Source organism: Amphibalanus amphitrite, unplaced genomic scaffold, assembly GCF_019059575.1.
Source record: "Amphibalanus amphitrite isolate SeventyFive unplaced genomic scaffold, NRLGWU_Aamphi_draft 001685F_arrow, whole genome shotgun sequence".
Lineage (NCBI taxonomy): Eukaryota > Metazoa > Arthropoda > Thecostraca > Balanomorpha > Balanidae > Amphibalanus > Amphibalanus amphitrite.
In genome coordinates, this window is record NW_024883178.1 from 1 (window position 1) to 56,061 (window position 56,061).

Consider the following 56,061-nt stretch of genomic DNA (forward strand, 5'->3'; position numbering starts at 1 on the left):
GTGGCCGGCAGTATCGCTGCGGTAGGCGTGGCAAATTGGGTAAGGATCTATTTTTGCAGCGCATTTAAAGCATTCTCCAAGAAAAACTTGTTTCCGGTCGACTACACATAAGACTTACGAGTATAATCTACGAGTATATGCTCTGTGTAATCGTTGCGTTTCAAATCAACATGGCGGGAGCTGATAGTATTCTAAGGCCTAAGCTACTACTCGCTGAACCTGCGTTAGAAAGCCTCAGGCTGAAGCATTTATACCTAAGTGCGATGTGAAAGAAGACTTTGCAAAAGGGGGACGCCTGGGTCGCTGGCTATACTTCGGGTGAAAAGTTTACGTTTCGACACCTTCATATTTAATTGCATGCTCCGCAGAGTAGAGTTGTACTTAATGCCACCATTCAAGTTCAGGCCGTATGCCAGTAGCGGCGGAAACCTTCAATTAACCCGCGTCCGTAGGGTACCGGCGGACCCTACCACCGTAGGGGGGGGGGGGGGGCCGTTTCGCCCCCCCTGAGATCTCGGAAATTTACCGGTTGATTTTCAAAATTCAAACGGCGTTCGATAGCCCCACCCGGGAACTATCTTGTGAGCAAATTTCATTGACCTAGGTCAAACCGATGACGTCACAGGTAAGGTCAAAGGTAGGATTTTCACCGTTCACAGGCATTTTAAGAAATGTGTTGTGGAATCGAGTAAATTGGTAAGTTATTGAAAACCATCGATGGTACATTGTTCTTCAAACACATATTTCGCTATCTGAGGTCATTGATACCAGGTCAGGTCACATAGGTCAGGTCACGGGGGGGGGGGGGGGTCACAATATGAAGGTGTCGTGTGATACATGTTTTATGGTCCATTTTATATGACAAATGCCATTATGTGGGTCAGGCAGCCTTTGGGGCCAGCTTAGGTCACGTTTTGGTGAAGGTCAGGTCAAGGTCAGGTCATAATAGGTCAAATTTCAAAGTTGATATTTTGCATAAAATGGGTACCAATTCAATGCAGCTCGTCACGGGGAGTCCAATGGTGGTCTTTGTTTTGCCCTACGTGGTCTAGAATTGCCAAGAAATGAGTTTGAAAATTTGACGTCATCATTTTGAACAGTTTTTTCGCTATAACTTGGCCAGAAAAGGAGATATCGATATAAAATTTGGTATGTAGATAGAAGACGGTAGGTACTATCACTTATATTCCGTTTTTTTTTCGAAACTCAAAAAACTTATTGGATTTTTAGGCTAATATATCCAAAAATTGCATTTTTAATTTTTGGGGGTCAAAACTCAAGAATTCAAAAATCTGAGATAACAGTTTTGTAGTCCTGTCAATTCTACATCTTTTATGCCTTGATCATTTTTCTGTATCTTCAAAGCTGTAGGCCTGACAGCTCTTCTCGCGAAGGTCTTTTTTTCGGTCGAAAATGGCAGAACATGACGTCATTCTGACGTCATTTGTGGCCGACCTATCATAGCCTCTGGAAAAATGTTTGGTCACAATGTGTAAAATTGATGCCCGGAGGGGTCCTGAAAGTTTGGTGGCGAGATCTCCAGCCGTTTAGGAGATATTGCCGGAAAAGGACGGGGGCCGTTTAGGCCCCCATACGGGGCGCGGGTTAAGGGGGGGGGGGGCACTGCCGACTTTTGGTCCCATTCTTTCTATGCAACGCCCATAGGGCTAATGTTAAAATGCCAAAATCAAAGGGGGGCATAGTGCCTCTGCCCTCCCCCGTTCCGCCGCCTATGCCGTATGCGCCTTTAATTACTTTTGTATACATATTGCACGTAGTTGGGTGTAGGCTGCCAATATGAATGATTTGATTTTCACGGCTGTCGGCAAGGGTTTATCAGCTGTTACCTTCAACTCCAACGCATTTCTTGTTATTATGTCACCAAGGCGAGGCCGGAAACATATCTTTGGTTACTTGATCTGCCGATATGAATAATCGATGGAAATGTTATTTCATAAAGGGTAGGTACAGGGTGGGGCAGGATAATCGGAAATGCTTTTTGAACTCTGATCATAAGTATGCATTATAGTATTTAGATAAGCCACGTCATGGCAATGAAACGCCCAAAAGTTGTGTATCATCCGACATAACTACACCCCTGAACATGCAAGCTCATGGAAAAGAGCAGCAAAATAGTTCGGCGGTGCTCCAACTCCAAGCGCCTTTCGCGCGCCCATAGACGCTAATGATAAAAGAGTAAATCAAGATGAGTTTGTTTGAATTCTGGTCCTCCGACTCCGCCGATTTAAATGATGAAACGTTTTGTAACAGAAGGCTAATGAACAACTTATCAAAGGCTAATGAACCCGCTATTCCATGAGAAGGCCACAGGACAGGTTAACGTGAGCTATCAAAGGCGATAAGGATTGCGTGGGAATACTTCGGGCAGAAGTTTTACGTAATCCACGTAAAATAACTCTTAGCAGAGGACATGTACGTACAGATGACTTCCTTGAATATCGGGAGAAAGCTCTTGAGCACAATGAAGAGAAACATTGTTGGAAACTTCAGCGACCAAAAATATCCCCACCGACTAGAACAGGGTAATAAAGAATGGCATGATGTAAAGGGGATTGTATCGAGAATGTTCCAGCGGTCATGCGAAGCAAACATCCTGGTGGGGTAACGGTCCTATGGGTGGTCTTCAAGGGAGGTGCACGTGGTGTACCCTACTCCATCGAGCCGCGCGATAAATGAGCGCCTCTGATGAATACATCCGCACTCTAGCAGACTCGCGTGAGGCCGTCCTCGACGGTAGAGCGGATCGCTGAACGTCCAATGTATTACCACGGAATATAGTCTACGACATGTGTCGTAGACTATATATACATATAGTGTCGTAGAGTATATATTCCGTGGTATTACTGAACGGCTCTGGGAAAGAAAAATGGAAACCGAGGTCTTTAAAAAAATGTAGGCGCGAGGCGTAGCCGAGTGCCAAAGATTTTTTGAAGACCGAGGTTTCCATTTTTCCTCCAGAGCAAGTTCAGTAAGATACTTCCTATACGTTGTTTCGCTATCCATTCAGAAACTCACTATTTTATGGTTTACATCACCTTTTTAAAGTATTTTACTATAAAATCACCAGAACCGTGGGTCATCAACCCGTGCCGGAAAACAGTGCAGGAAAGATCACGTGCATTGTTTCCTGCACGGCTAGATAATGCTAAAGGGATATCTCGGCGTATAGGAATACGCATTACGAGGACTCTGCCCTTGCTGGTACTGCAGTGAGGACGACATTATTGTGTAAACCACCTCCAGCTGGGATGAACCAAAAACTTCTGGTTAGTCCAACTCTGCCAATTCAAATCCGACAAAATTCTACTCATGGTACGTTTTGTATAGAAGTCTAATGAACAACTTATCATCAGTAAAAACGGTCTTCAGCGCAAGGTACGAAGCTGATATGCGAGCATGGACAAGAAGGAGGTTGCACGTGCGTGCGCGTGCTTTTGGACCCGCCTTGAGATGAGGTCATCGACGCGGAGGGCGGTCATATGGGATGAGGGATAGAGGTAAAAGCAGGGCACCAAAGAGTCTCCAAACTCAGGCCATATGACTAAAAGGTGGCCGATTGATGGCATGTTGTTAAAATAGTGCTTGGAGCTGTATTTTTCAATTCTTGACCAAATAAAGCCGCTTGATATTTATTCCGATTATGTTGCCCCACCTTGAATGTAACGTTCAACATTATAATAGCGACGCGGAATGGGCACGTTTCCATTAAATTGCGTATATCAATAACGTAAATGTAAGATAAAATCTATCAAATCCCAAACGAACATATTTCAGCTAGACAGTCCTCAGAAAGTCAGAATAAGGACAGCGAAATTATAAAAAAAATTAAACAACGAAACTTATAGATTGCCGTAAATACTGATAGTTACGAGCGAGCGAGCGCAGCGAGCGAAGCGAAGTCTTTTCAATATAACGGAAAAATCTCAGTATGAGCGGCCCGGCCCGGCCCGGCCCGGCCTGTAACGCTTTTGAGAGGCTTATATCTCAGCAACGGCTGGACCGATTGGCCTGCGGTCTTTTTTGCTGGGTAGCCCCATCCCTTCTACCCCGTAATTGACTACTTTTGATACATCTCAGTGACCGGCGTGGCACGTGCCACGTGAAAAGTCAAGGGTGTTCAAGCTGTTTTGCAAAAGTAGTGATTTTGAGAGGCTCATTTCTCAGCAGCCGCTTGGGCGATTGTCTTGCGGTAATTTTTGTAGGGTAGCTGCATCCCTTCTTCCAAAAATAGGATACTCTCGATGCATGTGGGTCAGCCCCAGTGCACGTGCAAAATACAACAATAAGAGGTGTCAAATTTGTTCCCATTTTAATAACTCGGTAATTACTGGGGCGATTTCGCTGAAACTTGGCATACAGGTAGGCACCCACCAGGCAATGCATTCTCATGTGTTGCGGAAGGTGCTACTGCACGTGCGCACGTGCAGGGGGCGCTTCCAGATCTCGAGAACGGCTGGGCCGATCGCGCTCAAATTTGGTACACGGTTGGGGACCAGTTAGTAGGGTGCCGTGCAAAAGTCATTTTGGACCCCGTTTGCACGTGCGCACGTGCAGAATGCCGCTTCCAGATCTCAGGAACGGCTGGGCCGATTGCGTTCAAATTTGGTACACCGCTAGCGACCGGTAAGAAGGGTGCTTTGCGCAAGCCCGGTGGAAGTACCCTCTCGCCCTTCTGCACGTGCAGGGCTCACTATCTCGCTCGCTCGTTCTTCGCCCAAAAGGCGTTTTTACTGGTTTTAACCGATTTCATGGCATGTAGGTACACCAAAAGTAGGCAAGCAATTTTAATGCAAGGCCAATCTGAATAGTTTGTAAACCTTAACACAGATTTAAGGCAGGTATATGCTATATAAGTATTAGGTCAGAAATATTTGGGCATGAAATGCTTAGGCGGTAGTGCACACATTTCAGTAATAGTGCAGGCCATTCGACAGTACGGCATAGTCTGTCTATGATGAACTGTCGAAATCGGTTGCACTATTACTGAACTGTGTGCACTATGCCTAAATTTGGCCGTAAAATTGTATACATCTTATAAATCCGATAGATAACGTTATGTACATTTTCTCATACAAACTCGTTTTATTTCATCATCACAATGCGAGAATAACTCCGCCCTGGACGCTGCGTCTGCCTTTTGTCTCGGAAACCACGTGTTTCCGAGGGGCGTCTCGGCGCGGAGCAGCCTTTTGGAGAGAGGAGGGAGAGGAGGGAGCGGTGTGTGTGTGTGCCGCCTGACCCAGATGTCGTGCCTCTGGCCACCGGGGCGCCGCTCATCTGCGCAGCGTCACCCCTCACACTCGGCTGTCAATCTGTTTGTGTGTGTGTCTGTGTGTGTGTGGGGGGGGGGGGCGGGTAGGTGTGTGTGTGCGTGTGTGTGTGTGTGTGTGTGTGTGTGGGGTGTGTGTGTGTGTGGGGGGGGGGGTGTTTGTGTGTGTGCGTCGAAGAGGCGCTGTCGTTGGTGCAGTGTAGGTACCGGTGATATTGGAGACCGCGGGTGAGTGTTATCCAGTTCTGCAGGATGTTTACCGCGGTTTGTCGAAGGAGCCAAAGTGCCATTGCGATTGCTTCGCTAAGTGATCCTGTATGTAAGAGCGACCTTCACCAATCGCTAATTGTATAGCAATACTTGTGAAAAATTGTTATCGTTATTGGACCTGGGTCAAAGCGCCTGGGAACGGGAACCAACGACAACATAACGTGGTAAAGCTAATGCTTTGAGCTGAGCCAGAGTTTCCGAGTCGTGGTAGCGCTGTCCAGAGTCCGACTCCGACTCCGACCACGGTCTCCTGCCTGACTCCGATTCCGACTCCGACTCCGGGTCTGATACGAAGCATTGAAAACAACACTTAATTAGTGACAGAGCGGCTTCTAGTTACAACTTACGTAATACAGTGAACACAATGGTATTGGTGATGACTCATGACTTTCATCATTTCATGCCTTCCGGCCTCCGAGCCGAGTGTCAGCAGATCACCCATTTGTGCGCAGCAGCAGAAGCGCCTCGACGGCGTCCTGCTTGAAGTTTGAACAGACCACCAACACATCGTTCGGGCATTGGCAGTACAAGAGCTGCCGTAAAAGAGAGAAATCTAACAAAAATCACTACCTGTAACTGAAAAATTCAAGCACTGGGGAGGCACGATTAGCCATTTGGTTTTTATTCTATTTTATTTTGTTTTGTTTAAGCTTTCTTTTTTTCTTTTGGCTTATTACGCAGTCAGTTCAATCTACTCTAAATGTGACACTCCAATTCCTTAGAATGTGGAATGTTATTGTAGTTTGTAAGCAAAGTTCAAAGAAAAAAAAGTAATAAGACTAACACTATCGACTTTCATCTATGGGGCCTCAAATAATTCTTTGAAGCAGACCCTATGGCCTATCATGTATATGTGTTCCGGAAACCAGTGTGCTTTCAGCTGAGACCTTTTACTTGCAGTTGTAGGTATAGGGAGGGTATACTGTTGATGTATAACATCATGTTTGATTCGATCATGTATGATAGTTCGAATTAAAGTACCTATTATATCAATACCGGTGATAATGCTACTTTAATCGCTCATTTCATTCGTAACTCTTTCACATGACCTGGAAAGTTGTCAAACATGTCCTTTGTTCTGCACATCAAGCAAGTTCTATTATTGGGGTTAATGCCTAAATGATCACTCGTCAAGTCTCGTTACCAGTCGGGATAGGTTTATTGGACGGCTCATTGTGTATATCTAAGTGTATATGAGAGTATGAGGCAATGGGTGGGTGTGATCGATAGCAGATCTCCCTCATGTCTGGCCCATCTCCAGCCGTGCTACTGCCCCTAAAATGCCGATAGACTGTCACAGAAGGGTGCCAGGAACGCTTTACTCTGTTCGTTTTCTGGGTCAGTCGCACACCGCGCCGCCTTGACACGCCAGTGCTTCTCATGACACTCTAGCTTATCTAAACAGTTCGCATCACTTTTTCAGCGCCTCTTTTTTACGCACATATGTAAAGCGGGCAGGTTTACATATGTATGACACGATGTGACAGTTTGGAACGTTTTCCAGGTGACTATTTCATCATTTTGTATAGGCCAAGAGAACAATACAGCTAGCTCTCTGCTCTGTTGTTGCTAGTTAATTCATAAGGATGATCGTGTCTGGTGTCCCTTCTTGCCGTAGTCATCTCTCATGATCATTCAGCGCCAACAGCCGGCTGTCTGAAGGCTGTGCGACTAATGACAGGAAAAGGTTGTCAACAAACAGCACCATTCTTTCATTTTCAGACTTAACCCTCGCCCGCACATGCCATTTTCCCATCCTAGAACGCACATGGGGGGGGGGGGTGGTTGCCACCCCCCCGCGCCATTTCGTTCCTGTTGGAGATATAGAGCTTAGCGATAAAGACCAAAAAGATTCTTTGGGAAGAGACAAATCCAATGATACCCAGTTTTACCTTCTCAGGTCAGTCGTTGACCTTTCAGGTCAGGTCAAACTAAAAAATGTTGCTGTTTTTGGTCACCGTTGGATATCAAGTGCGCTGCTTATCATATACCGATGACGATGCCGTTTTCTGGTGCCAAGCCAGCTAGAACCTCTTTGTCACACTACCCGACCAGGTTTTTGCTGCTGAGGTCATTTCAGGTCAAGTTAGGTCAAGGTCAATTATATGTGTTTGTATGTCTGTGTGTGTCTGTGTGTATACTGATGTGTGCACCGATTGTTTATGTGTCCAATCATATTACATGAAATCATGATCTGAGAAGCTTTTACCAAAAATGCAGTCAAAAAACTTCACAAAAAGTAAATTTCGCTTGCCTAAAACGCAATTATCTTAGATGACCTAGGTTGACCTTGACCTTGACCCTGACATCTGTACATCGTCAAACAACATGTTCCATGATAGGTGGGAGGTAAGACTGGCAAAAAAGGCCGAAATCAAGGTGTCAAAGGCTCACAAGGCCCATAGCCAACGCAAGATGTTGAGAATTGGCCATTTAGGTCATGACATGACCTTAAAAGAAGGTCATATCTCCGAAACCAAAAACCACAGAAACTTGAAATTTTCAGTGGACATCAAGAAAGGATAGAGGAGCAGCTATACGAAAAATCAGCCTTCTAGCTCTAAAAATGTTGAGTGCAGAGCAGAAAGACTACCTGGGGGGGGGGGGTGGCAACCACCCCCCCCCCATGTGCGGGCGAGGGTTAAAAGATGTCAGGGTACTTACCGACCACCACCAAAGTTTCTGTCCACAAATTTCCTCAATTTGTCTAGGAAAAATAAATACTTTTACTATGTTACTGAAACCAGAACTATTTGCACTATACCATACATACTGTGGCGTCATAGGCGTAGGAACGTTTTCGAAAGTGGGGGGGGGCCAGGCTCCCAGAGGTCTAAAACCTAACCCACCCCCAAAATCCAATTTCTCCTCGGATTTCGGCCACTTTGTTTTCGCAAACATGCTCAGAGGTAAAAAAAAATCGAGACAAAACCAAAAATAAAAGTAGTTGAATTTCAGGGAGAGTCCCGTCCATAAACTCAAACTGATTGACGCGTTCCCCTGTCCTCCGCAGCCGTTGGCACCCATGCAAATTCCAGAGGCATCCAGCAGCTTTTTCATTAAGAGCAAGCGTGAAATGTGCAAAGCGAGTCTTTTCAATATACCTATAAAAATCAGCATGAACGGCCCAGCTAGGCTCAGCCAGGCCTGTAACGTTTTTAAGAGGTTTTATATTAGCGACCACTGCAACTGGGCTGATTGACTGTCAGAGGCCGGTGTGGGACTTTCAGAGGCCGGTCTGGGCCCTCAGAGGCCGTTTAACACTCGCCGGCCCGGACCTATAAGTTTTCTACATACGCGCCGGCCGAGGGGGCGGGGAGCAGGTACGACCCCCCTCGCCGTTTTGCCCCAGGTGGAGCTAGCGCGTCGCGGAAAAAACGAGCGTGTGCGCCGTTACGAGACGCAGAGATCGATACCCGATTTTAATGTCCTAGGTCAACCGTTGACCTGAGGTCAAGTCAAGTGCCTCAAGGCACAGTTCCATTTTTGGTGAATAACTTCGCAAAAAAAAACAGCCACAGAGCCGCGATTTTGCCAGCATCGTGTTAGCCTCTCTCAGGCGCGTCGAATGATATACTTTTTGTTTGGGTGAGGTAAACTTAGAGTGTTGACCTCGGGTCACGGTCAGGTCAGCGCCCCCAGGTCACGAAATTGGTCGAATGAGGTCATGTTTCATATCCTTCGATTCGGAAGGTCTTCCTGAGTCCATTGGTGGCTTTCCCGACTCGCTAGCTCAATTTGATCGGTAGTTATTGACGAAAAACTAATATGACCCTTATAACGTCATAAATGACGTCGCGCAAGGTCAACATTGCAAAAGTGACGCATCGAACCTTGCAAGGAGTGCATGAAATCACGATTCGGTGTGCTTGAGATAGTTGGAGATCGTTCCCGGCGCCAGAAAAAGTTTTCAGTTTATCCCCATTGACTTATACCTAATGGTGAGGTCACGAAAATGACCTGACCTCATATGACCTTAAGAAAATCCGAGATGTACAAGTTGTGAGACTTCTAATGGATACTAGGTCCTGCAAGGTTCATTTCCCTGTGAAATCTCCTCTGGCAGTGAGGGCGTTGCGAAGTTGCGACATCTGAAGACCGTGCAGAGGTTCACTTATGACCTCATAGGTCAGTGACCTGATCTGACCCGAAAATGCGGTTGGTGTCAAAAGATCCGGCTTGATTCAAAGGTCAGGTATGCCAAGCTTCAGCTCTCTATCGCCGGCGTGTTCGGAGCTATCGCGAAAAAAAAACTATATGGAGGGGCGGCACCCCCCCCCTCGGCCGGCGAGGGTTAAGGCCCTCAGAGACCAGTACAGGGCCGGCAAAGAGCAGTTTGAGACTTGGGCCATCAGAGGCTAATGTGGGTCCTTACAGGCCAGCATGGGCCCTCAGAGGTCAGTGTGGGACCCTAAAATGCCGGCATGGGCCGGCGTTGGACCCCAGAGGCCAGCAGAAGGCCCTCAAAAACCAAGATGGGCCTCTGAGGCCAGCATCGGTCTTCAGAATCCAGTGCAAGGCCCTCAGAGGCTAATGTGGGTCCTTACAGGCCAGCATGGGCCCTTAGAGGTCAGTGTGGGACCGTAACAGACCGGCATGGGCCGGCGTTGGACCCCTAAGGCCAAGATGGACCCTCAGAGGCCGATGCAGACCCTTAGAGGCCGGCATCGGGTCTCCAGAATTCAGTGCGGGGCCCTCAGAGGCACCTAAAGGCTAGTCTTGAGACCCCAGAGACAGAAATGAGGCCACCAGAGGCCGGTGTGAGGCCCTCAGACGTCGGCTGGGCCCTTGAGGCCGGTTTAGGGGCCCTCAAATGCCAGTGGAGGACCCTCAGAGGTCAATGTGGGTTCTCAGAGGTCAATGTGGGCGCTTGACCGCCATTGAAGGGCCCTCCGAGATCAGTGTAGGACCCTCAAAGACTGGTTTGGAAGCTGTTAATAGCTGGCGTGGGATTCTTGAGCCTCGTGACAATCGAATAAGTGCCAGAGCCCCATACGCCCATGGGGGCCCATTGTTTGTTTGGGGGGGGGGGGGGGCAAATAGAGGGGCAGATACAGACATTGCTAGCCCCCAGCCTGTTTGAACCGAGGCGGGGGCACGGTCACTCTGGCCCCCAGCTAGTACGCCTTTGACGAACTATGCCGACCCCATGAAGCAGATCTGGTCAAGCGTTGGTCGTTTGTATACGCATTCTCCTGCACCGTGCTAGTATTGTCTTTATACCTTTTCAGTGCTCGCTGTCCCGTATATCGTAATCAACAAAATGCTGCGGCACCAGGACTCACAGTCTTGTCTCTGATATGGTTTTCTTCATTGAGTGAAGGAAATTGCGGTCAATAACGCTGTAGAAACAAAAGGGAATCTTCACTAAAGGGCAAGCTGAATAGTTGTCAAGTTCTGGTGTTTAGGGTACCGGGTGGTAGGTACAGATAGACACTTAAGTCAGCAAAAAGTGGGGGGGGGGGGCAGTTAACATTGCTGGCCCCCCCACCTCCGAAAGTGGGGGGGCCATGGCCCCCCCGGCCCCCCCTGTTCCTACGCCTATGTGTGGCGTATTGTAATTTGTAGTGTTCTGAGACGTGCTGTCATCTAACGGCAGAAAAGCGAACTCGTGGTGGACGGCAAGTGAGGGCGCGGGAGCCGGAGCGTTGTAGAGTTAGACACCCGAGCTAGGGTTGGTCAGTGCTGTAGAATATCTGACATTACTGAATACAAATCCTCGTCTTACGTTATCTGATATCTTAAGAACGTTACACATACATACATACATACATACATACATACATACATACATACATACATACAATCCATGTGCTACATGTTGACGAGTCAACAGTGGCTATTTGACACAAAAACAGTGGATACAAGACACGGGCTGGCATGCTCGCTGGAGGACCATTCGAAAGGACGGTGCTGGTTACTTAGCAACGCCGTATAAACAATCCTTTCGGCAAACGGCAAACGGCAAATACATCGTTACAGGAACACGTTAATGGCTAGTGAAGTCGCCTATTCTTTTATTGTCGCAGCCAGTAAGCTCCTTGGCACTTTGCACACTTGGATGGAGTCCCATATGTGCAGAATCATACATATGGCTGTTTAGCACACTCCCAATGTCACGGACAGGTAATAAGCATAGGACGAATAGCGATAGGCAAACAAAATAAAATTGGGACCAACATTGACCATAAAAGAAACATGCTTTTTAGAAAGCATTGTAATGACATCGGTAAAGTGTGTTAATTTACTTTTAGAATAATCAATCAAGGCTGAATGGTATGCATCTCGATATGTGCGTTCAAATCGTTTTGATAAAAAATGCACGGTTTCATGAGCCTGGTTTTAATTTTTATTAACTGAATTGTCCAGAAACATCTTAAAATTACCTGATGGTGATTGTAAGTGCGAGATTGTGTCTTGATGTTTGTAGCCAATTGAAGTTCCAATTTAACACAGAACCTGCGAGATTTTACTATTTATTGTCACGACGACTTTACTAACTTGAATCAATTTACTCGTACAGGTCCGTTTTAAATTAGTTTAGGAGAACACTCGCACTTAAAACACAACAAAACGTAAACTCAAACAACCATAAACCATAATCATAACAACCAAAATATTCAAATCTTCTCCGTATTTTCAGTTTTCTCTGTCATGCTCACACAAAATTTGTCTAGCTCGTGACGAATTTCTTGCAGTGTTTTTGATGTCCTTCGATGTCCAATAAAGTCGTTTGTCCAAACACCCGGCCCATTTGAGACCGTATAGGGCTCAAATCAACTTCTGGCCTCCGTAATCTTCACCAACTTGTTCACTGGTCGCCATAGAGTAGTACCACGACTTCGCACTTTGGCTGATCGTACTTTAGCGTCGTCGCTTGTGCGGACGTCTTCAACTAGACCTAGAGGCCATGTGCCTCTCGGCACAGAGTCGTCCACTACCAGGACCACATCTCCTACTTTGACATTCTCACGACTTCTTGCGACTGGTCCGGCCCGTGTTTGGAGCAGAGGGACATATTCAAGCCGCCAACGTCTCCAAAACTGGTTGGCGAGATATGATGCTTGTCTCCAGTTTTTCCTGCCGTGTAGGTCAAGGTCTTCAGCCGTCCGACTTGCGGGAAGAGAGACACATCTCAAAACGAGTAAGTGATTGGGGGTCAGTGGCACATGATCCCGCGGATCTGACGACACAGGTGTCAGCGGCCTGTTGTTTATAATGCACTCTACTTCACAGAGGAACGTTCGCAGTGTTTCTTCACTGAAAGTCTGGCTGGTAAGAAGAGCATCTAAAATTTTCTCTCCTCGCTTGTAACTCAACTGCTTGTTTATCTAATTCGTGTTTCTTCTTCAAGGCGGATGCTCTTACTTTCAACCCTGCTAATTTAGCGGCTTCAAGCACTCTGCAAGAAGCCAAAGAAGATGACTTCGAACTGACTGAAGATACTGAAATACCAGAAATATCCGACAGGGTGTCCAACTCTACCTTCGGGAGAGTTCCTTTGCAATATATTTCTTCTGGTATCAATGCTTCTAATAACCGGGCGATTAATATAGGACGTGGTCCAGCTGTATCTAGTCCCCGCTTGTCTAACTCTCGCCTCAATGCGCCTCGTGTCATGCCGTCCAAATCCATGGCGTCCGCGGTGCAGGTAGATAGGGTATATGTCGTAACAGCACAGACGAGAAGGGCTTCAACTTGCAGCCTTTAGAATAACGTAGCTTGCTGGCATCACTTTACTTTGATCAGAACGTTTGTATATACGTTATGTTTATATTTACGTTATTTTGTCTGTACCAATCAACTAATTTAAAACTGTAAGTGCGAGATTGTGTCTTGATGTTTGTAGCCAATTGAAGTTCCAATTTAACACAGAACCTGCGAGATTTTACTATTTATTGTCACGACGACTTTACTAACTTGAATCAATTTACTCGTACAGGTCCGTTTTAAATTAGTTTAGGAGAACACTCGCACTTAAAACACAACAAAACGTAAACTCAAACAACCATAAACCATAATCATAACAACCAAAATATTCAAATCTTCTCCGTATTTTCAGTTTTCTCTGTCATGCTCACACAAAATTTGTCTAGCTCGTGACGAATTTCTTGCAGTGTTTTTGATGTCCTTCGATGTCCAATAAAGTCGTTTGTCCAAACAGTGATTTCACCACGAGGCACGAGGTGGTCATTTTTTACTCATTTTTAACATAATGGGTCGGGAGAGGTTATAGAGCGACACCATTAGGTTCAAGGATAGATAAGATATACCAGGGACAAATTAATTTTGAACACGATAATGTCGAGCTCTCCCATGCCGCAGGAGTGAGGTAGGATATGGGATGGGATGCCTTTTGGGTGAGGAATGAAGATTTTTGTCGTGTGAGGATGCCTGGTCCCAGTCCGTATGATGAAAATCCGTAGACCGTTTCCTGCCAGCGCGCTAATTCTGTCTTCCAGGCTTCTTCAACTGGTTTCTTAGACACGCCTCTTTCTTTGTCGTCCGCCGATGGAACTGCGATTATGCTGCAGCCGACAGTGCGATGGTTAAACCAATATTCTCACAGATAGGTTAAACTGCGACGGGCGATAGTGCTGGTTAAACTATGGCAGCCGAAGGAGTGGTAGTTAAAGGGACCCTCCCACCTTAACATTAGTTTTGAGTTGAGATAGCCAAGTTTGCGGCCAGGCTCAGAAACCACCATTTATCCTGGTCGCAACCCCCGCAGCTTTATGGTGTTCAAGAAATTTCTTCCCTTTACTTGCAGGGTGGGACCAGCGTGGTCCCTATCTCTTAACCATTATGGGAATCTGATGACGTCATCAGGCTTTCGAACGTCCGTCATTAAGTTTGACTAAAACGTTTTGTAGCACGCGGTGGTATATGCTGCTTTGCGCGCAACAAATGCCGCACTTTTAAATAAAGTCGCTAGGAACAGCGGAAATCCCAAAAAGTAAACAAAAGTAAAAGTCTAATATCTTGAAAACCGGTGAATATTTTTCGATGAAATTTGGTAGATATTCGTTTTTGCTCTTTCTGAACCGAGCGACATCACTTTCATGCCAATTCATTAACTTTTTTGAAGGTGGGAGGGTCCCTTTAAACTATGGCAGCCAACAGTGTGCCATTTGAGCGGCGACGGACGACGTCAGATCAGATCAGATATGTATTCATCGAGGGTCCACAGCAAAAAGTGGCTTTTCACCTGACACGTAAAGCAGATAAAACCGATAAAACATAGGGTAAGTGGACATGACATCATCATAGCACACAAATCACGCACACGACATTCACACCAATACCATCTCAGTGACGTCTGGTAAGAATCACGTTTGTTGCCTCTCGACGGAACGATGGCAAATACGGATCCAAGTTCATGTCGTTCAACATCGAGACCCCCCTGATACACAGTCGGCGCCTCCCCGTCTCGGTTCGGGGTCGTAGTTGTGTCAATCTGCCGGCGTGCCTTGTGTTGTGGTCATGTAGGTCGCGGGCTAATGGACCGATGGTTTGGCTGATATATTCAGGAGTTCTCGTGGTGATAGCTCGCTGGACTGCGCAGATAGTGTGGTACTCGGCTAACTCATCTGCTCGCAGCCAGCCAAGCCGCTCGATGACATCGGAGATGTGGTCACTGCGTCTGCGACTGCTGACGACCCGCGCACAGAAGTTGATGATCTTCTGTACGCGAGTCATCTGTGTCACACCACACGTCCCGTACACACTCATGCAGTACCGCACAATGGAAAGAACCACGGCCTGCACTACGTCGGCCTCTGGGGTGGCCGGGCGCGTCGGTGGCGGTCCGGTCAGTGGGGGGTCAGCGCTCAGCAGGGGCAGCCAGGTGGGCCGGCGTGCGAGCGCCGAGCCACGCACAGGCATCGGGGGGCGGCCCGGGACAGGCGAAACTGGCCCTTGCCTTCTAAGTAGTTTGAAGATAGGTAATATAAATTGTGACGGCCGTCGAAAGGACCGATCAGTGAGCACTGTAATTCGAGGATCAGTGCGGGTAAGGTGTCGGGATGGACGCTCTGTCGGCGGCACGGCGAGTAACTCGTGTCACATCCCTCTCCCGCGCCATCCGTCTGGTGGTCTTCACTCTTCGCAGTCTGCCTCGTCGCCTTTCTGGGACTGGTGAGTAGACTCGTCAGAGACTCTCAAAAGGGGGTTTAAGAATGGGTGTCAAAACGTTAATAACATTAAACGGCTAAGCACTGTACCCGAAGAACACTATTATTGATATATATTATGTCGAAAAACGTTTGCCACATGATATGTTCAATGATTATTCCAGCATGCCCCAGCTGCCTGACCAGCAGACTCTAATTATGTTATACAGTTATAGGTGTTTTATCCAGTTTTGATACATCCGACAGCAGGAACGAACTTCTGGATATTTTTTTTTTTTATTAACCCGCGCCCCGCTGGGGGTGGCAGAATCTGCCTCCTCCCGTTTTTTGCCAGTAACTTCTAAATGCGTTACGCCAGCGACGTCAAACTTTCAGTACCTTATCATACATCAATTTAACACGTTCCCTGAAATTTTTGTGCGAAATTTGTCGGATTTTTTTTTCATAGAAAATGACGCTTAAGTGACGTCAGGTCACGCCATTTTCGCCTCAAAACGGCAAAACTTCAAACGCCGCTAACATTTTCATTTTTAAAGGAATCAAGACGTACCTAACAAAAAAGGTTATACGTGATTCTAATTCTACTTTGTCTATCAAATGGCTACCTCGGTTTCGAAAATTTTGGATTTTGGCCCAATTTAAAAACAAAACTGACTTTTTGGGAAAATCATTTAAAAATCCAAAACTTTGAGTGTATCGAAAAAAAACGGAATACCTATTTGTCAGAGAAGTGGTCTATGTATGTGCACCTACATACCAATGTTTAGAAGAAGCAGTTAAAAAATGTGGGAGTTATTCAAACCTTTATGACGTCATGACATGCAGTTTTTTAATGTATTTTTTTTTTGGAAGTTCTAGACCTCGTACGGAAACAAAAATAGCAGAATTCGATTCGCCATGAAAAACTGCATCAGATAGGCACCTTTTCAGGTCCTAACAACCAGCTTCAACATTTCACCTCACTTGACCTGACCTTGACCTGGTCTCGACATGAAATTCATCCAGATGTGGTCCATATCACTTATTGAGTGTGCCTATTGATTTTTATGAATAAAATGACCCATATATGTTTAGCATATGCCCTTTTCTATATTTCGTTTTTGGTGACCTGGCCTGACCTTGCCAGCTTGACCTTTGCATGATATTGTATGCAACAAATATTGTCTTGGTAGCCTAAGAACACGTTTTGGGCAATCAGTCTCAGTCCATTCTTCGGCAACTACCCAGCTAACAGGAAACGTTACTACAACGTTGTCACAACGTCGTGTTTCGGTAAGTTGCGAAATTACGTTTTAATTACGTTGTAGCAACGTTCTGAACGTTGTGAAGCCATGGTTTGGTCCGAAAGTCGTGGTAAAACGTCGTGACAACGTTTTATTGGTACGTTGCAGCAACCGCGCACTTGCAGCATTATATTTTGATAATGCATGGTGACATATATGGCCATATAATGCATTTCCTTTGACTTTCAATGCGCATATTCAGTTTTCATCGTTAAATTTGACATATTTTAACACTTGGACTGTTCACGTTGTCAGCAGGTGGTCGCCAACACGTTGTTAAAACGGTTTTTCACAACCTTGACATTATAGGTACTGAATAATTAGCGGTGTTTTTACAAGTAAATTCTGATACCTTTCTCTCTCTATCTCTCTCTAATATATATATATATATATATATATATATATATATATATATACACATATATATATAACATGTGTAAATTGCAAAGCGTCATTGGCATGTTTTGCAACATCACAGGCGGAGCTAGAGGCTTGCAACTATCCCTATGTAAACGCGGCTGTTATCCGCGGCTGCCAGCAAGCCACGCGGGCCGCCACTCAGGCGAACGGTGGCTCGCGCCCTGACCTCGCCTGAGGGGCCGTGACGTCAGTGTCACCGGCCGGCGTTCAGAGCCAGCCGGCCGAGCCGCAGTCTACGCGGCGCGAGCGAGCGGTGAGGGCCGGCGGCGGGCGCGGCTGAGATAGCTGGAAGATGAAAGATAGCGCCAGTTGTCTGCGTTTGATGCGATTGTTGCTTTGACTGGTAAGTTAAAGTACCATTTACGAGAAGCATTTGCAAGATTGCGCCTTGTAATATCGTGCGGTCTAGGCTATAGTTCATTGTAGCTCTAGCCTCTAAGGTGTTGACATGTTTGATCTAGCCTGTCGCACTGTTACGGAAAGTGGTGCAGGTATTTTTATGATTTTTTCATGAATTGAATGTCTGATTTTCCCTCATGTCTTCCCGCAGACGTCCTGCAACTCGTCAGCGCGCCTTGTGGCAGTCCTACTGTCGGCAATGCGGTAGCGAAGTGGCTGTCCGGAAGCTGCGACCGGAACGGGGGGTGCGCAGACCGTCTAGTCAGGCACTGCCAGCTGCCTAGGGACATCGAGGCCGCAAATGAGCCGGTGCCTAACGGTCCGCCGAGTGATCCTCCCAGCGAGGGTTAGTGAAGAAGTGAACTTCCACCAGTTCTGGCGTGCTAGCGGCTAGCGCCAGAGCCGGTAGAACCCAATTCCGTCCCACGCCCCCATGGGGGCGCCCCTGGGCCCCATGCCCCATCACCGATGCCGCCGCCGTCGTTTTTTTTTTTGTAAATTGACCTGTATGATGTATTGAAATATACACTTCTTACATGCCTTTTTTTACAAGTCTAGAGAACGGGAAGAGAGCGTCGGAAACACATTCTGAGTATGTTGCGAACACGTTGAGAGGGCGTTGCGAAAATGTTTAGGACGTTTACTCAGGGTCGCAGGGACGGCAATACGAAGTGGCGACAACGTGGTGCGCACGTGATAAAAACGTCGCAGAGACGTTGCCAAAGCGTTCTATACTCCTTGTAGTCACGTTGCGGAAACGTGGTGACAACGTTCCAGAAACACTGTTGGTACGTTACAGAAAACATTTCATAACGTTGGCGGGACGTTGTAAGAACAGTTTTGGGATGTCACGGCCACGTTACAGAAACGTTGTGATGACATTCAAATGCATGGTCGGATGACGTTGTCACGCCGTTGTCTGGAGTCTACAAAATTACGTTGTCACAACGATAAATCGGGACGTTGTGGTAACCATTTGACAACGTTTAAACGACGTTGTAACAACGGCAAATTGTTAGCTGGGTACGGTGCAAGGCCGATACTGTAAAAACTTGCATTTTGTACCCTTGACCTGACCTTGACCTGACCTCTGACCTACTTAAGCAAAAAAGTCGGCTCTTTAGATCCGCCTTGTTGAGAGCTTTCGATTGTTGTTTTCCCCGTCTTTCTACGACCACCGGTTCGGAAGTTAGACGGGGGGGGAGCAGAATCTGCCCCCCCCCCCCCAGCAAGGCGCGTTTGGCTTAATAGCCCAGCGGGGCGCGGGTTTTAACCCATCCATTGCCGAGTGTGAAAGAAATGAAAGAAGTAGCTATTTCTTTCATTAATTTTCATCGATTGGTTGCAATCATTCAAATACTTTTGTATTCGACATTATACTGGGCTGAGTGAAATACCATACCATAATGCGCGTCAAAATGTGTCTCTTTTTTGTCACGTGTAACTAACTCCGTTTTAACTTCAAAACGATAACCTTACAACTTATCTCTTAAAGGGACACTCCCACCTTAACATTAGTTTTGAGTTGAGATAGCCAAATTGGTGGCCATGGCCTGCAAATACCGGTTTGGGCACTCACAACATCGACAAATGCTTTAATTCGGAGATATGGAATTTCAAACTTGCAGTTTTCGGATTCTAAGGGGCTAGTGCATTGGTATGCCCCCTTAGAATTTGTGACGTCAGCGGAGATCTAACGATTTTTAAATCTTTTACTAAAACGTTTGGTAGCACGCGGTGGTATATGCTGCTTTGCGCGCAACAAATGCCGCACTTTCAAATAAAGTCGCTAGGAACAGCGGAGATCCCAAAAAGTAAACAAAAGTAAAAGTCTAATATCTTGAAAACCGGTGAATATTTTTCGATGAAATTTGGTAGATATTCGTTTTCGCTCTTTCTGAACCGAGCGACATCACTTTCGTGCCAATTCATTAACTTTTTTGAAGGTGGGAGGGTCCCTTTAAGCTTGTGACAAACATAAAAAGTTATATCATCGCTGCTCCGCTCAGGAGTAAAGCATGCCTTCACTTTCTGTTCCAGAGCAGTTATTGTCTTATCAAGTTTATGAGAAAGGAAACGGTGAAGACGTTTGAAGTGAACGAGTCAGCAGCACAGGAGTTTGCTGTCACCATCTGCAAAATACAAGAGTCAATATTTAAAGAGGACGACTATCTGCGTATTACCGGCAGGTTGGTGAAAGTCGAGATAGGTAAGTACTTACACCGTGGAACTGCATTAACCCGCGCCCCACTGGGGTCTGTGTATAACACGCCCTACTGGGGGGGGGGGGGGATATTCAGAGCCCCCCTCCTAACTCCGAAACTACTGGGCCGATCGTCAAAATTCAAACGGCATCTAATAGCCCCGGAAAAACTGTCGAACGAAACCAAATTTCATTGACCTCAAGGTCACCGATGACGTCACAGGTCAGGTCAAAGTAAAAATAATCGATATTTGGCTTGTTCAGTGTTCACATTTTGGGCTCTGGCTGCCGTCTTACAAGTCAGAGCAGGCTGATTTTTGGTTTACACACTCGGAACAGATGCTTTAGATACCCTGAGGGTACCAAAATTGTACTTTGATTTTCAGGTCAGGGTCAGGTCATCATAGGTCACGGAAATATCATGTCATAAGTCGGTCACGTGACACATGTCTTATGGTCCATTTAGGCCATAGATTTCGAATTCGGTGTCGCCTGTGTCATTTGAGGTCATTTTCATCTGAATATAGCCACAGGCGGCGGAACGATTTGAGACAAGGGGGGGGGGGGGGCACCAGCTCAAGGAGCCAAACCTAGGGTACCCCCAAATCCTGTTTTCTCATCGGATTTAGGCCACTTATTTTTCGTCACAGCCCTGGCCGATGATTTTTTTTATTTTTTTATTTTTTTTACTAAACGAAAATGGCAGTTCACCCCCGTATGTGTGGCTAACTTTAAAGGAAATAGTTCACTTTTAACATGGGGTTTTGAGCTGGAATAGCAGTTTCGTAGCTTGAGCTGAGACTAGCACAAATCAGGAGCTTTTACGGCTCAACGATCACCCTAGACGGAGAAATTCCATTTCTCGTTCCGAAAAGAGTGCCTTGTAGAGGAATGCGTGCCTTGCACAGGAATGCAGCTACGTCATCGTCAGCCAATCAGCGTGCTGCTTACAGCCAATGCAGTATTCGTAGGTTTGAGCTACGCAATATGATTGGTCAATGCGTAATAAGCTTCCGCGTCAAACATTATTTTACATAGAATATAGTTCGCCCTATATTAAAATAAAGAAAATAATTGTTTTTACAAAAAGGTTTTATTTTATTTCATGATTATTTTGAGCATAAAAAATCATAAATCAATAGCAAAATACTGATTTCAGGAAAGTGGACTGTTTCCTTTAAGCTGATCCTCAAGTACCTATGTGTTTGTCTCTTCCTTATTGTCGTTTGATAAATTCCATTTATCCTACATGTATCAAATTCCCAAGAAGCCATCGCAGTACTTATCAGTGGCGAATCTCAGGGGGGAGGTCACATGGGTCATGACTTAGGGCCTGGGGTCACCACATGCCTGCCAGGAGCACCACAGGCCTGACAGCCGACAGGGGCACCACAGGCCCGCCAGGGGTACCACAGGCCTAGCAGGGGCACCACGGGCCTGTCAGTGGCACCACAGGCCTGTCAGGAGCACCATCGGCCTAGCAAAAGCACTACCTACAGGTCTTCCAGGGGCACCACAGACCTGCCAGGGGCACCAGAGGCCTGCCAGGGGCACTATCGGCTTCGCAGGGGAACCACCGGCCTCGTAAGGCCACCATGGGCCTGTCAAGGGCACCACAAGCCTGTCGTTGGCACTTTAGGATTGTCAGGGGCACCACAAACCTGTCAAGGGCACCTGCGTGCTAACAGGGGCACCACAGGCTCGCCAGGGGCACCACAGACCTGCCAAGGCCCAGGGACACCACAGGCCTAGCAAGGACACCACAGGCCTGTCAGGGGCACCACGGGCCTGTCAGGGCCCATGGGCACCTAAGTCATGTCAGGGCCCACCGTAGGCTTGTCAGGGGGCAGGGTAGGTAGGTACCACAGTCTTTCCAGGGGCACCAGCGGCCTAGCAGGGGCAGCAGTCATCACATGACTAACCAAAAATAAAGAAAATAAAACAACTGAAAATAGGGCACCACCAAAATTAATTAAAATTAAGTTAAGTAAAATTAATCCGTTGTTGAGGTTTTAATTTTGGGTATAGGTAGGGGCACCACTTCGATTCATGACCCTCCCCTTGGAGTTTTCCCGAATCCGCCCCTGGTACTATAGTTCGTTTTTTTTCAAAAGGACGCTGGCTCAAAGTTCATTATCGAAGCTCTCACGTGAGTTTTGGCAACTTCAGTGTCTGGCTAAGAATTTCTTGCCGAAAAAATGATCGATTTCAAATTGTGCTCGGTAAATGCAGGAAATTGTGACTTCAAAAAATGAGCATACTATGATGACGTCACTGGTAGCAGCTGGCACCCAATGTCCGTACGCAGGCACGTACCCAGGATTTCGCCCAGGAGGGGGCCACCTGCTGTCGAAGGGGCCCCCCACAGTGTATAGGGCCCCCCAGGTTCCCCGGGGGCCCCCGGGAGTCATGAAGAACCTTTCGATGGTGGGGGGGGGGCATAGTGGGTCCTGTCTCTCCTGCAGACGTAGGTGAGAAAACGCCACGTGTGTGGGAAAACGCAATTCAGTTCTTTACAACCTAATGTAGCATTTGGTTGTGATTTCTCACGTTCAACTTCATCAAAGTCAATTAAAACGGTCTCTGTAACGGTCTAAGCCTTGAGAAAATGTGGAAAATTGGAAAGTAAAAATATTTTTGCTTGAGGAGTGTGCATGAAACGCACGGCATTTTATGAGCGAGCGCCTCAATTACTGAACATCCTCCAATTCCGGATATGTAGGTATATAATATAATAGTGGGGAATAAATGTCTCGTTATCGGAATTCCACTATCTGGCAACTAGCCGTATGTAAACGCGGCTATTATATGTTTCACTAGGAAACGAGCGCAATTGTACTTTTAGCCAGAAAATAAATGCTTGGGTAATTCTGGGACACTCTGTATTAATTGGAGGAATAGTACTTAGGAGGAAATGCGATTGCAAATCGACCCACATCCCTGTGTTAGCCAATGACGCCTTTGGGGCCAAGGTTGGGGGGTATTCAGTTTAGCCTTTTTGTTTTTCTGTGATATCTCCGGCACCGTGAAAGATATTGGCTCCTTCAGATGAGTGCCTACTCCAGTCACTACTTATATCCAGTAGCCAGTAGCCACTCAGATGATTTGGGATCAATCAGGTGATAAGCGTACTTTCAGACGACCAGGGGCCCACAGTCGACCAGGGGTTCCCAGGCGACCAGGTCCTCCAGATGACTAGGGGCCCCACTGCCCCAGGCGACCAGGGCCCTCCAGGCGACCAAGGGCCAATGCGATCAGGTCCCCAAAGCGATCAGGGGCCCCCAGGCGACCAGGGGGCCCCCATGCGAACAGGGGGCCCCATGCGACCAGGCCCCCGGCTACCAGGGGCCCCCAGGCGACCAGGGGCCCTCTAGGTGACCAGCGGCCCTCAGGCGATCAGGGGCCCCCAGGCGACCAGGGGATCCCAGGCTACCAGGGGCCCAAGGCGACCAGGGTCCCCCAGGCGACTAGGGGCGACCGGGGGCCCCAGGCAACCAGGGGCCCCATGCGACCAGGCCCCCCGGCTACCGGCCTAGTCGCCTCCTCTGAAGGCGACTAGGTACCCCCAGGCGATCAGGGGCCTCAATATCATGCAACCAGAGGCCCCCCATGCGACTAGGGCCCCCTAGGCGACTAGGGGCCACAGACTATCAGGGGCCCATACGACCAGGCCCCCGGCTATCAGGGCCCCCTAGGCAACTAGGGGCCCCCAGTCGATCAGGGGCCTCATGCGACCAGAGGCCCCCCATGCGACCAGGGCCCCCTAGGCGACTAGGGGCCACAGGCTATCAGGGGCCCCCATGAGACCAGGCCCCCAGCTACCAGAGGCCCCCTAGGCGACCAGGGGCCCAGGAAACTGGGGGCCCTTGGATGACTGCAGGGGCCCCTCGGGTACCCAGGGCACATAAATGAAACTTTAATATCAATTTTCTTCCGAGTAAAAGACGTTTTATCCAGTGTTTAAAAAATATCCTGGGGCCTGAGGGGCCCCCTGAGCGCCTTCGGCGCTCAGGGGGGGGGGGGGCCTTGGCCCCCGTGGCCCCCCCTTGGGTACGTCACTGTCCGTACGAAAGCATTCATTGCCAAATAATTTTGGTAAAACTTCGTTTTTTGCTCTTACCGAGGCCGGAATCGAGTAAGCGATTCTTTCCATGATAGTTATGCATTGCATTGCAATGCAAACTCCGCAGCATGACGTCACCACTGTTCTCATGTCTAGTTCCAAAACGCAGGCATGGAATTTATCGGGAATAATTCACATGTTAAAATAAGGCGACGTTCGAGTTTCTCAGGTTCAGTTTTTGCCCGTTTTGCTCGCTAAAACACGTGCTTGTTCGAAAAGCATACTTGGAGCCAGCGTCCTTTTTAAAAAAAAAACGAACTATAATACATCAAATTTAAGGGGGGGGGGGGCACCTTGCTATTGGTGCCCCCTTGCAGAATTCAAGGGGGGGCACGGTGCCCCGGTGCTCCCCCCCCGTTCCGCCGCCTATGAATATAGCTGAGGTCACTTCCAGGTCCAAAACGGTCAAACTTCAAAGTTGAAATTTTTCAACAAAAAAAACATGCCTATCGGATGCAGTTTGAGCTCAGGAACACTATGGTGCTATTTATATTGATGTACGATTTCAAATTAGTACAGAAAAAATGATTTGAAAAATTTAAAATTGTGAATTTTTTGCTATAATGCGTATAACTTGGCCATTTTTGAAGATATCTGGCTAACACTTGCTATAGTAAGTCATAAGCATGTGTTCTATCATATATATTCCGTTTTTTTTTTCTCAAAAATTCCAAAAGTTTTAGAAAAAATATAAAAATACAAATTTTGAGTTTTAATATATTTAATTTTCAAAATTTTCAATATTTTGGAAATTCGAGATAGCAGTTTGATAGCGCAATCGATTTTGAGTCCTCTCAGTCTTGCAAAGAAATTGGATCTAGCTAAAAAACTGAGCTCTTGGGAGCGATTCCCGTGGTTCAATGTTTTGCGTCGAAATCGGCCGAACATGACGTCACTCTGACGTCATTTCCGGCCGACCTATGATAGATACGAAGTTCAAAATTTTGACACAAGGTGTAAAATTGATTCAGCCGAAGGTACTGAAAGTTTGGCGGCGATACGTCAAGCGGTTTAGAAGTTATTCCAGAAAAACGGGGGGGGGGGCTATGAATAGCCCCCCAGGTGGGGCGCGGGTTAATACTGTGTAAAGTGTAATTAGTGTGTATTGCGCATTGTGCATATTCAACGAATCTTCATATACCAATCATACCCTAGGGTCGATATTCATCGTGACACTGGGCAGTCGAAGTGTGCGCTGATCACTCTTGCACCTCAAGGCCATCTCACGCTAGCCCCTCGTTTCGGGCAGGGTATTTGGTGTTATGCGGCACAGTCTGCCTACCCAGTGGCAGAAGACGCCCGCGCTCGCCTGATGCATAGGACAGAAGGCAATAGGCGTTAGGCATGCACACATCATGCTCGTGCTGCGCGGTGCGCACGGCACTTACGGCCTAAGCGTGCGGCCACTGATTAAGTCAGCTCCCAGCATTGATAAAGAGTTATTATTATTGAGAGCATGAGCATAGACTCTCATTGCGTGAAGTGCATGTGGGCGGCGGGTGTCCCACTGTCCGTACGACTCGTGATCTGACGCGTCGCCTGCTGCCCCACCTGCACCATCCCTGACAGACCTCTGCGGAGCGGACTGGAGAACCCGACCGAGGCGCTGACGGCCGACTTTCCCTGGGGCTCGGCGGACCTGGAGCAGGCCGTCTGGAACATGACCCACAGCTGGGGCGACATCGTGCACAACTGTGCCGACTTCTACAATAACGGCTGCAGTGAGTCCGCGCGACTGCGGGCGCGAGCTGCGGACACAGGCGCAGTTTTAGGCCTGCTCTTAGGGCCTTGGCCACAGCGAATAAAATGCTTCTTCTGGAGGTGTTCCATACCGCTCTCATTTTGAATGCCTTCTTTGTAAAAGTAAAACATTTTATTCATTTTCATCAGTGTTGATCCGCAATTCGCCCCCTTTATTTTCACCCTGCCCTGTTCATTGCCGAGCTGATAGCTCATGATCGCACCGTGCTGCGTTTTCCTCCTCCGGTGCTATCTATTCTTCTTTGCGCTCTAAATGTCGCCTCTCCCGGTATCGCGTCCCCACTACCCGCTTCCTGCAAACAGGTCGGCGGTGACCAGTGAGCTGTACCAGTACGACGGTACAGGTATGTGTACAGGTACAGGTACAAGTGCTCTCCCCGCGCGCCCCCCAGACAGGTCGGCGGTGACGAGTGAGCTGTACCAGTACGGCGGCCAGTGTCACACGGTGCGCTACAGCGACGCGCTGGCCGAGGGTGTTCAGCGCGGCATCTGGCTGGGGCTGCACAACCCCAACTGCACCAGCTGCGGCCGGCACCACTGGAACGTCTATGTGCACTCCGTCAAAGACCACTACATGGGTACGTGTTTGGTGCAGCTGGGGAGGGTAAACAGTCGCTGCCAGTTGCCACCATAGGAGGGAGTTAATGATAGTGGAAGGTTATGGTCTTTGTCGGGCGATTAATGAATAAAGAGTAGGACGTGAAATGAGCTGGTGTCAATAGACGGTTGTCTGCGCCTCTTTTTCATCATTAAACGGAATGATGTACATATAGGCTGCTTTTTATTTATCTGTGGGCGTCTTTCATGATGTTCGCCAGTGCAAAAGTGATAATGACCTGAAAACGATAAACGTTCGATTTCAGCATCGGCCTTATGGCCTTAGTTTTTGTATCGAGCGACTGATTGAGCGAACGACGACTCCTCGTTCGGCAGAGAAACGACCTGAATTTTTGTCACGAGCATCGCCAAAACTTTTCTCCCTTTCTTGTGCTCATTTATTTTCGGTCGCAACTTATATTTTGGTGGAAACAGGCGCACTGTAGTATGTATTGGATTCTTATGATTTTGTTAAATTATTCAATAATTCGTTTAATTCATCGGTGTGTCATCTGGTACTGACGTCCTGTTCTGTTCTTCGTTTCAGGATGAAATTTATTATGAACCTTTTTGATTTTGTTGATTTTCTTTGAAATAAATTACACATCTCGGTGCAACAAACTTTGGATTTTTGCTGGGCCCTGTTCGGGTCCGCGCAAAATATTTTGCTGAGTGTGAGGTCACACATGTGATGATGTCAGCCGCCTGGCTCCGCCCATGCTCCGCCCCCTCTCCGCCGGTTCGCAAAGCCGAGGGCCACGCGACACGCGGCGAACCGTGGCGCGGATGGACTGGTGTGTTTCGTTCAGTTACTAAGTAAAATGCGTTCAAATGTGGTTAATAGCAATATGCCACTGAAAAGAAAGATAATGATACCAAAACAACACCATACTAACCACTTACATTAAGAAATATATGAGGGTAAACTTAAATCCGCGCCACTTTTGCCTCCTGCAGCTACTATTTTATTCTTGCGTAAAACTGAAAGATTTTGCGCGAGCCTACGTCACACGTGTGACGTCATACGCCGAAGGGCGGAGCTTGGCACCCGACAGACCCCAACTGCGCATGCGTGGTGCAAAATTTTGCAATAGGATGCGCTGCCCGAACAGGGCCCTGGCAATACATTTCATCTACAAGCAAATTATTAACGTAAAGGGAACGTAACGTAAACGAACGTAACGTAGACTATGATAATTTAACTTGAAGATACAAGAATTCGACAACACAAAGAAAACATGAAGAACGCAGAGGAGTGTGCACCAGATCTAATCCAAAAAGCTAAAAGAAGTAGAACTAATGCTAGAAGCAAATTTACAAGAAAGTGCAACGCATTTGTCGAACTAAATGAACGAGGTGAACAATTTTAGTACTACAAGATAAATTCAACGGTATACGCGACATTTTTAAGGAATTGGATAATGCGAACGACCGACTTATTGAAACGATAAATGAAAACGCACCACATCACGTCATGGACGGCATGCTCGAAGATTGTGATTCATATATGGAAGAAGTCGACTCCGTTCTCGATCGAATGCGAGCAATATACGCCTCTTGTGTTTCCAAATCATCTTCAGAGACATACAGATCTTCACAAATTCATGTAAAGGCTCTTGATTCACCTCGCTTCGGAGGAAACATTCGAAAATACTCAAATTTTAAGCAAGATTTCACAAGATTAATGGTAAAAACATACGGCAAGGACGCATATGCGCTCCGATCATGTTTATATGGTCCGGCTCTTCAAACCGTTAGAGGAGTCGAAGATGACTACGACAAAATGATTGAACGGTTGGACAAAGTTTTTGGAGATTCGCGAAAATTCGTCGATACCATCATTAGCGACATTAAATCAATTAAGCCCATACACGACGGCGATAGCAAGAAATTCATTTCAATGGTTGACGTTATAGAAAGATGTTGGTTGGACCTTCAGCGAATAGATATGAGTGAAGAAATGGACACTGTTGCGATGGTCAGCATGATAGAGAAATTGCTCCCTCCAGTACAAAAGCGTGAATGGATAATTCATGTGGACACGAATCGTATAAATTCCAAGGGGATGTTCGAAGAGCTTCTGCAATATCTTTTACGCGAAAAACGAGTGATCGAATACACTGAACACGACCTCCGAACCGACAAATCACGAACGTCTCATCCTGCGACTGTAAATCAAATCGATCGACCGTCTACATCGCATTCATCTCATCGACCCTATAATCATTACGCACCTGTCCAGACGCAAGATAATCAAAATCATTCCAGTATCGTTTTTACATCACGTCCATGGTGCTGGTTGCATAAAACTAACGGACATTTGATTGAAAATTGTAGCGAATTTTTGAAGATGACGTTTACAGAAAAATTTGAAGCCGCACGAAAATTTGGTGCTTGTTTTAATTGCCTTCGAGCTACCAGACACATAGCTAAAAATTGTTCGGAATCAAACAAGTGTGACGTCATAGAAGCAAATCAAAGATGTGGAAGACGGCACCATCCTCTACTGCACAAAGCATATCTACCGGAACGTAAAGAACCTCAAGCCAGCCAAATTAGTAATGTACAAGTAAAAGAAAATCGTCCCTTGTTGGCAGCTACTGCGGTTCAATGTAACAAGCAGCGAGTTACTGTTATGTGGGACTCTGGAGCGAACATATCTCTTATCACCCACCAGGCAGCTGAACGACTCGGATTACAAGGCAATGAAGTCAGCCTATCCATAGTCAAGGTAGGGGGAGAACTCACGTCATATACCACCAAGGAATACAAAGCGCCTCTCGTTGATCTGGTCGGAAAGATCTGGATAGTGAATGCATACGGAATAGACGATATCACTTCAAATCTCCAGCGCGTGGACATACGGCAAGTTGAGGGCCGGTTCCCTGGTATTGATATTTCGAAATTCACCAAACCTGAAGGAAAAATCGACATGTTAATCGGCGTAGATTTTTGCACAATGATGCCGACAGTTGTAAAAACAGTTGGGAACAGTCAACTGTTAGAAAACCAATTCGGATTCTGTATAAGGGGATCGTTTGGAGCGACAACAGAAGAAACCGAACATACTAATGCGACGATCCGAATCAACTACACGAGCTTCGACCCACACCAAGACGGAATCAAGAGAGAGTCCCCAAAACACATTGTAACCGAATTAGAGAACTTCTTTGAAATTGAAAGTCTCGGTACAAGACATATACCGAAGTGTGGTGGTTGTCGATGCGGAAAATGTATAACCGGAACGCATAATTTCACTTTGAGAGAAGAACATGAGCTGCAAATGATTCGAAGTGGATTGAGATATGATAGTGAAAGCAACAAGTTCACGATTGAATATCCCTGGATCAAAGATCCGAACAATCTCCCAAATAATATAGGAGCAGCAAGAGCAAAGCTACGGTCAATGGAGAATCGATTACAAAGATTAGAATGTTTGCATCATTCACTTCAATTTGCCCCGAAATTGTCCAATATTTGATCATGAAGTTGCCACTTGCTAGAATATCTTGCACCTGTGAGGCGATTGCTAGAGCCTCGTCTGGATTATGAACTGAGTGCACCAAGTCATCCACATAGCTGTTTCTAGTGATCATGGCAGCTGCTTCTGGATACTGTCCTCTGAACCTCTCTGCTATTGTATGGAGAGCGGTTAACGCGATAGTGCCACTTGGCCGGTCACCGAATGGAACGGCCGTCAGAATATAATGATCCGGCTCTCGATTTTTATCCATGTCGCGCCAGAGGTATCGGTGGACATGTTGATCGCGCGTTGAGAGCTGTATAGAGTTATACATCTTCGAGATGTCTGCCGTGATAGCTACTGGATATTCCCTGAATCGCAGAAGTATACCATATAAATTGTTTATAAAATCCGGTCCTTTGGCCCAATATTCATTGAGCACGTGGCCCATATACGAAGCTGATGAGTTGAATACTATACGTATAGGGGTAGACGACGAATTTTGTTTGATCACTTCATGATGGTGAATGTAATGCACCGGTCCCTGATAACTGTCAATTTCTTCGTTTGATAATTTCCTTGCCACTCCGCGTTTCTCCATGTCTGTCATTTGATCGCAGTAAGCCTTGCGATAATCATGATCTAATCTTTGTAATCGATTCTCCATTGACCGTAGCTTTGCTCTTGCTGCTCCTATATTATTTGGGAGATTGTTCGGATCTTTGATCCAGGGATATTCAATCGTGAACTTGTTGCTTTCACTATCATATCTCAATCCACTTCGAATCATTTGCAGCTCATGTTCTTCTCTCAAAGTGAAATTATGCGTTCCGGTTATACATTTTCCGCATCGACAACCACCACACTTCGGTATATGTCTTGTACCGAGACTTTCAATTTCAAAGAAGTTCTCTAATTCGGTTACAATGTGTTTTGGGGACTCTCTCTTGATTCCGTCTTGGTGTGGGTCGAAGCTCGTGTAGTTGATTCGGATCGTCGCATTAGTATGTTCGGTTTCTTCTGTTGTCGCTCCAGCTCGAATCCGTCCATGGAGGAAATATTACGCGTGATACCGCCCGTGTTGACACGAAGGATGTTGTTACGGCAGACAGCAACCATCTTTGACCCACTCGGCCTCATTGTACCCTTCACCATTCAAGGTAAAGTTTTGATGAGAAAACTTATAACCCGTCAAGTCCCAAATCAGCAGCTTGACTGGGACGAGTCCATACCAGAAGAATGCAAAGGCGAGTGGATCACTTACTTAGCGGATATGTTTAGACTGAACCGCATACATTTTACAAGATGTCTACAGCCCCCAGACGCAGACAGCGATCCCATCCTCATCATCTTTTCCGACGCCAGCTCACAGGCCTACGGAGCGTGTGCATACGCCCGATGGAAGCTTAAATCTGGACAATACAAGACCTGTTTAATAACAGCAAAAAGCAAAATATCACCTAACCGTCAGCTCAGTATTCCGAGGTTGGAGTTATGTGGAGCTGTGTTAGCCTGTCGTTTAGGTCAAACGATTTTGAAAGAAATGACTTACAAGTTTCAGGAAGTTTTATACGTGGTCGATTCAATGATTGTTCGGTCACAAATACAAAGGCAGTCATACGGATTCGGGACGTTCGTGGCAACCCGCATCGCAGAAATACAAGAGAAATCAAGTCCAACTGAATGGTGGTGGACCGGAGGTCGCAACAATCCGGCTGACCTGACGACCAGATATACCAAGCTGGAGGAGCTGGACGTGAATAGTGTGTGGCAATCAGGACCACAGTTCTTGAATTTTCCGAGAGAATCGTGGCCCATGAGCCAAAAGCTGTATGAACACGAATTGCCCGACAGTATCGTCGTCAATCTCACGACGATTGGAACCAACACTGCCAGGCACGACATTTGCAATGACATTGCAATTGAAAATTTCAGCAGCTATGATAAACTTATCAGAGTCACTGCGAGATTGTTGAGCATTGTGGAATCGGATACAAGATCCCTGAAGAGCATCGGCAAACCATTGACAGTGGAAGTTCTATCAAAGGCCGAGGAATTATGGATCAGACAAGCTCAAAGAACAATTTTGGAAAACTGGCAAGCTCGGTTTAGGAGGCTCGGTCCTAGCCTAACGGATGACGGTATCATCATTGTTGGAAGTCGCATTGCCAACTGGCTCAAGGAGAATTGGAATCGAGATTGTTACACGCTTCTACCATCAAATCACCCGTTAACACATCTGATCGTCCGCAAAATCCACTGCCGGGATCATGGCGGTATTGATAGCACGCTAGCACAGTTACAGACGAAATTCTGGGTGCCGGGAGCGAGACGAGTGATTAAAAGCATCAGGCGAGAGTGCATCGTGTGTAGAAGGCTTTTTGATAAGCCTTCACCTCAAGTGATGGGACCGGTCAATCCCAACAGACTCAAACCCAGTCCTGCATTTCACCATACAGCGCTAGACATGTTCGGCCCCTTTTTGATAAAGGATACAGTGAAAAGAAGAACAACAACCAAGACATATGGAGTGCTGTTTACGTGCCTGTCCTCAAGAGCATCGTACATAGATTTGGTAGAGGGTTACAGCACGCAGGATTTTCTCCTGACGCTTCGCCGCTTCGCAACGATTCGCGGGTATCCTGCCACCATATATTCGGATGCCGGTTCGCAACTAACGGCTGCCAGCAGGGAAATTCAAGACATGACCAATCAGTGGAATGTCAATGAGTTGGTGGATGCTGGAGTCAACCACGGCTTGACATGGAAATTTACCAAGTCGGCAGATGCCCCTTGGGAGAACGGATGCAGCGAGTCCCTCATTCGTCTTATCAAACGGGCATTGGCGATAGCAGTGGGTGATAGCAAACTGACTTTCAGTGAGCTGCAGACAGTCCTTTTCGAAGTAGCGAACATCCTGAATCAGCGACCAATTGGAAGAAAACCGGGAGCGGATCCACTCAGTGGTGCTTATCTGTCACCAAATGATCTCTTGCTTGGACGCACGGGCATCGACGCACCACAAGGGGAATGGCCTGAAACATCGAGGTTGGCAAGCCGATTCTTATTTTTGCAAAGGATCGTTACAACATTCTGGAAGAAGTGGTACCGGGATTACTTCACACAAATGATTGTTCGACAAAAATGGCACATCCAACAGCGAAATTTTCAAGTCGGAGACATCGTGATTGTCCAAGAGGACAACCCCGCGCGCGCGACTTGGAGGATGGCAGAAATAAGCAAGGTCGAACCGAGTTCTGATGGATTGGTCAGGGATGTTACCCTGAGATACAAGCCACTGACAAGCGGATCAGAGTACAACGGACGGCCAGACATACTCATCAAACGATCGACTAACCGCCTGATACTGATCATCGAAACAGACGAACGCACTCCGGGCGCCCCGGAGCCTCAGCGTGACCCCAGCGTGACCTCGGAACCTCAGCGTGACCCCAGCGTGACCCTGGGACCTCAGCGTGGGGGGAGTGTATCGAGCGACTGATTGAGCGAACGACGACTCCTCGTTCGGCAGAGAAACGACCTGAATTTTTGTCACGAGCATCGCCAAAACTTTTCTCCCTTTCTTGTGCTCATTTATTTTCGGTCGCAACTTATATTTTGGTGGAAACAGGCGCACTGTAGTATGTATTGGATTCTTATGATTTTGTTAAATTATTCAATAATTCGTTTAATTCATCGGTGTGTCATCTGGTACTGACGTCCTGTTCTGTTCTTCGTTTCAGGATGAAATTTATTATGAACCCTTTTGATTTTGTTGATTTTCTTTGAAATAAATTACACATCTCGGTGCAACAAACTTTGGATTTTTGCTGGCAATACAGTTTTCTATAGTCGTCTGTCAGGTAGCAGTGTCCAGAATCTACGCGACAAGCTCCGCTTTACGATTCTGCTCATCGATAAAATATCCTATTTAAATTGTCAGTCGGCCTTAAAGGGACCCTCCCACCTTCAAAAAAGTTTATGAATTGGCATGAAAGTGATGCCGCTCGGTTCAGAAAGAGCGAAAACGAATATCTACCAAATTTCACCGAAAAATATTCACCGGTTTTCAAGATATTAGACTTTTACTTTTGTTTACTTTTTGGGGTCTCTGCTGTTCCTAGCGACTTTATTTGGAAGCAATAGTTTGGCAGCTGAAAGTGCGGCACTTGTTGCGCGCAAAGCAGCATATACCACCGCGTGCTACAAAACGTTTTAGTCAAACATTTAAAAATCGTTAGATATCTGCGCTGACGTCACACATTCAGAGGGGTATTCCTATGCATTAGCCCCTCTGAATCAAAATGCTGCAATTTTGAAATTCAATATTTCCGATTTAAGGCATTGCTCGATGTTGTGAGTGCCGAAACCGGTAATTGTGAGCCAGGGACCCCATTTTGGCTATCTTAACTCAAATCTAATGTTAAGGTGGGAGGGTCCCTTTAACCCTATTAGTGGCAGGCTCCTGGCTACCCCATATTAGTGGCAGGGGGGGGCTGTTTACGACCCCCCCTTGATATCTCGAGATCTAACGGGCCGATTTTCAAAATTCAAACGGCATTCGATTTGGCTCAACGAGATCTACATTTCTAAAAAAAATAAAATTAAAAAATGTCAATAGGGGGGTAGAGGGGGTAAAAAAGGGCAACTTGCAGATACATTTTAGACTGTTTATCACGGCCAGGTTTCTGAACCAATCTTAACGCAACTTTTGCCGATCGATAGAAAATGAACCAGGAATTCACATGGATCCTAAAAATATGCATTTTCAAAAATCATAGGCGGATACAGATCATTGAGATTGGGGGTACACAAAAAGTATAGTAAATAAGGTTTTTGTTGGTACTGTTTCTAAAAAGGGTGGCAATGGTCTTGTTATGTTACAATTTTCTTATGAGAGAACGACTAAAATTGTATTGGTCATGCATAGGCGGTGTCAGGGCACCTATGTTGGGAGGTAAAAAATAACCCCCCTTTTTGGACGCCTGGATCCGCCCATTATAGCAAAAACGTGTCAAAAGAGGATGCACAATAACTTTGTATATGTTATCACATGATACCTTTCATTCACTGTTCGTAAAACTGGTGCAGCATCGTGATCTTCGCCCAAATGACTCGCTTCACGAATAGGACCCCCCAATTCCCAGTGCTCTGGAGCCGCCCCTGGTAAAGTTATGAACTTGAAATTTTCAGGGAATGTGCCCAATTTAGTTTTAGGAAAAGTCAGAAAATTTCAGCATCGTAGCTTCAGCGGTTTCGGAGATATTCCCGAAAAACCTGAGGGGTGGATAAAAACAACCCCCCCTGCCACTAATAGGGTTAAGTGTCTGCGTTGATCCCCCTGCCTGTAGGTATGCATGTTGGTCTGCAGATTGGGAGCACGTGTGGGCGCCGCCTCGCGCTCAGATGGAGAGCGGGAAGGAGCAGAACTTCATAGTGACGAGGATCCTCGACATCAGGCTGCCGAGCGACACACACCCGTGCAACACGGACCCGACCTACTCGCAGCCAAACGTAATGTGGGGAGTGGGACGGACAGTTGGCGACCGAACCTCCAGCCGGCAACCGAGCCCCCGGTCAGCGTCCGTTTCATGGACGTCGGTGTAAAAATAACTTGATTTGGATCCACACAAAGGCATGGCTTTATATATCCGGTAGATTAGCTGCCCGCTAGTTTAACACCGCACCGCCATTTTACTGGTTCCAATTCACTTGTGTGATCACTAGAAACGGAAGCATTGTATTTATGTTTGTCTTAGATAGGATCAAGAAGATATTTAGGGTGCAAAAAACCTAAACATTTAAAACACATTTTAATTTCCCTCTGCGTCATTCATGCCATTCACTTTTTACACGCACTGAATTATCAACTTGCAACCGTCTATCGGCTACCGTAACACATAATAGGAGTACCGCAGTTCATGAGGCCCGCCACAATACGCGTGGCTCCGTATTCTCGGCACGGTCAGCCCGCCCTCTGACGCCCCCCCCCCCCCGGCAGTGTATCCGCCAGTGTCTGTTCTCGGAGATGGCCGCCCTCTGACGCACCCCCCCCCCCCCCCCCCGCCCGCCCTCTGACGCACCCCCGCCCGCCCTCTGACGACCCCCCAGTGTATCCGCCAGTGTCTCTTCTCGGAGCTGGCGGAGCTCGGGCCCGGCTGCCGCCTGCCCTGGATGCCCGTGAAGCTGCCCGTCTGTGACACCGCCCGCGACTACCAGCTGCTGCTCAACTATACACGCATGTTCTCCCGCACCCACATCGTCTGGCACCAGAACTCCGAGCAGCTGAGGGCCAACGAGTACTACGCTGCGCTGAAAAGGCAAGTGACAGTGGTGTTGACTGTTTACTCTGCAATGCAATCTGCATATCGCAAAATGTAAAACGACCAACTATTCGTCATCACATACATCTCAAATGTGTGCAGCTGAATACCTACTGGGTAAGGGGTATTGTGTCAGTTATCGTCTTAGCTCTTAGTTGTTTCTTTATCGGGACTAGAGCACGCCGACTGCCATGACAAACATTTTGCATCATGCATCGTTGACCGCATTGTCATAGACCGTCCACTGTGCAGCACCTGTCAGGCCGGCACCTATACCGAGCAGTGACGATGCGCCGCCGCGCCGCCAGGATCGCCGACGGGTGCAAGGCGCGCTGCGAACCGCAGTGCTATCAGGAGATTATCACCCTGACGCTGTCCGACCGGCTCAACCACAGGAGAAACCACCCGTGGGTGGCGCTGAGCGTCGTCCAGAGGCTCTACGTCTCGCGACAGACGCTCGCCTATGACATGCAGCAGGTCAGGCCGGCTGGACGGTTTGCGTCGGGTGATCCGGTCAGTCTTGGAATCGGGGAAATATCGTGGTGCATATAAATATGCAGGCATCTACCAATTCTACAAACAGATAATTAAAAAAATCTCGTCAAGCACGTTCATGCGTATGAAATCCTAGGTCATATGCTTCAAAGCTGTCATCGTTGTGAATCATCCCGACATCGATATTCTCATGTTAGATACGCGCCACTCCGACCCGACCCAGAGAGAGCGCGCCGCTGGCTGAGCCACCGGGCGTGTCGTGTTGCAGATGGTCTCGGACATCGGCGGTAACCTGGGTCTGCTGCTGGGCGTCTCGGCGTTCACGTTGTACGAATTCGTCGAGAGCTGCGTGCGCCGCTGCTGGCGCCGCCGTCAGCGGGGGGACGCGGGAGCCGACAGGAAGAGCTCGCCCGGCGGCGGGGACGGGGGCGGCTCGTGGGTGTGGGTCTCCGGCGTCACTCACGGCACAGTCGGCGATCAGAATGCCACCCAGGCATCGGGGTCAGCGGCGTATTTAGAAAATCGCGAAGGGGGGGGGGGGGGCCAAGGGTTTGGAGGGCGCCACCTCACCCAAGGAGGGCGCCATACGTTCGCGAGATAAAAATCCTTAACGATCGCTCAGCGGAGGGGGGGGGGGGGGGGTGGGAGGCCTTTTTTTACTGCGCCACCAGTTTTTTTGCGTACCTTGGTATAGGTTATGCTGCATTGATTTTCCATCGTGTGTATTTTGTTTTTACTCCAGGTCACAAAAGGTCAAGTCACCCGCTCAGCTTAAGTGACTATGCTTAAAACATTTTTTTTAAGTTAGGTCACTCGACATGGCCTGATGACCTTGCTTTTAGCGACTATGGTTTACATTTTATAAAGCACGTGTAAGAGTAATGTACCAAAAGGTGTGCCCCTCCCGCTCACCCAGTTCCCTCCCCCAACAGGAAAAAACGGAAGCTCGTAGCGTAGTGGTATATGGGATTTTTCTACCGCATGTCTGAAGAAATGTCCTGGCGCGGGTTATTCTGACACGTGACGAAAAGGTTGGAAGTGATTGGCTATAAGTTCCTACTAAAGAAGTGTTGTTGTGCGCGCCGAAGGCGCGCGAAATTTTTGAAAACAACCTTTTCCTCCGCCTTTTAGGCACATATTTTACGTGCTCACTGTTCAAAGCTCTTCTCGCTCTTTTACCAAATTTGAAGGTGTAAAAATACCTAAGGTTTGGTGGGGCCGGTGCCACACAAACTGTATAGGAAGCTTCGCCCATGGGTGACGATGTAGAAAAGTTTATTGGCGGTGGCATACACACCAGACCACCATATCGGATTGATACCGGAGCGCGAGGTGCGTAAACACAAGCGCACAACGAGAAGGCGGCAGAAACAGAAAGATAGGTGAACCATAACAGGACTGTTCCTCATGAGATTGATTAGCCTCCTCGGGCTTCTCATCCAAATTACCTCGACCAGCCCTCATGGCCTTCTCACAGATGCATATTACAGTGTTGAATACCTAAATAACCAGCTTCAATCACCGAAACTAATGCCTGCTGTTGCAGCCGAACCTGTTGACAATACTTAATCGTGATCCATATAAAATAGATGTCATGATGCATGTAAAGTAAGATCAATCCGTTAAGAGCAAAGACGTGTTTTATGCATGGTAGAGCGTAGACAGTTTTGGTATGCTTCATTCATTATGCTGAATGCACGTTTATTTGTGGCAGTTTTCACAGGCCACAAATGAACAAAGTAGATAAATCAGGAAAGACATCAATATGTGCAAGAGAACTGCTAAGTTGGGAAACATGCCAAAGGAGTAGATAAATTATGGGAGGGCAGCGATCAACGGAGGTCGCCAATAGGTAGAAGGGCTGCCTGCGATCGACAGGAGGTCGCTAATAGGTAGGAGAGCCCCGATCAACATCCCGAGTTTCGACAGGAGGGCACCGATAGGTAGGAGGGTGGCAAGCAGCAGGAGGGCGCCAATGGGTAGAAGGGCGGCGATCAACAGGAGGGCGCCAATAGGTAGGAGGGCCCCGATCAACAATCAACAGGAGGGTGCCACCAGGTGAGAGGGCGGCAAGGAACAGGAGAGCACCAATAGATAGGAAGGTCGCCAATGAGTGGAAGGGTGACGATCAAGTTCAACAGGAGGGTGGCAATGGTGAGGAGGGTGCCTTTGCCCAAGAGGATGACATTAAACAGGAGGGGACCTGTGGGGAGGGCGCCAATTTAGCAGGAAAGTGCCAGTGGGTAGGAGGGCGGCGATCAACAGGAGGGCATAAGTGGTTAGGAGGGCGGCGATCAACACGAGGGCGCCAATAGGTAGAAGGGCCCCGATTAACATTCAACAGGAGGGACTAGGGAACCAATAGGTAAGAGGGCGCCATGCAATGGCTAGAAGGGTGGCACTCAACAAGAGGGTGCCAAAAGGGAGGAGGGCGGCCATCAAAATTTCACGAGGGCACAATTGGTGGGAGAGCGCCAATAATTATGAGGGTGCCGACCAGCAGAAGGGCACCATTGTGTAGGGCAAGGTGGCGACATACAGGAAGGCGCCTTCGGGTGAGAGGGCGCCTGTTTACCAGAGAGCGCCAATAGGTAGGAGTACAACGATCAAATGAGGGCGCCAGTGGGTAGGAGGGCAGCGATCAACAGGCTTACATAGGCGACTACCGCTACGCTTAGAAAGCTTTAGCCTACAAATGCGGTTGGAGGGCGCCCAAGGGAGCCCTCCAATCGTATTTGGAGTGCGTATTTGGAATGGCGCCCTCCGAGGGCGCCCTCCAACCGTATTTTCCCTGCAAACACATTCGCGATTGGGCGCCCTCCAGTCGCGATTGTTTTTCGATTCGATTCTATTACAATTGCATTTGCGATTGGAGGGCGCCTTCGGCGCCCTCCAATCGCAAAGGGCGCCTTCGGCGCCCAAGGGGGGGGGCCATGGCCCAGTGCCCCCCCCCCTGCCTACGCCCCTGATCGGGGTAATCGCCACTGTGATTCACCGTGTAACGATTGTGATGTAAAGGTTACGCCAGCGACACAATGTGGTCAGTGTTGCCATCGGCTTCTTTGGCAGACGGTGTCTTTTACCTTGTCACGGTTATGAAATGCAATCGGAACAACTTTGTCCTTAGACCACTATATGTAACTATATCTAGTTATATGGTGGTCTATGATCTGTCCTTTTTGAACACCGTGAAGATGCTTTGAGCCAACGCTTTAAGATTTTAAGCACGTTCCCCTATAAACTTGAGTCACTATATCGGACTTTTTGCGTTACTTTCACCTCCGGAAGCCTTACATTGCCCTTGGGGTACAGATTATCACTAACGATCTCGCCTTCAATGCGTAGTATAAAGTAGAGGGCATGTCGACACCGCACCCAGATCGTCGAAACGAAAATCCTGCAATACGCAGAATTCACCTGGACATTACCTGATAATTGACGTCATAACCTGGTGGCCTGACCCAGTAGGAAATAATACTTTTTAGGTCGAGTCCGGAGGATGACCAATGCAAGCAATGTGTAAGTCAGCCTTGTGAACGTCGTTTGCGAATACCTACGTTTACGAGGCCCAATGCGGAGCCAAAATGTCGCCTTTTCCTCCAAATCCCCGTGTCCAGAAGCGTCCCTCAGACCACCCCCACGGCGCGCGTTGACGACGGATTGTAAGAGACAATCTCGCTCCGGGGCACGTCAGAATCCAAATAAGACGCAATCAGTCTGGTAATCGGTGAAGATTTATTAGATACCGGACCTGACATCCAGCCCGCCCTCTGCACTCGGGCCATACGCCTAGGATTCCGTACACAAATACAACCAAAATCAACGCGTTAAGGATTTTCTCGAGCCACTCACCTACCGAAAGCTACGGACGCTGTCGGACAAACCACGCTCGGGCACAGTCACCAGCAGACGAGCCGACCACAAAAGTCAGGAAGTAACATAAAGGCAGCGGCCGGCCGCCGGTCGCCGCCCTCCCGAAGGCATACAATGACGTCACACGGCCGGCAACCCAATATAAAACCGAGTTACCGCACGCCACCACACGCCTCCTTCACCGGCCGAGCGCGCGCGCCGGCGGCCGAATCAGAAACACACACACACACGGGCCTCGCCGCCCGGCCCGCGGCGAGGCGCGCCAATTTGCCCGGTCCCCGCTCGGCGGCGGCGACAGGTTCGTTTGTACACAAACGAGACGTGGGCGCCGCGCGCGGCGGCGTCGCGCAGAGTCGGTCCCCGGCGCCGCCACCAGATGGCGGTGTGCTCCGGCGGCAGTTCACAGCAGACCATCACGATCAGCGGCCCGAGCCCGCCGACGAGATCCGCGCCCCAGCCCTGGCGGACACACGGCCGGTCAGTGACTACCTCCAGCCGCCAGATCAGCGGGGAACGAACCGCACCCTAACACTGGACAGTCCGTGAACAAAAAGATATTGATGCGAACCACTGAAACGTGGTGAAGCGACCAATCCGTTCTATTCAGATGAATTTCTTACACTTTTCCGATTTTCCTTCAGTGTTCTTACGAATGCGATAATAATTTCGGTTGCATACTTTCATCGTCACGATCAACTTCAGTTCAGCTGCATCATTCATATAGTCAGGTCTGAGGTCTGGCGAATGGCAATACTACTATCCTTTTAGATTCTTAATAAAACATGACATAAAATCAAATGTTATCGCGTGAAAGTCTCCTCCGATGACGGAAAACAAATGCTACCTTCCACATAGGATCTGTTCCAGTCGGATTTTCTAACACCTCTAAGTCTAAACTCCTCCAATAGCAAGATAGAGGAGGTCGGAGCAGGGTCCTCCTTGGCTTTGTAGGGGCTAGAGCTGCCACTGGAACAGGGGAGCTATCTTGGAGGAGTTCAGAGGTGTTAGGAAGTGCGACTGGAGCAGACCCATAATAGCGGTAAGTTTCATTCCACCTAACAAAGGAATTTCCACGCCCCAGGAGCCAGCAGTCGACCTGCTGACTCAGGCGACCGTCCCTCCCCGTGCAGCTTCCCTCCCAACTCACCGGTCGACTATTGGCCGGACGGCGCGCCCTTGCTCTTGAGGTTCTCTTCTCGCGGCTTGGCCCCGCCGAATATGCTGCTCGTCTGGGAGGTGTTGGCCACCGAGTTGGTGGGCGCGCCCACTGTGCGCGGCTTCAGGTTCAGCCTCGGCCTCCGCGCCGCGTCACCTGAGCGGGCACAGGGGGGTCATGTTATATCGGGCCGCAGGCAGGAGGGCAGACAGGGTCGGCGGCGGCCCGTCAGACTGACAGTTCGAACGCAACGTGCTCAGGGGGAAGTGTACTATTCCCATTCCCCAGCGAGACGACTGCTAACGAGATACGCCGACTCGAGTGTATCGGATAGTCATATCGCAAATCGAATAGCTGGCGAGTCTTACAGCGTGCCATGCATGATGACGCAATGCGGAGAGTTGCCACCGTGGGGATCGAAGTCGAGTCTAATCAGCATCAGCTGATAAGACAATCGGCGATCACGGACGTTTTACTGATCAGATGGAGTGATTGAACGTGGTCAACGTTATGAATCAGGCACGATATAAACATGAAGCATGAAACATTAGCTTTAGTAAGGACGAAGAGTTTTGACTGAACAATGGTTTTGCAATAAGTCTAAATTCTAATGTAGAATAATTACGAAAATATTTCACCCAAAATAATACTAAAATAATGCGACACAAACATCTGCAGGTGACATTTTCCTTTCCATGTCCCCTGATGACATCCCTTATTCTATGTTTTACTGGCCTACATACGCAATGGTGAGCCTAATATATATGTCGCCGGACGGACCAGCTCACTCACTGGGGTCTGGCTCCCTGAACTCCATGTGAGGCGGTCCGCCACCGCCACCGGCACCGGCACCGCCGCCGCGGCCTCCGTCCCAGGGGCCGTCCCGGCCGCGGTCGTCAAAGTCGCCACGGTGTCCGCCGCCCCCGCGGAACCCTGTAGAGGGGACGGGTCAACTGAGAGGGAAACTGAGACGTGGGACATGTCAGACACTGCGGGGATAACGTGGTAAGATAATGGATGTAGTTTACGCTGGCTTGGCCACGAATGGTGAAGGATGACAATGGCAACATGACATGGAAACAACACAACGATCACCTGGTGTCGAGGGCACAACAGAGTGGGTACCTGCCGCCCATTCTCCGATTGGCAAAAGCTGAGAACACAAATACCTAAACCATATTCACACAAAAGCAGCGGCTGTGCACACTGGAACGTTCCCATAATTATTCGCACCAAAACAGCTGCTGGTTTAGGAACATCAGACCGCGGGTGAAAATAAAGCAATGCATCCAATACATCACACACTGACAGAGAACTTCCATATTGTCCTGGCCCCGGCGACTTACCGTCGTCCCGGCCACCAAAGCCGCCTCCACGCCGGTCGTCGAATCCGCCGCCGCGCCGGTCGTCAAAGCCTCCTCCGCGTCGGTCGTCGAAGCCTCCTCCGCCGCCGCGCGGGAAGCCGCCAGGGCCGCCTGAACGGTGGTTATACGGAGGTTAGGCGAGACACCGACGGGTGACCGGCTTTGGCAGGGTTATGCATGATTCTCGAAAGAGTACACCGCATTCTAAATTGAGCACAGCATATCTGAGACAGCCTGCCGATTGTGAAACACAAGTAAATCACGGCGGTGCCTCCCTACTGTCGCCCACAACAATCGACTGCCTGCCGTCCTCTGCCTTCCCGTCAATATCAGCTGAGCACCCCTACCTCTGGGCCCTCCGCGGCCGCGGCCGCCGGGTCCGCGGCGGTCCTCAGCCACGTCCACGCGCAGCTCGCGGCCCTCCACGTCGGCGCCGTTGGCCATCAGCGCGCGCTCCAGGTCCTGTACGGACTCAAACTCCACGTAGCAGAAGCCCTTGAAGGCGTCCGTCTCGCGGTCCCGCACCATGTGGATGTTTTTGATCTGCCGGCGTGAGGAACCGAGTTTAGCCTTCACGAGGGAGAGACACAAATTAAATGCAGCGGACACAAGACCTTGCACTACAAATATTCCAAACAAGTTCTACAGGAGGCCAGGCGATCTCCACAGCACGTACCGGTATGCCGGCGAAGATTTTCTTCTCTACATCGCCCTGGACGACAAAGTCGGGCAGGTTTCCGACGTACGCCTTGTAGGGGGGCTCTGTGGGCAGCGGTTTCTGCGCGCGGCCGCCGCGGAAGCCGCCGTAGCCGCCGCCGCCGCCGCCATACCCGCCGCCGCCGCCGCCGCCGCCTCCGTACCCGCCCCTGCGGCCAACACACGGTCGTCACTCGTCAGTGGAGGCGTCCGGTCTACACAGGGCGACTGGTGTGCGGTGGTATGCACTGACTGTCTGGTATTTGGTGGTAGCTCACTACAAGCCATCCTTGGCATAATAAATATTGACCAATATGCATAATGCCTCGAACAAAAATATAACATTTAAAATAGCTGAGCACCTGCTAAAACGAATGAACTGCACTGAATGCTCTGAACTTCACCAATATTCAGAGCACAAATTAGCTTGTAGTTTGTACTATACCTTGTCCCAGCCAGAAATAGCAAGAATTCTGAAGCCAAATGTTTGGAAGAATTAGGGTAAGACCAAGCACCTTAAATGAATGCCTAATGCCTACTATGTATTTCAGACCCCGTGAGACCCTGTTTTTCGGCGATAATTTCTTCAGTTTTTGTCTAATTGGCTTGAAATTTTGACATTAGACATTTCAGCTCAAGCGCCGATTTTCATCAATATGGTCTCTTAACAAAATGTAAATATTTAGAGCACTTGTCATTGGCTCGTAATGCTAATTAGATTTTGCACCCGGATAGAGGCTCGTTCGCTACCGCAGCGGATTGGATGGGAGCGCTGGCCAATCACGTTGCGCCGGGCCCAACTAAGCTCCGCCCACTGGCCGTGACCGCGCTGGGTCTATGCAGGCTCAGTCGGCGGCAGCACCGCGGAGAGGTCGCGCGGGGGCCGTGCACTGGAAACATACATGGAATCGACAGGAAGTGCCTGAGCGAAAGCTTGCTCTTCATTTGGGGGCGTTGGTAACCGCTTCTCTCTTTTTGGTATATCAACACCGATCCAGCTCAGAATATGAGGAATAATCAAAATGAGGATATTAACCTCCCCAGAACCAACATAGAGAGCTGAGTCATGCACTATCTGAATATCTGAATGAATGCACATTCTGGCGCCTACCTCATGGTCAGGTCGTGCCACTATTCTGTCACCTATGACATCATGCGAAGCCTCTGCACTTCTCGAAAATATCGATATGGTTGGCTGCGTCAATTGCTGTTTCTGAAGACGCGTGTTATACCTAACTATGCAGAAAAAAAACAGCAGGATTATTAGTCGCGAGCACTTCCGATTACCTCAGACATCGCTCCACGAGCTGTGTTCGTTATTCGGGAAGCGTTGAGAAGGGAGCAGAAATGTAATGTGCGATTTATTGCCCATGGTAGAAATGTGACATCAGAGTAAGGGAAACAAGCGCATAGGCTAGTAAAGAAATCGCGTCTTTTTGTGAAACTAAAGTAACATTTCAAGCTCTCCAATAATGAGGCATTAGGGTACTTGCTTACAGGCAGGGGCGGCGCCACGGGTTTTCGATAGGGGGGGACGGGGACCGAAAATCGAAAATCCCAAAAGTAGATACTGATCGTGTATGCAAAAAAAAAAAAAAAACGAGGCACGTAACGCCGCGAAACTTGGCAAGGCCCAAAACACATCGAATGGTGCATCCCGTTTCCAAACTTATCCTAGGACACCTAAGATCGATCACCTTTTCAAGCATCCTTGCCTCTAAATCAAAATTTGCAGTCTTGCCAACTCAAAGCTGGTTTCCTATACAAGCTGCGAATTGCTTAGGTATGAATAGCAGTGCCAGCTATTCTTACGTTTCGTACTTTCAAATTTTCGATCTTACGTCTGGTCAGCTTCAGGGCTTCACCATCATATAGTCATGGAGGAAAAGTGGGAATGTCTTCTGCTCTGACAAGTGCGCCAAAACTGCAATATAATTTCAGAATCATGACATCACCACCTGATCCATATGCAACGGGCAAGGTGCAGCTAATGGCTAGCCGTCAGTGGTCATGTCATCGGTGGTCACTCAAAAGGCCATGCTAGGTCATGGAAGGTCACCAGCCGTTATTTGATCACACTTTCTGATGGATTTTACTTGCCAAGAGCTTTGCGGGAAAAACGAGCGCATGCATCGTTGAAAAAAAATGAGTGAAAGGGTCTCAGGTCCGGCGACCTCTGCAGGTGAAATGCCCCAGGGTAGGATTCCGGTCCTTGTTGATTAACTTCTTCAAAAATGGCAGTAGAGCTGTGATGTCGGCACCATTGTGTTCGTCATGATCGAGCTGGCACGACCTGCATCGTTCTCATATTCACCCTCCAATCGTAACAACTACAGCAGGGATTGGCAAATGGCGGGGCACCTCCTTTGGGAGGTAATGAAGGTCTCTGGAAACCTCATCCCACATCTCTTTAGCATTAGTGGTTCTCCTTATGGAACAGGTTTCTTGACTGGTCTGTTTCACCCCAGAATTCAAAGACTAGTCAAGGTAAAACCGAGCGCACCACAGTGAGCACAATTTGATAAGCTGGTGTGTCTCAATTTTCATGTAGGACCTTTCACGTATCACGGACCTAAAACCCTTTCGTGCACTCATGCAAAAGCAACTGCCATGTTTCAACAGCTGGTAATGGCATTTTCACAGCCGCTGACGTAAGAAGGGGAGGGATGGGGGGCTCGATTAGACCCCCAGCCGTTCGGCCGCCGACCGAACTTAGTTTTGCAGAAAAACGAGTGCTATCGAACCCCTTGACGAGAGGGAGCCGATGCTATATCCAATTATAAGGTCTTGGGCTACTGCGTGCTTTTTTGGTCCTGCCTGTGATCTATCCGAACACTTCTCCCCACAAGTGCTGGGGTTAAATGGCATAGATTTCAAATGGTTCCTGTGGTAGAACTGCCATGTTTGAATTTGACTAATTAGGAATGGAAAATTTTCATATAGTAACGGAAATTTATGGAATTTCAGTGAACTTGGTTTTATCGGCAATGGGGTCTGGCAGTGGGGTGGGGAGGTAATAAATAATAACCCTGCCTGGCGCCCCAAAAAGGGGGCACGATCCCCGAGGCCCTGCCGATCACCTTATAACTACGGGCATCACAGCTCCACACCTTTTGCAGATGGCCAGGGCCTAGGACCCCCTGCGATGCATCCCAACAGCAATCTTTATTCAGAACCTGCCTTTGTTAACCAACGATGCATTAAATGCGACGGATAGCTCTATAATGCATTATTATCAACTATTGAACGGGCCTCGCCGATAGGGGGGTACTGTACCCCCCTAACTTTCGATAGCGGGGGACCTGTCCCCCCCGTCCCCCCCGTTGGCGCCGCCCATGCTTACAGGTATCTTAATTATTTGCAGTTCAACACGAAAGCCTGGGTTCAAGTCAGTCCGGTGACCTCAATCTAGCCAATTATAAAATGGGCTAGTTCTGAAGGTGTTCAATCACATGAATCCATCTCAAGCATACGCATAAGCATAATATATTTCATATTTTAACCACACTTCTTAACCCTCGCCGGACCTATTGGTTTTCTACATACGCGCCGGCTGAGGGGGGGGGGGGGCGGGTACGACCCCCCCTCGCCGTTTCGCCCCTGGTAGAGCTAGCGCGTCGCGGAAAAAACGAGCGTGTGCGCCGTTACGAGACGCAGAGATTGGTACCCGATTTTAAGGTCCTAGGTCAACCGGTGACCTCTGAGGTCAGGTCAAGTGCCCCAGGGTACGGTTCAGTTTTTGGTGAATAACTTCGCAAAAAACGGCCGCAGAGCCGCGATTTTGGCAGCATCGTGTTCGCCTTGCTCAGGCGCGTCGAATGATATACTTTTTGTTCGGGTCAGGTCAACTTAGGGTGTTGACCTCAGGTCAAGGTCAGGTCAGCACCCCCAGGTCACGAAGTTGGTCGAAAGAGGTCATGTCGCATATCATTCAATTCGGCAGATCTTCCTGAGTCCATTGGTGGCTTTTTCGACTCGCTAGCTCAATTTGATCGGGAGTTATTGACGAAAAACTAATATGACCTTTATGACGTCATAAATGACGTCACGAAAGGTCAACATTGCAAAAGTGACGCATCTAACCTTGCAAGGAGTGCATCAAATCACGATTCTGTGTGCTTGAGATAGTTGGAGATCGTTCCCGGCGCCAGAATAGCAGTTTTCATTTTTCCCCATTGACTTATAATGGTGAGGTCACGAAAATGACCTGACCTCATATGACCTTTAGGAAAAATCCGAGATATACAAGTTCTGAGAGTCATAATGGATACTAAATCCTGCAAGTTTCATTTCCCTGTGACATCTCCTCTGGCAGTGAGGGCGTTGCGAAGTTGCGACATCTGAAGACCGTGCAGAGGTTCACTTATGACGTCATAGGTCAGTGACCTGACCTGACCCAAAAATTCGGTTGGTGTCAAAAGATGCGGCTTGGATCAAAGGTCAGGTATGCCAAGATTCAGCTCTCTATCGCCAGCGTGTTCGGAGCTATCGCGAAAAAACCCTATGGGGGGGCGGCACCCGCCCCCGCCCCCCCCTCGGCCGGCGAGGGTTAAATGCTACGGTGTAACTGTTTACCATATCTTGCAAATTTGACGTAGGCTGACCGACGTCTTACATCAGTTCACAGTCAATTGACATCAACGGCCTTTTTTAATGACGTTCAATCAAGCAAAAATGCAGTCACTAGTCCTGAACTTAGTATTAAAGTAGACATATCTTTATTGATTGACAAGGTGCAGGTTAATTTGTGATAAATGCAATACCGAAGGCTAGTGCGCTAATAACGAGCGCTAGTTTCTGCTGTATCGTCATTACTGCAACGGCAACGGCAAGGCAGCCACGTCGAATGCGAGCCGCCCCGGTCCGGCATACGGCCTTGGGCGCGGCGGCTACTGCCCCGTCGGCTCCACGCATCCGACTGACCGGCCAAGGTCACCGCTCCGTCCGGCGGGAGGGCGGAGCTTAATGGTCACGTGCCTGTGACGTCACGCCTACGTACGGATAGCCTCTACTCCACTGACGGATTTACGGAGCTGATTTTAACATTACGAGGCAACGATAAGTACCTTAACAATTGATATTTTGTTAAGAGACCATATTAGCGAAAATTGGCGCTTGAGCTGAAATGTGCTGTGCGAAAATTTGAAGCCAATTGGATAAATATTAAATAAATTATCGCCGAAAAACAGGGTCTCATGGGGTCTGAAATGCATAGTAGGTACCTAACCTGCATTCTGCTTAACACTCATCACCTAAAAAGGCATATAGGATGCCTTACTTGAAGATGACACCTGGAGCTACACAGCTTCCTACTTGATTATAAGTGACACATGCTTAACCCTCGCCGGCACAGGCCATTTTGCGTCCTTCGACGGCACAAGGGGGGGGGGTACGACCCCCCTCGCGTTTGGCCCCTGATCGAGCTAGAGCTTCGCGGAAAAAACGAGCGTGTTGCCCGTCACGAGAAGAAGCCGATGATACCCAATTAGGTCCTAGGTCATCGGGTGACCTTCCAGGTCAGGTCAATGACCTGAAAACCGGGAAAATCGGGACCTGTTAGAAAGTCGTAAAGTGGGGCTACTATGGGGGTTTCCGGGGTGCTGATCACGAATATCGTGTTAGTTTTGATCAGAGATGATGTCTTTAAGCATTTAGACCAGGTCGGGTCAGGTCAGGTCAGGTCAACCGGTAGGGGTTGTGACGGATTTGTAATACATGTCAACCGCCTCTGACAGCTTCGTAACATGTTACGAAGGCACCAAAACTACTTCGTAAATGTTCAAATGGTTGCTAAATTCGAATTCAGCTCCAAAAACTAGCCTAGAAACATGTAAAAATCGAAAAAGTGAACCGAGGTCACCCGAGGTCACCAAAGGTCAATGACCTGACCTGACCTTCAGGTGACCCACCCTAATGTATGGGAGCAACATCAAATCACATGTCTGAACGTTTGAAACCACGAAAAGCTTGCAAACGCGCGGCTAATGCGAGCCGACATACGCCGAATCGCGATTCCGGCCAAACATGGTCTCGGAAAAGAGGTCACAGGTCAAAGGTCATTTGGGTCATGGTCATGAAATTTTCAGGGTAGGTGTAAAATTGATCAATGCGAGGGTACTGAAAGTTTCGTCGCGATCGGCCGCTTTATACGCGAGTTATTCGCGAAAAACCTTAGGGGGGGGGGGGTTGCAGGTTGCATCAACCCCCCCAGTGCCGGCGAGGGTTAAGGTCTTGATTGAGAGATTGGGCAACTACATATCTAGATCAGTCCATTGGGTCAGTGGCAAATCCATATGTCAGTCTGTGGGTTACCTATCTTCCTATCTCAGATTGCCCAAAAATGACAAAATTATGTAAATCTAATCATCATGAAACAACATACAAACATTTTTGACTCTTTGACACTGAACAGCAAGGTATAAGCAAAGCAAAATCGGTATATGACAAGTTTAGGTCCTAACTACAATTGTGATGCTGTTGATACAAATATGTAACAGCAAAATTTTAGGTTTTAGGTTAGGTTAGGTTGTAGGTTAGGTTAGGTTGTAGGTTTGTAGGTTGTAGGTTGGTAGAATATAGGTAAGTAGGTAAGGTTAGGACAGGTTTGATTGTGTTTTTTCCTTTTATTTGCGAGACATATGAGTATCATTTTTGAATTCAGGATGTCATAATGTAAAAATATGAAAAATTTCAATGAAATCTGCTTAGGACTTAATATTGACATTTACCACAAAATCTAATATACTATTTAAAATTGGATGAGCTCTTTTGGGAGTACACCCTTGCAGTATTTCAACCACTTTCCTCGGATCCACCAATGCCAGTGGTTAGTCGCGTACGCAACATGAGAAGTAGGATCGACAGTGGCACATTATAATGTGTGTGTACTGTGCATTAAAAAATGTACTCAGCATAAGCATACATAAATGACAGTCTCATTGCAAAGCTGTCAGTCATATCATACAATTTAACAACCACGCCGCGTCCCCAGCTGAAGCTTCACGAGGTTAGGCAAAAGTGGCGCACAAAAAACACCACATTCCTACACATCTGATTGGCAAATCCGACAAGGAATGAATGAAACCATAAGCTACGAGGACCAGGTAAAACTCGGCGAAAGCTGATTACTAGAAAGAGTGTAATAACAATGATAACGTTACCCGAAATCATTTCCGTATCTCCCCGCCATGTTCCTGCGAAGTAAGGAACTCAAGGAACGGTCATAAGTGCTAGATCTTCTTCACTAACAAAAACCTTTAAAACTGACGTCATGAAAAAGCTGTGACTTTGCCCTTCGAGGACGAGTGGAGTGTCTCTGATTTCTTAAGATTAATTCCAGTGTAGATAAATCTAATTTTAAGTTTCCTTAAAATGTGAAGCGTAGTGCTGAATTAATTCAAATTAATTTGTAGAAATGATTGATGCCAAGGGAACCCCAATTACGTAAGATGCGTAGGCATATAATATTTGCATAAACTGCGCATCCGATTCTTTCCTGGCGCCCTCAACCCACCTCGCCCGGGGTGAGTATTGAAGCATCCAAGAGCGCAGCGTCCAAGGGACGCAACATCCAAAACCTTAGCATCCAGCAATCAAAACGTCCAAATAACATCCAAAACCGACCCCTTAGGGATGATTCAGAGCATCCAAGAGCGAAACATCCAAAAATGCAACATCCAGGACCACAGCATCCAAAATCGTATCATCCAAATTGGCAGCAACCAAGGACGAGGAATTGCAGCATCCAAGAGTGAAACATCCAAGGGTGCAGCATCCAAAACCGTATCATCCAAAAAACATCTCTGGCACCGCAGCATCCAAGACCGTATCATCCAAAATAGTGACATCTGTTGTACAAGCTGTAAACTATTAGTTCAATGGCTGTCCGATAGGTGGTGGCACGTACGGTTCCTAAGTGACGGAATTGTATGACATCACTGAGTCTCTATACAGTGGCATCCCTATAATGACCTTACATCCTCAAGACGGAGGTGCGTAGCTGCTGGTAGGGGTGAGTATTGAAGCATCCAAGAGCGCAGCATCCAAGGGAAGCGACATCGCTGCGATACCACTACAAACCTGACAGATGACATGAAGACGCATTGCAGCGTATCCAAGCGCGGCACGTATGAAGGTAGGCTGAAGTGTCGATAATGGAGACCGATACCGAAGGTAGGTTTATTAATTGCCCTTTCAGTTTTCACACCAGAAGTGCCTAATAAGTCGTGTAGTGTCCACTATCCCCGTAACCAAGCCTCCGCAAGGATCTTCATCTCACCGTCAGATCGCGCTTATCATCGTCAGCTCCTCCCGTTCCTTCACAGTTAACCTTTTCCTGTCCTATGTGATATATTCCATGTTCCAGAGGGCCAAAAAATATATAAATAGCCGTTTATACCAGGGGTGCGGAGCCGGAGCCGGAGCAGCCGGAGCCGGCATATTTTGCCCAGAGCCGGAGCCGGAGCCGTGAAACAATATAGCCCGGAGCCGGAACCGGAGGCGGAGCCGTCAAAAAAGGGGCGACTCCGGCTCTTTTTTTAAGAGGAAAAAATTATTGAACTAGTTCGGTTTGACAGTACAAGGCCATGTGGTATTCACTATTCAAATTAGCCTTGTTATGCAAATACAGAGGCAACGTGTACCAATCCAATTTCAATCGCCCTTTCTCTTCCACCCGTAGGTATTTAATTAATCGCATAGGGGATGTACTGAGAAGGAGCCGGAGCCGCCGGAGCCGGACCATTTTACTCGGAGCCGGAGCCAGAGCCGGACCGTCTGAAATTTCCACGGCTCCGCATCCCTGGTTTATACGAAAAAAAAGTTTTAGGTAACAGATTTTGACTGAAGGGAGCCACGACATTACTTTTGCCAGCAACGGTTCCTCTCGTCGAGTCGCGTCGAATGAAATTCGGACTTTTAAGGTCATTTGGAAAATTTGACCTCGGGTCAGGGCATGGCCTGACCGGAAAGGGTCATGCTGCATATCAGTCGATCCGTATCGCCGAGTTGAACACATCTGACATGTTTTTACCGCTCTAGCACGTCTGTCGTCTCTTATATCAATTCAAAAGAAATAGTTATAAAAACTGCTGGTGACCCTTCATGACCTGAGATAACCTCAGGGTCACACAGAGGGGTAACGGGTGCAATATTCGGGTGTGTCATGTTTTCCAATAAACCGATGTTTGAGAGTGTTTATAGATAGCATGGGCGTCGAAAGCGGGGGGACGGGGGATGCGCCCCCCCCCCCGCCGGCAGTCGAGGAATCCGGGGGGACGTCCCCTCCAAAAAATCGGCCATAAAGGATTTCAAAAGTGACTATTTGCAACGGTCATTCAATATGGAGTCATGTAAACAGAAATAAACCATTTTTAAAAGAATACTGCTGCTGGTCAGTTCGACGGTACAACTGAGCACTCAGACACTTCAGTGGCTCAGGTACAGCCCACCGCTAAAGTAATGTAGGGTTTTACCAATATCAACGGTTGGCTTTGACTGGCGATTGTTTAATGCGGAGTGAATTCAGAATTCAGATTTATTCAAAAGAAGTCCACTCACCATGGCTTTTCACTCTATCACGTCAGTTACAAGTACAAAAAGGACGTATTTAGGCCACATTCACGTTCCACACGCATACCACTCATACATCAACTCACTCCGATCATCACTGAGGATCGACAGATCTGACGACCGCTCTGACAGCTCTACGGAACCCGGGCTCACGGGGATCTGCCCCTATACCGTTGAGCAGTGTCACGCCACGGTAACACATTCTCCGCCTACCGGATTCAGTGCGTATGTTGGGGCGGCTGAATAGATCGGCTTGCCTCGTTCTGTATGTGTGCCTTTGGCTCGATCTCGGTCCAATAGTTCCACATAGGTACTCAGGCTGCTGAGTCACGATAACTAATACTCGCCAGCGCACACACGGTGTGGTAGTCGATCAGCTGCTCTACCTTGAGCCAACGGAGCCGCTGTATCTCACCGCTAATATGGTCGAAACCACGGGTGGAGAATGTTTGAAAAAGTTACCCGGCCGGCGACCGAAAGTCAGAAAGACGATGATTCTCAAAAATTTGTCAACGGTTATCAACAAACCCCTATTCTGTGGCATAGAATAATGGATGTCTGCCGTTTGTACGTTTTTAGGGAAAACTGCTGCACGCAGGCGCGGAAGATTTCGTAAATGTAACAACAATTTTACAACACGCCTTAAAATTTCGGACGCATGTCACCTAGTGCTAGGTCAGGTCATCTGGTCAAATTTGCTGGATGATCGTGCTAAAAATGTCATCATGCCCTTTGAAAAGCTTATTCCGTCGAAGTTGCAACTTTCCCACACAAAACAAAATGTCAAATTTGACCGTTTTGACCCTCTTATTGATTTGAGCTCGCACCTGAAATATTATTCGCGACCGAGCCTAAAACGAGTAATCGAATGTTTTGTTTGCAGTGTTTAAGCTCCGTTATGTTCATGAACTGTGAGAAAAGTTGTCGGAGAACGCTAAAATCAGAGAAATTTGGCTTTTGATGATCTATGGTGATTTTATTATTGAGCTTGCCTAAAACATGACCAGATTTCTCTGATCACGTTTGTCGCTCTTTCAAACGTCGTTTCGCTTCTCGCCTCGTAGCCCAGTAGCCGAGTTAGAAGGAGCGTGAAAAGCCCACCTCTCGACTCAACGTGTTACGATAGGGCCACCACCCTGGCGCGGGTTAAGTTGGGGGAGCCTTGTGCCCCAGCAGCTCGTCCTTCTATCTCACTGATATTACCCTCGTCCTGTCTTGTGATGTTATTACAGTGCCATCTTACGATAACGGCCCTTAACCCTATTAGTGGCAGGGGGTTGTTTTTATCCACCCCTCAGGTTTTTCGGGAATATCTCCGAAACCGCTGAAGCTACGATGCTGAAATTTTCTGACTTTTCCTAAAACTAAATTGGGCACATTTCCTGAAAATTTCAAGTTCATAACTTTACCAGGGGCGGCTCCAGAGCACTGGGAATTGGGGGGTCCTATTCGTGAAGCAAGTCATTTGGGCGAAGATCACGATGCTGCACCAGTTTTACGAACAGTGAATGAAAGGTATCATGTGATTACGAGCGAGCGAGCGCAGCGAGCGAGCGAGTTCATACTGAATTAAGGGAAAATCCTGAGTATGAGCGGCCGGCCGGCCGGCCGGCCGGCCGTGGGGACGCTCTTCAAAAGCTAATATCTTAGGAACGGGACATCCGATTGACAAGCGGTCTTCTTTACTGAATGTCACTTGGACGTAAAAGTTCTGTGGTGTGATGGCCACCATGCGTTCTTGCCAACCAACGCACGTGGCGCGTGGTAAAGTTGGACATTTTTTAAGAACCCCCAAAATTGCAACCTCAATAACGGCACAACGGTTGGGCCGATTGAATTGAAACTCGGTACACAGTTAGGTCTCCATCAGATAATTCATCTGCATGTGTTAAGGTTGGGGTGCTACAGCACGTGCGCACGTGCAGGGGGCGCTCCCAGATCTCGAGAACGGCTGGGCCGATTGCGCTCAAATTTGGTACACGGTTGGGGACCAGTTAGTAGGGTGCCGTGCAAAAGTCAGTTTGGACCCCGCTTGCACGTGCGCACGTGCAGAATGCCGCTTCCAGATCTCAGGAACGTCTGGGCCGATTGCGTTCAAATTTGGCACACCGCTAGCGACCGGTTAGAAGGGTGCTTTGCACAAGCCCGTTAGAAGTACCCTCTCGCCTTTGCGCACGTGCAGGGCTCACTATCTCGCTCGCTCGTTCTTCGCCCAAAAGGCGTTTTACTGGTAACATATACAGTTATTGTGCATCCTCTTTTGACACGTTTTTGCTATAATAGGCGGATCCAGGCGTCCAAAAAGGGGGGTTATGTTTTACCTCCCAACATAGGTGCCCTGACACCGCCTATGCATGACCAATACAATTGTATTCGTTCTCTCATAAGAAAATTGTAACATAACAAGACCGTTACCACCCTTTTTAGAAACAGTACCAACAAAAACCTTATTTACTATACTTTTTGTGTACCCCCAATCTCAATGATCTGTATCCGCCTATGATTTTTGAAAATGCATATTTTTAGGATCCATGTGAATTCCTGGTTCATTCTCTATCGATCGGCAAAAGTTGCGTTAAGATTGGTTCAGAAACCTGGCCGTGATAAACAGTCTAAAATGTATCTGCAATTTGCCCGTTTTT

At 48.0% G+C, this 56,061-nt stretch overlaps 2 protein-coding genes across 2 annotated transcripts; one reads left to right on the forward strand and one right to left on the reverse strand.

The window, feature by feature from the left end:
* Nucleotides 1-15,160: 15,160 nt before the first annotated feature.
* LOC122374630 lies at nt 15,161-36,551 on the forward strand (the record flags this gene model as incomplete). Its single annotated transcript, XM_043353475.1, has 8 exons — nt 15,161-15,371; nt 15,672-15,697; nt 19,836-19,984; nt 25,691-25,842; nt 26,275-26,460; nt 35,314-35,456; nt 36,054-36,262; nt 36,518-36,551. Coding segments are annotated over 8 exons (1,110 nt in total), but the record flags the coding sequence as incomplete, so codon positions are not given.
* Nucleotides 36,552-40,476: 3,925 nt separating this feature from the next.
* On the reverse strand, nt 40,477-51,242 carry LOC122374628 (eukaryotic translation initiation factor 4H-like). Its single transcript, XM_043353472.1, has 7 exons — nt 51,010-51,242; nt 43,830-44,019; nt 43,501-43,696; nt 43,136-43,264; nt 42,582-42,722; nt 41,781-41,945; nt 40,477-41,092 (listed from the first exon to the last, which is right to left on the reverse strand). Exons 1-6 carry the CDS (start codon nt 51,036-51,038, stop codon nt 41,788-41,790), a joined length of 843 nt encoding a protein of 280 aa, XP_043209407.1. The 5' UTR covers nt 51,039-51,242; the 3' UTR covers nt 40,477-41,092; nt 41,781-41,787.
* Between the last annotated feature and the right edge of the window lie 4,819 nt (nt 51,243-56,061).

Bases quoted from the DNA above. Each gene is read 5' to 3' on its own strand.
- LOC122374628 (XM_043353472.1), bottom strand. From the start codon at position 51,038: ATGGCGGGGAGATACGGAAATGATTTCGG. The intron at 43,265-43,500 runs GTAGGGGTGCTC...ACCACCGTTCAG, and splicing joins CGGCCGCGGAGGGCCCAGAG to GCGGCCCTGGCGGCTTCCCG. The intron at 41,946-42,581 runs GTGAGTGAGCTG...GTGCCCGCTCAG, and splicing joins GTTCAGGGAGCCAGACCCCA to GTGACGCGGCGCGGAGGCCG.